Source organism: Eschscholzia californica, unplaced genomic scaffold, assembly GCF_041429995.1.
Source record: "Eschscholzia californica isolate CP2 unplaced genomic scaffold, dmEscCali1.0.p SCAF_1, whole genome shotgun sequence".
NCBI lineage: Eukaryota > Viridiplantae > Streptophyta > Magnoliopsida > Ranunculales > Papaveraceae > Eschscholzia > Eschscholzia californica.
The window spans coordinates 5841344-5912617 of record NW_028238198.1 but is presented as its reverse complement, the minus strand read 5'-3'; the positions used below and the strand labels follow the sequence as shown (position 1 = coordinate 5912617).

The window sequence follows — 71274 nt, the reverse complement described above, 5'->3', positions numbered from 1 at the left end:
TGTGGGCATTCATCGGGCTTGTCCTATCGAACTCGGGTGTGGGCGGGAGGTCGGGCAAGGGTTTTAACTCGTGCCCGCCCACCAAATTTCATTGAGCCGGACGGAATCTACCTGCAACGAGTAGCGGGTGCCCGTGGTCAGTCATGGGCTCGGATACCCATGGGACGGTTTCGGGCTCGTGGGCAACATTCCCACCCCTACTTCCATGAAGTGGCCCAAGCGGCCAAAAAAGAGGTTAGATTAGAATTTCTTTTGGGTGGTTCAAATTGTAGCTTGCGTCTTCAACAAAAAAAAAATTGTAGCTTGCCATACATTACTAAAATATGCTAACTTTCATCACAAAAAAAATTTTGGACAACAATTTGGTAACATTCATAATCAACGGTCCAGGTATGGGGTCCAAAGAAGTTCACGTGATCATTTTTGTCTAACCTAGCCTAGGTGCGCAGTCTGAGTGATTTTCAAAGTTGTAAATTTTATGGGGAAGTATTTCATCAAAAAAAATTATGGGGAAGTAGCATTTTGGTATATTAATAGGATGGTATGGAGGCCAACCCTGATTTCTTATAGCCACTCTTTTCAGCTTTGGGGTTTATCTAATGGTTACTCGAATATACAAAGGTATACTTTATAAATCGTTATTTTTATGTTTAACTTCATTTGACGATTAAAATGGTGGTCTTACTATAAGAAGTTAGAATGAGCTAATTTTATGTAGTTTATTGTTATTTTTACTGCAAACTCGGAGCATAAAAAGGCCGACCACAATCCACAAGGACATAGAAAAGTTGTAGTGAATAAGCAAATTAACTGTCATTCGTACGTCATTGAACGTCATGACATCATTGAGATACAGTTGGAAGATGCAACATGAGTTGAATAAGCAAATTAACTGTCAAAACCTAGACACTTTGACCTGTCATATGAGAAGGAGACTACTTGATTTAGTGTTGATGGCTACACAAGATAACACTGGGGCATAAGTCACTTCCACCCAGTGGAACCAGTGAACCAAAAAGCCCATACCACTGAGACTTAACTCATGACCACTGAGACTTAATAGATATGAAATCGGTATTCAGTCAAGTCGCTTCCTACGATGAGAAAGAAAGCAAACCAACCCCTACAACTACAGACCTTTCCTTTATCCTGAATGCAACCCCCAACAGTCATCATTTGTTTCTTTTTATTGAAAGAGAATTTATGAGAGCAAACACGCTTTCTTTTTTAACTCAGCAATAGAAGTGTCTTCAATAGGTATAACAAATCTCACATACAAGATCAAAATTACTCAGCTCTAGAAGCTGGACTACAAATTTAAGTGAAAAACCTTCCCTATTAAGCAATGCCTAAATTAAACTTAACGAGGACTTTTCCATAGTTGTTCTTCATAAGGCGATTCCTCCTTATCCTTGGGACGGTCACAGTTGCACTTCAGACATACCGTGTTCTTCCTGAAGTTCACAAAGTCACACCTATAGAAAAACCACAAATCCATGTCAACATTATGTGTCTCGAGAATCTATGTTTTTATGGGTTTAAATGAATTAGGTTATTGATGATTAAATAGTTAACAAACTGTATATGTTTGGTTAAAGGAATCATGAATCCCTTCATGGATCTTTAAGATTTTCCTTGGTCTATTTGGTATGCGATAAACCAAAATCAAGCCAAATCTTAGGGGATGGGCTGGTGCTGGGTTGTAGAACCAATACAAAAGAAGGAAAGTAACTCCAAAGAAGTACAGATTCTTTGGATTTTTAGTTGCCAAACACAAAAAGGAATTAAAATTCCTAGCAAGCCCTACTGTTCCTTTTTTATGGCAAGAAAATTGACTCGGCGAAGAAATGCGAAAGCAAAGAGAGACTTACGAGGGGCATTCCCACTCTCCTGGTTGAAGATCTCTCTTGGGTCTGGGCCCTACGCAACGCAGGCAGCTTTTGTTTCGAGAGAAATTCATGAAACTACACCTGCAAGAAAAATTAGGGAGTCTCCATTCATAAGCACAAAAAATGAAGATAGGATCGTAGGAAATATCCAGAAGGTATCATCTACTTGAGAAAGAATTCTAAAAAGAGAAAGTAGAGCTAAAAAACATATGGACATAACTAACAATGTTAAGCTGAGATGCCAGATGCATATAAGCTGCCACATCATGGGCATATAACATTACATCAGAGGGATTTAGGTTAGACTTACTTTGGACATGTCCAATCTCCTTTCTTCATTTCAACTTCATCAACACTAACTCGCTTAGGTCCATCTTCTTTGCACTCAAGGCATCTTACGTTTCTGGCGAAGTTCATGAAATTGCATCTTCATCACATGCACAGGGGAACACCAGTTAGTCTCCAAATATACAAGTTTTTGTCATACCAAGTCTTTAAAAGCAATAACAATCAGTATTACAGCACGAAGAAGTATGAGGCATGCTCAGTAATAGATTGAAAAAGAGAAATTGAGGTATGCTTAAAAGCTAAAAGGACTATGGCAAACCCAGACCCCAGCTGCCTTAATAATATTCTAGAGCAAGATGTTCATCCTATAGCCTGCCACATCAAGGTTGTTACGGTCGAAAAGCGAGCAGAGGAAACTATGAATAATAGGTGCAGGGAGGGCTTTGATGGGGAAGGTGGGACAACTTCACCATACAGATAAGATAAAATGTGGTGATATAATGTGAAACGGCTATTTGAAATATATATTTATATGTTTAAAGTAATCAATTATATCAACAGATAAATGATATGCTAGTATATATAAAATACGCTTTAAATGACCAAACAATTAACAGCATATTATCGCCACCCATAGATGTGCTACATCAGAAAGACATGGTGGCCAAATATAAAATAGAGACTTCTATCAAGACATGTGTCGAAGGGGTCCCCTTGACAACACAGGATTGGTATCGTGATCTACAAACTAGTCTTCCCACAATTGTTAATCATCTTTTGTTTCATTTCAGAATGCATCTAGGCTCTAGCTATCCATTGCATGAACAAATTAAAGAGGACCCTACAAGAATTACGCAAAAATTAGCCTAATATAGGCCTTAATGCGAATTTAACTCATTTAAGGCATCTTATCTAACAAAGAAATCCGATTTGAGTATAGTCTATTAACTAAGAAAAGACAACTGGAGCAGAATCTTGGAGATCTGCTAAGTTGATGTCCACAGTGCAAACATTACTTACTTGGAACAAATCCAATCCCCACGCTTCATCTCAATATTTTGAGCCCTTCCATGATCCACTATCCTCTCAGGTTTTTTTGCAGATTTAACAGCAGGCGTTGGTAGTGCAGGATCAACGGCTGTTTCACTAAGTGCAATCAATTCAGAAAGCAGTTTCCGAGCAGATGCTTCAACATTTTCGCGAACATTTGTTTCCCTTCCATCTTGAACATTTGGATCTAATGCGTAAATCAACAACATACGCACAATATCGACAGTACGAGCAGCTGCTTCAGATTCCTTCAGTATCATATATGCTCTATCACAAGAACCTCGTAAAGTGCAGCAACTACATACCTGCAAATGTGATTTTAGTCAGTTAAAGAAATACGATTTCACTACTAAGTTAAAGACTCATTTATTTCAACGTCTCTTACTAGTTATGATTAACAATAGTCACGACTACAACAATTACCCGTCATAACAAAAAGAAAAAGAACGAAAGGAAATAACTTCACTTACATCGCCTTCATCAAGTCTAACAAATGCCCTCAATCTTTTGGATGAATTAACAGCTTTTCGATTTAAAGTTGGACACCCATACTTAACAACAGTTTGAATATCTTCTCTAGATAATGATCTGCAACAAAAAAAGCAATTAAAGTATTACAAACTTAGAACATCACCATGTATGGCAATCAATTTCATAGTTCATCATCAACAATTACAACTAGGTTATAATCTTTAACTTAAATAAAAATGTCTTCTGTATTCTTATTTACAGCTATAAATCATTACCCATATAAAATATGAATTCATTGATAAAGAAACAAGTATAAAAGAGCTTACTTGCAGATATCGAATCGTTCTCTGGCAAAATTTAGACAAGCATTCTTCACTTGATTCAAGTCAGCTCGAGGGTTTCCGGCAGTAGAATCAGCGACACCATCACCATCATCATCATCAGCCGGAGAAGAAGATTCTTCAAAGTAGCCTTTACTTTTCAAGCGGTCAATAAAGGTATTCCATTCAGGCCATGGATGAGAACCAAGAACCCCAACTGATTCAGTACTAGTTTCGGGAAGGTTATCAATGGAGGCAACTGAAGTAGTAGAATAAGATTTAAATAGATGGGAAATAGGAAAAAGAGAAGGTTTTGTTAAAGATGACGAGAGAGAAAGAGAAGAAGGTAAGAGACTAGAGAGAGAAGAAGAAGAAGAAGAAGAAGAGAGAGGGTTTGAAGAAGAAGAGGGGTATCGGTGAATACGGAAGAGAGTAGTACCGAAAAGTAACCTTCTTGAAGCTGTTATCTTCATGACTTCCAAATGAAATGAAGAATTTACTCTCAAGACTAGAGAGAGAAAGAAAGAGAGTTACGTGGGCATAGATAGATAGATAGATGGAGGTTGAAGAAAGAAGATGAAGGGCCCGAAGATGAACGAGAAGATAGAGAGTGATAATTACAGTGAGAAAGATATGAACTTTGGGTTAGGGCAATGAAACAGTTGGGCCGGAGTAGCCCTACTACTGCTGAGCTTCATGTGGGCTATTAATCGCTCTAGTGGCCCAGTCCAGTTCTTCATTGATTTTATTCTGCTTTTTCCTCAGAGGAAGTGGGAATTATAAGCAGATTTTTATAGGATTCTGCATGCCAGCCTGCTAGCCATTTTGTCTCCTCTTGCATTTTAGGGCTTCACACCTTTAGAATGTATCACAAGAAAAGAGTTTATGAGAGGCACCATACTTGGTAGTTTTACAATGCATTATCACCCAATCATAACAATGACTATCGCGTTAATATCATGTTATAGAATTACGCTGAACGATAAGGTCCTCTTTAGCATTTTCAGGGCCTCAGGACACCCACCGATGTCCGGTTGTTTTATAACAAGACCATAGTTTTACTGGGTGAACTTTAGAGATATATTGTTGTAGAAATTATGACTTCAAGTCCAGTGAGTAAATTAGAATCGATAACCGAGAAGATTTTTCCATGAAATACATACTACTTTTTAACTCACAAATGTAGACGACGCCAATGACGATTTAAGCCACAAAGGTGATCAAAATTGTCTCCCTATGACACCAAGGCCTAAGCTCGAGAGGTACAAGGTTTTCGTTATGGTGTAGACTTCATGAGCCAACCTAAAAGACTTTGACACTTACTAGGTTTGAGCTCGTGCACCAATAGTCGGGCTCCACATGCCTCTCAGAGCATGTCATATTACCACATTCCCCCTCACAAATACTCTAATTGAGGAACAAAACTGAAAATGCTAAGGTATAAACTAAAGACCGAAATGGCATCTTCATTCCATCATATGACAGTATATTTACACAAGTTGCGGTATTCATAGCTAAACTAGGTGCAGCTGTGGGATCAGAAGGTATAGGCCGAATTGTAGACTTAGAAAGTGAAGTAAATAACAAGTTGAGATGATATACTAGTAGTGTGTTGTTTCTGAGGGGTGGGTAATATTTTGGATGTCAAAAGAATTTTCCTAGTTCCTTGGAAAACTACAGCAGAGGGATTGAAACCCTGATTAGATGGTTATCGAAAAAGTCAGGAAATTGCATATGCAAAATTAGCAGAGAGAAAGAGCCCATTTGTTAGAGAGAAAGAGAGTTCTGCAGCTATCACAAAATATTCTACCTTACTAAGCAAACAAAAAAAGAGGTCCGTAAAAGAAAACTCAGACCTCAAAATGTGATATTCTCTCATGAAAGCTTCAAACTTTATATTACAAGAAATACCCAACTCCTCAAAATTTGCATAACAAAATTCAAGCACACATTTTAATCAGAATTCACCTTCTGCTTCTTCGGTTCCTCGGTACTTTTCTCTTTGGTTTTACCTTCACGTCTTTCCCTCTTAAGCCCCTTGGCGTTGTTAAACAGTTCCATATTACCAACCTAAAACCAATCAAAAGAATAAAATTAAAACCACAAGACACTGTTGATGATAACTAAGAAAAGCTCGGGACAATACAAACAAGAAAAAGATATTCATCTACCTGTTGGTCTGGCATGTAAACTTTTCCAATCTTTCCTCCAGTGATATCGTGTCTAACATTTTTCTCCTGAAAATCAAATGGCAGAAGCTTTTAAGCATGCAAATTATCCAACCAAAATAGAATAAAGAAAAAGATATTTTCGAGTTGTTAGATGGTCAACCTTCTTTTTAGGACGTTCGGTTCTTGTTTTCATGGCTTCTTTCCTTAAACCCTCATTAGGAAGGCGATGGCGACGAACCACCAAGTCCATGGAGGGACCAACTTCGACCAATTCCATCCTTGGGACAACTGTACCAGATCTTTTAAGTCGAAGAGCGCAATGAGTAAACAAAACGGTTTTCGAGGATAAAGCCGTGCATACATACACTCTGTCTACACCAGCAAGATTTAAATTCTCCACAACCTACATGATTAGATTTATGATCTTTAATGCTTTATATCTTTCATGATTATGTAAGAGAAGGGAAAAATGCTACGAAGTTCAAATGTTACCTCTCCCCGAAATAAATCTAGCAACACTTCCTTCAAATGTTTCAATTCTTCTACACTCTCAAAACCCTCTCCAATGAAAGCGAAGAGAGGCTTGGACCCAATTCGAGGGGCCAATTTCTTGTCAAAAGAGAATGACTCCATTGATTTGAAGTTTTCGACTCCAACCTCAACAAGATCGTAGATGTGGTGATCATAAGTCCTTCCAATTACTAGATTGTTGGGTCGCTTCTTCGAGTGAGAACCATACTGGGGAAAAAAAGGACATCAACGACATATTCATACAACAGTTTTACAAGGTAAAAAAAGGTCATTCCTTTGACTGCTAAAACAAAGCAAGTAAACCCTAATCAAGTAACCATGTAAGAAAACATTCCAAAAAACAATTAGATCAACAAACGCCTTCTTTCTGATACTATAACCCTACAACGGAACTTGGCATACTAATAAAGATATAACAAGAGACTTTAGTAACATATACCAAAAAAACAACTCTGAGAAATTTATATAATTGCTTACCACAAAAAGACTGCAATCAGTTTTGAGAGAGAAGAACTCTAGAGATGTTTCGCCCCCACTTTCAAAAGGTCTAATGTTATCATTCTTCCGTGTATATCTAATAGCACTACCTCTTTTAAGGTGATAAATATCAGTCAAAATAACATTCAAAACATTGCTGGTCTTTGTACCTTGAAGGATTAGGGTTTTCTTCCCATTCTCAACCTATATCATAATTCATAAAGGTTAAATGACTATTATAACAAATACCCATTATAAGAAAATGAAACTTCTTCAACAAAAATGAAATCTTGGGATCCACTTACAAGTTTTGGTGCACGCTTTTCGACTTCTCTTTTAGCTCTAGCATTTTTAGGGGTTCTGATTTTCAACATTATCAATTGCTACAGATTAAAAAAAACAGGGGGGATGAATCAAATATATATCAAAAAAGACATAATCAAGATGGCAAAAAGGAATAAAATTAACAGTAAATACTAGCCGCCCCACTCCAGTTTCTGAACAAGTGAGATAATTTTGATGGAAAAAAAATTCAATCTTTCAATATGATTATTAAGATTAAACACTAATAAGTACGAAAATGGTATTAACTTTCTTAATCAGTTGAAGCAAATCAAAATCGGTCGTTTTAAAACCTGAGAGTGAATAGAGATGGTAGTGAAGAATGAACCTGATGAATGGAGAAGACGGAGTAGAGACGATGGATACTATGAGGAGTAGAGAGAAGTTCTTTTTTTCTAGGGTTTCGAAGTTCTTTGTTTTAGGGCTCGTTTTAGTTGCACTGTTGGCGCCATGGTTCCCCCACCTCTTTTTCGGCACTTCGCTTTGAATGGCACAACTTGCACAAGCCCGATTAAGAATTTTACAAGCACACACACAAACATATTTTTTTAACAAAAGCAAAGAATGGAAAAAAGATGCAAATGGGCCACGACAAGAGTGTTGCCATTGGATTTTTCTCCAATGTCCACTACCTTCACCATTATCTCTCCTTCCTCTCTCAATTTTCTCTCGACAAAACATACAACCGAAACCCACATTGTTCTTCAAATTGTGCCGTAAATCGTAATGTTCATTACTTTGTGCCCTGTCTAGAGGAAGATGCAGAGAGTACAAACCCACGTCGTTCTCTTCGCTAAATTTTGTTTCATCTCAATATTTTTCTAATTCTAGCACGAGGTTTTGAATAAAACTCATGTGAAGAAAGTAACGCGAAATGGCAATTTTTTAATTGAAATAGACCATACTTATGGTTCTTTTTTTTGTTCTATTGTACTTGTTACCATCATTTATTTTTCTATTTATCTGTTGGATATTCATCTTCTTTTTTTTCTCATGTTTTTAGTTTTTTCTCTTTTTTGATGAAATATTCTCATGTTTTAGTTGGAAGATGGATGTTTTGTTTGCAATGCAGACATTTAGAATCCCTAAATCCATGTTTTGTAGTTATAATATGAAGTTGTGTTTGTAAAGGGAGAAAAGTCCTGAACGGTGCCTTTAATTTGCCAATCTCACCTAGGCCCATTACTAATTCTTTTTTAGTTGGATACCCATCCATGGAGATTGACTTAGAACTATTATGATGAGGAGAGAATCCCATAAACATGAATTTCATGTATATTTTATGTAAACGTACCTTTATAACGAAGAAATAAAACGAACATAACATGAAATATGAGACTTCACTTACTAAATGCGACTTCACTTACTAAACGAACATAACCTACCAAAATAGGATTAAAAATATGAGACTTCACTTACTAAATGCTAATTTTACAAACTTTCGCTTGCTATACTGATATTGTTTCTTATCACTCAAATTCAGCATCTTAAACAAAGTGATCTTAGGCACACGAAAACTAAACATCAATCTTAAACAATTAGATCTAGAAAGTAGGATTAGGTGAGTGAGGTCAGAGGTGAGGGTAGGAAGTGGGCACAGCAGGCTAAAACACTCTAGTAATGAAGCACAATATGGGTCTAGTATTGTTTAATTATAGGCACTTTCGGCCTTAGCTTTGTACTTTGTTACTTACTAGGCATGTAATCTCATTTCAAAGTTAGGTTTAACCATATATTAAATTAATTAAACATCACATCTCTATTGCACGTTTTGTGTGAAAGGGTTCAAACCTTTGAATTATATAACACACTCGAGTGTAACGAGTGGAGATGAAGGAGGTGATGTTCTCGGTTGATGACCGAGAGGGAGAGTGTCTCGGTTATAGCCGAGAGCTATGTGACAACTCTTGGTGAAGACCGAGAGTGGTGATGCTCGGGTATAACCGAGAGTGAAGGAGACTCTGTCTCGGTTGTGATAGCCGAGAGACCGAGAGAGGAAGATGATGGTCTCGGATAGACAACCGAGAAGATGAAGATCTTCAGGTGAAGGCCGAGAAGAAGGATGGTTGATAGTGATGAGAGATAACAGCTTAGGTAAATACCTTGGTTTTATTATTCACTTACAACTTGTATATTACATTATGAATGAACCTCTTTATATAGGTTTACATGAAGAAGAGTTTAAGGTTATCAAAACTTATCTAAACTAATCCTAAACTAATCTAAATTACAATCCTAATACCTAAGGAATCCTAGTTGTAGTAGGATTCCTATTTGGACCAAGTCCACTCGGTTTGGCCGAGTGGAGTGGATCTTCCAACACTCCCCCTCAAGTTAGAGCGGGAATGGAAGTAACGCCTAACTTGCCAATAATGTTCTTGAACGGTTCTGCCCCAAGTGGCTTTGTGAAGATATCCGCTAACTGATTTTCTGTACTGGTGAAGCGTGTGGCAATGACGTTGTCTTTGATCTTTTCACGAACGATGTGGCAATCTATCTCAATGTGTTTTGTACGTTCGTGGAAGACGGGATTATCAGCAATGTGGAGAGCGGCCCGATTGTCACAGTAAACTGTCATCGGGTCAGAGTGATTGATTCCAAAATCAAGTAGTAAATACTTGAGCCATTGTAATTCGCATGTGAGGATGGCTAAAGCTCGATATTCTGCTTCTGCCGAAGATTTTGCAACTGTGGGTTGCTTCTTTGATTTCCAGGAGAGAGGGCTGGATCCCAACATTGTGAAATACCCAGTAGTAGATCTACGGGTTGAAGGACAGCCAGCCCAATCCGAATCACAGTATCCTGTAATATGGAGAGAACTGTCTGCGGATAAGAAGACTCCTTTATCAAGAGTACCCTTCAAGTATCGTAGAACGCGATGAGCTGCGTCTAAGTGTACTTGGCTAGGTGTTTGCATGAACTGACTGAGGTTGTTTACGGCAAAGGTGATATCCGGCCGTGTAACCGTTAAGTAAAGTAATCTGCCTATGAGACGGCGGTAAACCGACAGATCTGGTAAAGGTGTACCGTCGGTGGGACTGAGACGTAATTTTTGTTCCATGGGAAACTCAGAAGGACGTGCAGCGGTGAGTCCAGAATCTTTTAAAATATCAAGAGCATATTTCCTTTGACATAGAAATATGTCTTGTGATGAGCGAGATACTTCGATACCAAGGAAGTATTGTAGGCGGCCCAGATCCTTTAGTGAAAAAGCTTTATTTAGAAATATTTTTAACTGGGAAATAGCATGATCATTATTTCCCGTGATAATTATGTCGTCTACGTAGACGAGGACATAGATTTGAGTGGAGTGAGATCTAAAAGTAAAAAGAGAATAGTCACTTTTAGACTGAGAAAAGCCACGTTCGATGAGAACGGAGGAAAATTTTGAAAACCATTGTCGAGAGGCCTGTTTGAGACCATAGAGAGATTTATGGAGACGACATACTTTAGACTCCCCCTGAGATGAAAAACCGGGGGGTAATTTCATGTAGACTTCTTCATGAAGGTCGCCTTGAAGAAAGGCGTTATTGACATCCAATTGATGGAGAGTCCACCCTTTAATGGCGGCAAGAGAGAGAAGGACGCGAACAGTTACTAATTTAGCAACTGGAGCAAAAGTGTCATTATAGTCTAATCCCTCGATTTGGGTATAGCCTTTGGCTACTAGGCGGGCTTTATATCGCTCTATAGATCCATCGGATTTGAATTTAATTTTATACACCCATTTGCAACCGATGGGCTTTTTGCCGGGTGGTAAAACAGTGATTGTCCAGGTTTTATTTTCTTCCAAGGCTGAAATTTCCTTGGCCATGGACTCCTTCCAATGAGGGGACTTCATTGCTTGAGTGAAGGAGGTTGGTTCGGTAGATGATAAAACCGAAGAGAGAAATTGTTGATGAGAGTTTGAAAACGAGTTAATGGAAAAATAGTTTTCAAGAGGATATTTAACAATGTTAGTATTTGAACACACATAGCCATCTAGATGACTAGGCGGGCGGCGAGACCGAACCGGTCGGCCGGAATCAGTAACGACGAAGTCGGAGATCCGGACGTCGGATGGAGGAATCGGCAATGAAGAATCACTGCTCGGTGGTGTAGATAAACTTTCTGGAGGCACACCAGTACCCGGGTCCTCATTAGAAATTACTGGAGGCACCCCTGATGGGTTAGACGGTCCACTGTTAGGTGGACCTGAAGTCGGGTCAGCAGGGGTGTCTGAAGGCACCCCTGTCGCCGAATGCAGACTCCCGGGGACAGGAACAGCAGATTCATCAGTGAATCTGCTGCTGTCCGCCGGTGGAATGGAACGAATTTTATCGTTTGTCGGAAAGACAAACGTGTCGTCGTCGTCGATAGTGATGAAGGGTTCCGGACGCGAGAGAGAGGGTTGTTCCATCGGTGTGGATGACATCGGGAATCGGTTTTCAATAAAGGTCACATCACGTGAGGTATAAATACGTCGGGTGGAGATATCATAGATTCGATAACCCTTTTGTCCGTTCGGATAACCAAGGAAGATGCCGGCGGAAGAACGAGCATCCATCTTAGTTTTGACCAAAGGAATTCGGGCATAACAAAGACATCCGAATACACGTAAGTGTGAAAGATTTGGAGGAGAACCCATGAGGATTTCATGAGGTGATTTTCCATCAAGAATAGGTGTAGGTAACTTGTTAATGAGATAGACGGCGGTTAGAACGCATTCTCCCCAAAAAGAGAGAGGGAGATGAGCTTGAAGACGTAAAGAACGTGCAATTTCAAGAATGTGACGGTGTTTGCGCTCAACAACACCGTTTTGTTGAGGTGTATAGGTACAACTACGTTGGTGGGAAATTCCCTTTTCAAGAAACCAACGTTGTAGAGAAGTATTCATAAACTCGGATCCGTTGTCCGTTCGAATTGTTTTAATGTTACAATTGAATTGTGTGTGAACGTAATTAGAGAAATTCATAATTAACGTATTTGAGTCCGATTTGGAATTCATGAGAAATATCCAAGTACAACGTGAGAAGTCGTCAACAAGGGTTAGAAAATAACGACACCCGGAGGTGGAGGGGACCGGAAAGGGACCCCATAAATCCATATGTACTATGTCAAATATACTTGAAGAAGTAGTAGTACTATTAGGAAAAGGTAAGCGACTTTGTTTAGAAAGGGGACATAATTCGCACGGTACTTTATTTGATAAAAAATTAAACTTCATACATGGAAGTCTAGAATTAAAATATTGAAAACGTGAAAAAGATGGGTGGCCAAGACGGCAATGCCATAAAACAAAAGACTCATGACTAGAATTATCTCGAACTAAATTTGAAACTGGAAAGATGGGACGCTCCGTGCGAAGGAAATAAAGGTCATCATGAAGACTACCAAGCCCAATCTCCGTCTTCGTTTTTCGGTCCTGAAAAAGACACAAATCATGGTCAAATAGGACGGTACAACGAAGGGATTTAGAAATCTGAGAGACAGATATGAGATTAAATTGAAAAGAAGGGATGTGAAGAACATCCTCTAAATAAAATCTATTCGTAAAATAGATGGTACCAATATGATCAACCTTGACTCGGGAGTCATCCGGTAATCGGACATATAAATCCGGTGGTGCAAGGGAATAAGAAGAGAATCTTGAAAGATTGGAACAAATATGTTTAGCGGCTCCTGAATCAATAACCCATGGAGGATGAGAAGAAGAAGAGTACTTACCTGTGAGATTGATGAGTGGATCCTTGTTGGTGCCGTTAGAGTGGTCGGTTGGTTGCCTATTGCGTTCCAATAATGCTAAAATACCTTGATATTGCTCATGAGTAAAAGATGACGTTGCAGGCACCCCCGAACCATTATGGTTCATAGCCGAACCGTTAGTGTCCATAACCGAAGCAGTCACGGGATCTTGGCGTGAACGGTTCCTTCTACGTTGACCGTAGTTGGGTGGATACCCATGTAATTTGTAGCACGAGGAAACATCATGTCCATGAATTTTGCAATTTTCGCAAAAGGGTCGAGGACGTTTAGTACGTTGTCTATCGGAACCGTTGAATCGGTTATGTGAGTAATCGTTGGAACCAACCACTAGGGCAGCAGTGTTAGAGTCAACATTCATGGGAGTAATGAGATTTTGTTGAACCTCTTCTTGCTTGATAAGTGAATGTATGCGAAGAATTGAAGGGAATGGTTCAATTAACAAGATTTGACTCCGAATTGATGAGAACCGGTCATTAAGACCTTGAAGAAATTCCATAGCTCTATCTTGGTTGGTTCTTTCAACCAAAGAGCGACCATGACCACATATACAAGGCTCGGTGATTAGCAAGGAATTGAGTTCATCTTGAAGAGCCTTGAGATGTGTAAAATACGTAGAAACGTCTAAATTCTCTTGTTTGAGACAAGAAATAGCTCTCCTTAATTGAAAGATTTTAGGAGCATTGGTTTGATGAAATCTATCAAAGAGATTCTTCCATATATCGGATGCCGTCTCATCATATAAGATAGATGATCGAAGAGGTGGGTCTACCGAATTAATAAGCCAACTAGAAACGAGATCGTTACATCGTCCCCATTGTTCTAATTCATTAGGATCGGTGGGTTTATCGATGCTTCCATCTACGAAACCTAGTTTGCCCTTTGCCCTTAAAGCTTTTGACATTCCTCGAGACCATGAGGAGTAATTATCACCGGTTAGAAGTGGTGTAATAAGAATAGTAGTAGGAGAATCCGAATGGTGAACATCAAACGGCCCACTATTGAGATTAGTGTGAATTTGAGAAGTTTCCGAAGTTTCGGGAGTAGTCATGATTCAAAAAAAAATTTGAAGGCTCTTATACCATGTGAAAGGGTTCAAACCTTTGAATTATATAACACACTCGAGTGTAACGAGTGGAAATGAAGGAGGTGATGTTCTCGGTTGATGACCGAGAGGGAGAGTGTCTCGGTTATAGCCGAGAGCTATGTGACAACTCTTGGTGAAGACCGAGAGTGGTGATGCTCGGGTATAACCGAGAGTGAAGGAGACTCTGTCTCGGTTGTGATAGCCGAGAGACCGAGAGAGGAAGATGATGGTCTCGGATAGACAACCGAGAAGATGAAGATCTTCAGGTGAAGGCCGAGAAGAAGGATGGTTGATAGTGATGAGAGATAACAGCTTAGGTAAATACCTTGGTTTTATTATTCACTTACAACTTGTACATTACTTTATGAATGAACCTCTTTATATAGGTTTACATGAAGAAGAGTTTAAGGTTATCAAAACTTATCTAAACTAATCCTAAACTAATCTAAATTACAATCCTAATACCTAAGGAATCCTAGTTGTAGTAGGATTCCTATTTGGACCAAGTCCACTCGGTTTGGCCGAGTGGAGTGGATCTTCCAACATTTTGCTTCGTCTTTATGTAATTTATTAAATAGATATTGAAAAGAAAAAAAAATAAGTTGATTAAACAATTTTCACGCCCTTTCATTCCGATTTTAGGTTCTTCCATCGTATTCTTTTTCTTTTTAAATCTCCATCACCTACTCTATCGAGATGCTGAGAAGGCCCCAATATAGCACTAAAAGCACCACCACTATTTCATTCAACCTTCTCATAAAAATTGAGAGGAGATTGTTTGTCTATAACATATTCATATAGATTTAGGCATGTACCCCATCTAGAGGATATATACCCCCATATGTGTGTGTACATATACCAAAATTTAACTTGGTGGCTCAAAAAAGTAGTAAGAAAACCATTTAAGTTGAAAATGGTTCTAGAATACCTAATAGAAGCTAATTGTCCATACACTAATATATAAATAGATGGATGACTTAATCAATAATCAACCCCTTTGGTATGTATCCATTTATTTCAAACAATGAACAACCCTAAGTTTATAGTTTACTTATATTGCTCTTTTATTATTTGCCTATGGACTATGGTAGGTAATTGATTGAATATTAGTTTACATACCCTAAGAAAGAATCCTGATTTGATGTTCTCAAACAATTGAATATCACACATTGGTTCTAACCTATATATACAATGCTCCTATGTCTAAGTTGCATTACATGAAAAAGTTACAATTGTTATTCGATTTATTTGTCAAATCTTTAATAGACCAATTTGAACTAACTGATCAAGCAATTTAATACGAATATATTTCATTAACTTCTATTTTGTCATATTGTAAAACGGACTGAAGTAGAAAATGATCATCTTTTCTTTAACTGAATACACGCGATATCTCATGGCATGACGTCGTTCAAAGAAGAAAATGCCAAATAAACTTACGTTTCAATCCGAGATTAAGTCCGTCAAGTCATAAATCACTTCTTTTTAGTAACATGGAACATGTACTGTCCTAAATACGTTTTTTCAATCAGAAAATATTGGCAAAAAGTACAATATTCCAAAAACGATTCACGACCTTTCTCCGACTTTTAGGATCTATTACACTAATTCACGATAAAAAAAAAATCAGGGAGAAAAAGATTAGTATATGACGTAAAAGTATTTCACACCAATACAATTTTTATATTGATAACAATATCTACACAGTAATATCCTTTTGAGCAATCTGATAGATTGCTTTATTCCAACTTAATTAAGCCAATAATCCAGCTAAGCAAATCAAATTGTGTCGCATCCCAATAAATATTTTCATGAAGTATCAAAATGTCATGTATGATATACAATCCAGTCTATGTCGAGAAAAATGAAGAATAACAATATTTAAATAAATTACTCACTTAAACATGTACTATAGTTTAACCTTTTTTTTTAAAGGCAATTATTTTACTTGTTGCAGTAAGGAAAATAATAGAGTTAATTCCTATATGACCCCCTACTTTGTGACCAGCTTCCTTTATGGCCCCCTTTTTTTCGTAAATTTAAATATTACCCCCTATTTTCAGGTAAATGTCATTACTACCCTTCTTAATAATAAATTTAAAACATTAAATAAAAAATATTTCCACCTCACCCCTCTCTCTCTCCACCTCATCTCTCCCTACACCTCACCCCTCTCTCTCTCTCTCCAATTCACCTCTCTCTCTCTCTCCAACTCACCTCTCTCTCTCCAACTCACCTCTCTCTCTCTCTTCAACTCACCCCTTTCTTCTCCGGCAAGGTGGCCGGAATTTTCCGACCGGCCACCTTCAAACCTAAAAAAAAAAATTCTCTCTCCTCTCTCTCTCTAAATTTTTTTTTTTTTTTAAAATCTCTCAACTCTCTCTCTCTAAAACTCCGGCGAAGGGGGTTTCCCTTCGCCGGAGCACGGCAGACCTTTAACGGTCTGCTCGTGAACAGACCAGATCTGGTCTGTTCACGGCTCCGGCGAAGGGAAACCCCCTTCGCCTGAGTTTTTAGAGAGAGAGAGAGATGAGAGGAAAAAAAAAATTTTTTTTTTTTTTTTTTTTGGAGGTCGCCGGCCGGAAAATTTTCCGGCCGGCGACTATATTCGAAGAAGATGAAGGTGAGTTGGAGAGAGAGAGAGGAGTGAGTTGGAAAGAGAGAGAGGTGAATTGGAGAGAGAGAGAGAGAGAGAGGGGTGAGTTGTAGAGAGAGATGAGGTGGAGAGAGAGAGAGAGAGGGGTGAGGTGAAAATAAGTTTTTTTAAATGTTTTAAATTTAGAATTAAGAAGGGTAATATTGACATTTACATGAAAATAGGGGGCCATATTTGAATTTACGAAAAAAAGGGGGCCATAAAGGAAGCTGGTCACAAAGTAGGGGGCCATATAGGAATTAACTCAAAATAATAATCTGGATTACTATTATTATAACTAAAGGTTGAATTTTGAAAATCTAACAAAAAATGAAAAATTAAAAGAGTAGCTCAAAATTCAATGAGAATAAATTTAAATAATACTAGTAATTAAGTTTCGTCTTTCCAAAAAAAAGTTACTCTAATAAAAGAATAGTTCAGTCATGTGTATTCCACGTGCAAGTCTCTCCTACATGCACGAAGAAGGATTCTCTAAAATTTGACATTTCCAACACTATTTCGTTTATTATATGATATCTAGTCTTTTTCATAAGTTTTACATTGTTTTTCTATCATGAAGCTCTTTCAGTTTACTCTTCGAAGTTAAATAATGCTACAAGTTGCAACAAATATTTATAAGAAAATTTGTTAAGATATTACTGCTAAAAAGAGTGTTTACTTGGGACTCTATGTCTCTATGACTCTATCCCCACTCTTAGGAGTCGGGGGTAGCTTGGTAGCTTTGCCAAATTCCATTAAACGTAAGAAAACTAGTTACATCATATCCACATAAAATCAACTAGGGTCCTAGTTTATACAAGTTACTAATGGGCCCATATTTGATGGGACCAAAAGTGAATAAAAATGCATACAATTCGGTTTTGACTAATTGCATGTGTACCTTATTTTAGTCAGGGGCGGATCCATGGGGGTGCGAGGGGGTGCCGTCGCACCCCCTGGATCCTCCCGAAAAAAAAATATACTAGCAGTATTATTTTAAAAAAAATATATATATCTATATACGAATATGTATATATATATATATATATGTTGTGATGTGACAATAAAACACAAAGAAGTCTTTGGCCTTGTGGTTAAAGTGCGGGTTAGGGTTGTGTAATATCGTGAGGAGTTCGATTCTGGCTACAAGCATTTTCAGGGAATTTTTACTTTTATGTTTTTCTATATATACCATATCGTGTGGCTATATGACATCAAGTGAAATTTGACTCAATGGTTGAGGCATTAAGTTTTTGACGCATGGAGCATGAGGTACTGAGTTCAAGTCCTTCGTAAACCTTTCAAACTTCAATTCATCTACCATATATCCTATACAATTCAATTCATCTCCCCTAAAATTTATAAACTTCAATCATCTACTATAAATCAACTCAATTCTCTACCTTTACATATATCTCCCATTTCTTCATCTCAGACCAACCAAAACCGCTTCTTCTTCATCTAATCAAGTATTCAAACTCAACTACCAACAAAGGAAATATATTTTACAAGAAAAATTTATTCGAGTTCATCTAGTTCAACACCAGAAGTTCCAGACTCGACTCCAACGTTATTTTTCATTCCAACACCCGGACCAACTCCAACGCTGGAACTGACTCTGACATCGGTAAGTCCTCTCGAATTTAATTTACCAACTTTACCAATTGATCCGGAGTTTAGACTACCAATTTCAAGTTATGAATCAAATATAGAGATGAAATTTGTATACACTATTTACAACGTGATCCATTTCAGTCAAATGACTGTAATTTTTCTAAAGACAATAATGGAAGACGTTTCATTCCATTTTGGTCTAATGATCATCAAGAGTGGTTTAAAATATAGTGTTGAAAAAGATACTGCATTTTGTTTGTTTTGTTATGTTTTTAAAACGGTAAAGTTGGTCGGGATACCGTTTGTTAATGGAGGTTGGAATAGTTCGAGAAAACTTAACCGGGTAATGAAGCATGTTGGCAAAATGAAAAGTCAACATTATGATGCTCGGATTAGTTTTATAAATTTGATGAATCAACAACAACATATTACAACAGCATTAGATAGACATTCCAAATATGAAGTTTTTGGTGAAATTGACAATGAGTCGATTATGCGAACATTTCAAAATATGAGCTCTCTTAGAGGTCAATTGCGTTTGTAATCGTCAATATAGTAATATACTTAATGAATGTAAGTATTTTATTAATTACTGTGTTTGCAAAAAAAAAAAAATTATTTAGGTATATAAATCTGCACCCCCTAAGCGAAAATCCTGGATCCGTCCCTGGTTTTAGTTATTAACCCTTTAAGTTTAGGATGACACTTCTCTAGTCCTATGAATTATTGTGCTATTCTCTCTTGGCATGCCTATGGTCTATGGACGGAATTAAAAAAGAAAGATACTAATAGAATTTGGTACCAAACATTGATTGATTTAATGACTTTCATCACTACTAAAAGGAAAGGAAAAGAAAGAGATATTTAGACTTTAAAGCCAATAAGTGTTCAGTATAGAGTATAGACGGACTTAACTATAGTAATTTTTTTTGGAAAAGTTATTTTGGGTAAATGGTATTTTTACCGCATTCTAAATTTCGTGCGTCAATCCAAAAGTACACATATTTTTGAAAACTTAAAAAAAAAATCATTTTTAGACCGAAGTCTACAATTCTTATCTTCCTGAATGAATCCATCATTGTGAGTCAGATAGTTTACAACCTTATAATATTACAACAAATTTGTTTGTTGGATTAATGCATTATGATGTTCCTAAATAAAAGTTAAACCGTCCAAAGAACATGTTAGAACATATGATACGAAGAACAATACTATCACCGAAAAACCTTATGTAGAATAACACAAATATCTGGAGTGGTAAACTTATTCTTTGAGAATAACACAAATAAACATGTACTTTGTTAGGCAAAAGTTATGTTGGGAACTTGGGTCTTTAAAACACAACTGCACCAAAAAAAAAGAGTTAATTTAGTGGTGACCCCAACAAAATTTATGGTGCTGATTCTTCTTCATAATACAAGGTTTGGTCCCTTGTGTCTTTCTTTAGGTGTTTGGGACCCGTCTCCTCACATGCAGAGACATGTGAACATGTGAGGATTTCAAAGGATAAGCATAAAGTGTAGTTACAAGATATTACCACCCATTTGGTGTGCCCTTATATCTGGGGAACCCTGTCATATCAATAGGCCCTATTGTGAGGTCGGGACCCCTTGGGCAGAAATATGACCCCTATTATTTACATCTTTCATGGTCAACCCACAAGGACATCTAGGCCATTAAGGCACAGATATTACATAAAACTTGTTAAACTTATTACTTCCATTCAATCAAGTGCTAGTAATCTAGTAACATAATGGTATCATATCATGTCCACTTGAATTTGATTACTTATGACATGGTTTTATCAATTTTGTGGGCATAGTTACGACCATGCAGATTTCAATCATGAAATTTACAGAGTAATTGGACGACTAAACATTAATATATTCTTAAATTTAGCCATCTTTTTATATATATATATATATATATGTGTGTATATATATGTGTGTGTTCGTGTTTCATAGCATGTTATTCTCTGGAGAGAAGATGGCCTAAATATTCGCAGACAAACTAATTCCTAAATAGTACATTTGATCATGGTTTTTTGCTTTATCATTTTACAATATTTTGCTTTTACTTTTTTATCTTTTTCATTGTCGTAAACCAAATATAGTAACATAAACACACGGTTTCTACATTTTACATTATGTTTAGTCTTCATAATTAGTACAGTAGTCAAATATAAGTCCTTGTTATAGTAGCATCCAAAATACTAAATATTACACAATCTTCGACTCTTGTAAAAAATAGAATAACTGGAGAAAGGATACTTAGAGCTCTTTCTTTACTTTTAAAATGAAGAAATTTGTGATAATGTCACAAAGGATTGTTTTCTTTATTTTCATAATGTATTTCATTGAGCTTTGAGAGAGCTTTGTTGACTATATTCAACTGCCACCAAAAGAGTAGCAAAGTTATCAAGGTCTTCAATCATCACTGTACTTCCTCCTGTGGTCACTTCATTTTTTATTGGGTATTAAGGTTTGTGTTCTAATAAGTCATAACAAAAATAAAATATAAAAAGTAAAAAATAATTGGCCTTTAAAAAAGATCCCCTTTAAGTGGGAAGAGAACTTGGAGATCTGATATACAATATATTTAAAAGAAAAATAGACTTTCATATTATTCATTATCGTCTCCATACTTTCTTCATTTCTCCATGCTATGATAACTTCATATGTATAAGGTCACTATGTAGGGCAATTCTCAAATCATTTGTTTAAGAATGCGGGCATAAAACATCCTCTAAACTTTTATAAAAATAATGACTTCAATATAATTAGTGCAAGTAAATTTCTAATGTTGTAAGAAAATGTGGCTTCAAATTTCAGACCTTGACAAAAATTGAAAATAGGGTAATGTGGGGTATGAGAATTCATTTTTCAACTAATGGAGAAGGGCAACTTCTTTTGCTTGCAACTAAAGTTCTTACTTGGAGTGATAAGATTTCTATCATTTCTTTCACATCGAAAGGATACTTGTCGATTTAGTGTTTGATTTTCAATTGATCTAGTCTTTAAGTGTGATTAGATATCATCCTTACCGATACTTATTTTAACAATTTTACCTCTCTTTCTTTAATTAAATTTATATCATACGAAATAGACGTAATTTCTCCTTGAAATCTTAGTTTTGTTCGGTACATGTCATATCATAATTTAATACTTAACTGCACGTTCTATTTTTTTTTTATAAAGATGGTTTGATATACTGTATAATTTAAGTTCTTTCCAAACAATTTATTAGTTGGAACATTTCAGAGTTATGGGGTACATAAATCATTGAGGACCCATTATTCTAAAATAAAGAAGATTTAGAAAAAGGGGGAAAGGAAATAGGGCCCAAATACAGCAGGTATTGAGTGGTGGTGATAACAAAGAATAGGATTCAGTGATATTCATATCTTGCTCTGAAGAAGGTTAGCATGTTGGTATGCATGATGAATGGTGGACAAGATATGATGGAGTTACAGTTGTACGGATTAGATAGTGGTAGAGATGATGGGACATCTCTCCCTCTCTCTCTCTCTCTCTCTCTCTCTCACAGTGGATGATCTTTTTCTCTCCACCATTCCATTATCTCGTTCAACCTCACCTTCTTCCCACCAATAATACTGTCTCTCTATAATATCCTACTCCATCACTACCAAAAATAATTTTATCAATAAATAGTTTCTTTTTTTGCAATATCAATATATAGTTGAGTTCATAATTTTTTTTTTTTTGAAAAAACGACTACGATTTATGTTAGTCGTTACAAAACATTGATACATGGAGACGATTTGATAAGCACGATACTGTCGAAATACTACTGAGCCTAAAGCCCGACGATGACATGTAACCTACACAAACTGCTTTATTTTATACCCCAAGTTCAATATTCTTAGATTAAACTGCATACATCTATACAATTAGAGAAGGTTATTTGTCAGAACACATCTTCCTATTAAATGGCTAAGATTAAACTTACCAACTTATCTTCCAGATTTACATTCAATGAGTAAAGATTACCCCAGGGCTGTGCCTGAGAATTTCGGGGCCCCGTGCCAAATTTGGTTGTAGGCCTTTCGGACGACAAAAAATTAGCAAAAATCGAACCAAATGCTAGATAATCTACCAGTAGATAGATGAAAACTATAGATGAATCCAAATGCATTTTGAAGAAAATAGTCGTAGAAAAAAAATATATCTTTTGATATCATTTTTATAAGAGATTTGCGAACGAAAAATACTTTTTATTTTATCTCATTATACTTATAAGTTATAACTACATTTAATATAACGAAATTCTAAATTTTCATAAATGCTGGATCTTAAAAAAATTTACCTATTATTGGAATTTTATTGCTTAAAATCACATTAGATAATACAAGAGTTAGAATATTTATTAAAAAATACATATATATATATATATATATATATATATATATATATATTTACCTCTTGTTAGGATTTAACGATATTACTCTTTAACCTCATAAAATCACACAAGAATGAAAAAATTGACATGCATGTGGCTTGAACATGGGTCTATTGGGTAAGAACTCACACACATGACCAGCCGAGCTGGTATACGTTATGTGTTGAACATACCATCTTTCCTTTTAATATAATAAAGTTACGTGAACCTTTTTATCAATTGGGCCCTTTGGTGGTGGGGGGCCCTGTGCGGGCGCCCTGCCCGCACCCCCCACCACACGGCCCTGGATTACCCCTCTCAAATTTATTTACAAAAATTGAGATTACAGTACTGGTTGTGCCCACCCGACACGGGTTATACCCTCTTACATTTATATAATGAGGGAGTACGGTATTTCTTTTTAGAACATAATCTCTTCTTCAATGGCTAAGATTACACCTCTCAAAATTTATCTCCAAGATCTGAAATTATACCTCCCAAGCTATATATTTAATGACTAAGATTACATTTCCCAAACTTCACTCTAACAGTTGAGATTATATATAGAATTGTTTGTGCCAACCTGTAATTCAATCTATATGAAGTCTATATCGTGAATCTAAAGTATTTGAGTTCCTACTCCCAAATGTCTAAACATCTCTCAAGAAAAAAATAATATAAAGGTAACAAGGTAACATAAAAAAGATAATGACATTTTTTCCACGGTAATTTTTATTTATTTTTTTTGTTTTTTAAGAGAAATTTGGTGTGACAATCATGTCTCTAACACACATACCACTCCTTATAATTATATTTTAGATTTTTTTGAGACAAAGTAATATCTATTGATAAGAAGTTAGGATATTACAATGAGATATAGTGCAAGTTTGAAGACAATTAAAGAAACAAGTGTTTGTCTTCCTAGAACTAGTTGCTATGTTATGAGCTAAGAAATTGAACTGCCTATTTACAAACACAAAATCTACTTGATCAAGAGAAGTAGCTATGCTCTTCACTTGTTTCAAGACCTTCTTTGCAGTCCAATGAACGGTATTCCGTCGACCATTCAAAAAGTTGGAAACATTTGTTGAGTCTCCCTCCAAAATAAGACGATTTATGTTGTGTCTTCTTGCCCATACCAAGCCAAAATAACAAGCCTTGCTCTCCCCTTCATCCACCGATATGCTTAGGAGTTTTGTTGATCCTTTGGCAAGTTGGGTACCTGTACAGTCCGTAACAGAAATAGCAATATAAGTGGTTAGTGATGTTCTGTCCCAGGCTGCATCATAATTAATTTTGTATAGGCCCTGAGGAGGTGGTGACCAGTTAGTGATAGTAGGTGCTTGGTTTGATTTGTATGTTCTCAGGTTCATAGTTTGGATTGTGATGAAACTATCTACTGAGAGGTATAGTGTTTGAAGATCCAGATTTCCACTCCTAAAGACTATATCACATCTATGTTTCCACAGTTGCCAAATAATGGTTGCTATGGTTTCTAAGGGGGTCAGGGAGTTATTGTAGCTGATGTTTAAACCCTTATCATAGTGTACTTTGAACCATTCCTCAAATGTTGTTACCTCAGGCTGGTGATGATGAGAAGGTAAACAATGATTAATCACTTCCTGTGTGACTTTGCAATTTTGGAGAAGGTGCATGATAGATTCATCATTTTCTTTGCAAAGAGGGCATATAGTGAGGATGTTTTCCATGTATCTGTTGAGGAGAAGGTTGACAGGAAGGATACCATTTTTCATTTTCCATAAGAAGAGAAGTATTCTCGGATGTACTCTGAGGGACCATATTTGCTTCCAAATAGGGTCAATCACAGAAGTTTGATATGGACTATTGAAAGTCAGATGCTTATACATAGATGAAACAGAGTATTTGCCATCTTGAGTGATGTTCCATCTAATGGTGTCTTGGTTTGAAGATATAGGAATGGAAAGGATTCTGTCAATTATATGAGCTTGGAACAGTGATTGAAGGAGTGTAAGATTCCAAGTTGAAGAAGAGGTGATTAGTTGAGAGACCCAAGTATAGTTCCTGTTAGAGTCTGTGTGGCCCAAGGGAGGTATTCCTGGAATCCAATAACTGTCCCATATATTGATACTTTGTCCATTTCCAACTTCCCAGAAGATGTGTTGGTCAATCTTATGTTGGTTATTTGCTATATTCCTCCATAACCAAGATGCTGTTGAGGGGACAGGTAGAGCAGCTTGGGTGTCAAAATTGTATTTGTCAGCCAAGAATTTGACCCAAAGGGAGTTTGGATTAGCTCTAATGTCCCAGTTCAGTCTGCTCCTTAATGCTTCATTATCAATTTTTGTATCTCTAAATCCCAGACCCCCTAACACTTTTGGTTTGCATATAGAACTCCAGTTCTTGAGGTAGAGAGGTTCGTTGTTACTCTTAGTTCCCCACCAGAAATCTCTCTGCAGAGATGAAATAGCTTTTGTAATCTTCTTTGGGAGATTGAACAAAGCCATCTGGTATCTAGGGGCAGCAGATAAGGAGGACTTAATCATCTCTCCTCTTCCTGCCTGAGAAAGAAGGTTCTTTTTCCAAATACTAAGCTTCTTTTGAAGTTTTTCTAGGATTGGGAGAAAGGGTGTGGTTTTTTATCTAGAGATAAAAATATTTGTTCCAAGATAAGGATCTTGCTGGTTGATATGCTTAACTTTTAGAATTCTGGCCACAATTCTACAATGCTTCTTATGTGCATTTGAACTGAAAAACAGGCCACTTTTGTTGAAGTTTATCATTTGGCCTGAGGAGCTTCCAAAAGTTTGAAGAAGATCTAGAAGGTTATGGACAGAAGGGATGTCCATTTTTAGAAACAAAAGACAATCATCAGCAAATAGCAGGTGAGAAACAACAGGAGATGTAGATGAGTGTTTGAACCCTTGTATTAGTCCCAAGGATTGAGCATTGTGTAGCATTCTACTAAAGGCTTCCATGCAGATTATGAAAAGATATGGAGAAAGGGGGTCCCCTTGTCTCAGTCCCCTAGAAGGTTTAAACAGAGGTCCTGGAATACCATTTAGAAGAACAGATGATGTGCTGGTACTGATGCATTGATGGATCAGGTTACAGAACTTGGGTGAAAACCCCAACTTGCTGAGAATGTCAAGAAGAAAGTTCCACGCCACTCTATCAAAAGCCTTACTCATATCAAGTTTCAAACCCAGGTACCTTTGTTTGCCTTTTTGATACCTCATAGACTGAGCAATCTCAGTTGCTAGGATTATGTTATCTGTCCCATGCCTACCAGGGACAAAAGCTGATTGATTTGGACTTATGATGGAGTCCAGCAGGGGTTTAAGCCTGTTTGCTAAGATCTTTGAAATGATTTTATAAGTTGTGTTGCAAAGGCTTATTGGTCTGAAGTCAGATGGTTGGGATGGATTTGCAGTCTTTGGGATGAGGGCTATATGGGTTTGATTGATGTCTTCTGCAATAATTCCAGATATGAAGAAAGTCTGCACCATGCTAATAACATCAAAAGCAATAGTATCCCAATTTTGATGATAGAAGGAGGCAGAGAAACCATCTGGTCCAGGGGATTTATCAGCCTTGAGATTGTGGACTATCTGCTCAATTTCCTCAGAGGAAGGAATGTTAGTTAACATGCTGTTATTCTCCTCAGTGATGCTATGATGAAAGAGATTTTCCAGGTTCTTGAGGGGTGTGGTGAGGTTTGAAGATAAGATGGAATTAAAATGTGTTTTGAGAATTGATTCTATATCTTGATTTTTTACTACCCAATTCCCTGTCTCATTCTTAAGCCCTCTGATTCTGTTGTTCCTAGCTCTAGATGAGGCTAAAGCATGGAAAAACTTTGTGTTTCCATCTCCCAAGGTGATGATTTTATCTCTGGATTTAAGCTTCCAGAACCTTTCCTGTTCATCCAGTAAAGAGTTCAAACTTTTTAGCAGAGTAGTATATCTACTTTTGTCTCTGCAGGATTGTATTTGGGAAGAAATATCATTGATTTGATTTAGCAGAGTATTATAGTGATGTTTATTCCAATCTTGGAGAATTGGTTGAAGTCCAAGCAGTTTGTTGTGGACTTTTACCTCTGGATGGGATATGTCCTCTTGGGACCAATGGGAGCTTATGAGGGATTCCAATTCAGGATCATTGAACCAAATAGGGTTGTATCTGAAAGGCTTGCTTCTTCTAGTTGGTTCAGTTGTGGTGTGGAGTAGAATGGGGTGATGGTCTGAACCTATCCTGTGCAAATGAGAAACTGTGGTATGAGGGAAGAGGCTGAGCCAATTTTGATTTGCTAGAGCTCTGTCTAGTAATTGCTCCACTAATGTGTCATTTCCCTGATTATTTGTCCAAGTGAAGGATGAACCAATGTAAGGAATTTCTAGAAATCCCTTCTCTAGGACAGTGGATGTAAGTTGTCTAAGTTGTTGAGCAGAGGGTGTGCTTCCTCCTCTTTTTTCATGAGGATGGAAGATAATGTTGAGGTCCCCTATCATAAGTTGAGGCAAGTTCATTGTCTCTGTCTTGTTGAAGTAATCCCCCATACTATTCCAGAAATCCATCTTGTTTGAACTATTTGGTTCACCATATACAAAAACAAGAGAAATTTTCCTGTTGTCTTGAATTGTGTTTGTAGTAATGTGAATCCAATTTTTACTTTGGTGCAGGATTTGAGTGTTGAAATGGTTCTTAAAGCCAATAGCTAATCCTCCACTAAGGCCATCAGGAGGCTGAATAATGAAGTTATCCAAATTATATGAGGATAGAATCCTAATAACAAAAGAGTCATTCTTCTTTGTTTCTGAGAGGAAAAGAAAGTCAGGATCATGAATTCTGACTAATTTATGTTGGCCATGTAGTAACATAATATTTTTGATCTTTAATTAATGGTTTCGATTTTTCTTTGTCGGGATTCTCTTTTGTTAGCATGGTATTTGAATCATATTTACTAGTTCGAAATCATTACTTACAATTGTGTGCTAAATACTATAGCATTATAACTTTTCAACGGGACATTGTGGCGAATTGGCCAAAGGCTAGTGTGTCTAGCCAAATGACTAATGTCTGGTGACATCTTGCCTCATAGACGCGATATATCTTTGATCGGTAGGCAGACTGTTGTGGAGGATCAACACGACTCCTTTATTATTGAGCAGCAAATTGGCGCGTTTCTTTTTTTTTTTGCCGACACAACCACTTTTTCTTTTGTTGAAACTGATACAATTATACTTTTTTTTTGTTGAACTGATACAATTATACTCTCTTTAAGTATGTGTATACAGTACATATAATCTCGAGATGAGAAAGTAAAATTTTTTTTTTTTTTTTGTTGAGAAAGATGAGAAAGTAAAATGAGTTGTAAATATCATATATGTTTAGCTAGGAAAGGCCAATGGGGACAGGCTTCACAAAAGATCAAAAACTACTTTCCACTTATTTCAATAAGACATTGAAAAGTACTCATTGCTCTTTAACTTAAGCACTTAAATTAAAGGGAAAACAGAAAGAGGTCCTCGTAAAACTCTTTCCATATGTAATGGACCACTCATTTGATGTTTGATCTGTGAATCGAGGAACTTATATCATCAATAACAATTCAATGCCTTTATTTCTTCTTATATCGATTGGTCCAACTATACAAAGGATTTGATTATCTCTAGTACTTTAATGATAAACTGAAAAGAAAAGAAGCTAAACTACCATGACAAATCAAAGTACAATTATACATTAATGTTGTAGTAAATGAATGTTATGATCTCATCAAAAAAAAAAAATGAATGTTATGTATCCTACAAATTTACCATAAACAGACGAACAACATTGATTTTGTATACAAATTTACCATTGCCCCCATTGAAATAAACATAAATTTCCTATTTACTATTTTAGGTGGCAAGCTTGTAATGATCAAAATATTCATATGGAAACCAGAAATTATTATACTCCATTGGTTTACTTACAAGTTGAATCATTTTAGTGGACGTAAAAGTAAAAAAGGAAATAAAAAATCAAGAAGAACCAGTGAAAGCAAAAGTTAAGAATCTTTCTCAATTTCAAAAAAACCCAAACCCAAAACATAAAAAGTGTGAATTTCCCAAGATTGATCACGAGAACCACCCTTCTTTTTAACTTTCCTTCTTCCTCTAATTTTCTCCCTCTAAAAATCACTGACTCTTTTGATCCTCTTCTATCTTTCTCTCTCTAAAAAGAAGCATGATAATGAGTTGGTTGCTTACTGAGTTTCTTTCAACTCAGGAATTCACATGGACTAAAGGAGAAAGTAGTCTATAATATACATAACTCTGCCTCTCCAAAATATTTCATTTTCCTTCTTTTGATTTAAACCGTTGGATGATTTTGAAATGTGGATCTCGAGAATTTTTGGTGGAGATGAGATGATGATTTTCTCTCTCTAAATCAAAGAATGATGGGCCCAACATACCATAAAAGGCAAAACGAAACGAAAGAAGAAAGGAATCCTCCAGCTACCTTATTCTCTATAATAAACCTCGCAATTCAATAGAATTACCTAAATACCACTGAAAACAAGTGATAAGTTTCATATCTAACTATAGGGTTGACAATGGATGGGAGGATGGATATTTTTATAAGAAAGTTATAGAATATAATTTTGGGGAAGGAAGATTTTTATATTTGGATTATCAACCAATTCATGGAAAAAAAAAAAACAATTCACATATTTATTATGTATTATTTTCGTAATATACATACAATTTTGTTTAATGTTTTTAATGCAGGGTAGGTATGGGTCGACCATTGCGGGTGAACGATTAAAATAGAGGTGATGAAAATGTTTAGAGTATTTAATTTTTAAAACCATAATAACCATAAACTATATGGATGATTGATACTTTTCGATTGAGACAGATGATAAATACCTCTCTATTTTTAAAAAATATTGATACTAAAAAACTTTTTCTCAATGCTTTGGTTGAAGACATAGATCTATTAAACAATAAATATAGTCCACCTTAAAAGTACCACAAAGACAATATTAACATAAAATTCACAAAAATGCTCAAGATCTTATAAATTTTAAGATATAACAAACAAATTATTTTTTATAACACCGCTAGTTTACTGCTTTGAGAAATGTAAATGACCATACGCTACTGATTAATTTCATGATACTTAGTATCTGTTGCATTAAAAACAAATTTATTCCTCCCACGTATATGTACACGTTCATTGATAATTAACACATTAGTGATACACTTTTATATCTTTTATAAAAAAAAATTTAGAGATTCAAATAACGGGCTATTTTACCTAGTTTTTATTACCTTTGGGTCTTATATCTATTCTATTTCTTATTTGGGTCTTAAATCGGTTTTATCGGAATACATTCTAAGACAAAAGAAAGTATCCTTGGTCACAATTTTTTATTCGTATAAAATCTCGAAAGGGTAGTAATATTCCAACAAAATCACTAAATTATGTGGAAAAATAAAATAGTCAAATAAATGCCAGTCAAAAAACATACAGGAACAATTATTTACCTAATCCAAAGATAATGACACCCAATTAAAAACATAAAGCAAGGAGAAAGGCAAATTACGATCTTTTCTATTTATGCCATATATTTTTTTTTTTGAGAAAACAAGAAAATATTAAGAACTAAAAGAAAGAAAAGCCTCCCGATATGTCTGTTCCGAGAGCCACATCCAGTTTCCTTCATGCATTCGTCCCCATTTAGCTAACTGATCCCCCCTGGTGTTACTCTCCCTCGGGATAAATGAGAATACCAATTCTACTAATTTATTCGCCAGCTGGTAAATGATCTGCATAAGGTTTTCTGATTGTCAATAGACCGTCGATTCTTCCTGACATATTCTCCGAATAATGTTAAGATTATCACTCTCAATTCGAATGCAAGGGATGTTATTGAATTTGGCCCACTGCAACGCCTTAATGATTGCCCAACATTCACATTCTTCCACATTCTGACCCCTAACATGATAAGCTGCAGCTGCTACAAATACTGAATGCTCGTCCTGCATGAAACAACCCACTCCAGCATTTTCGGTCACGTCTATGAAAGAAGCATCAACATTGATCTTGACAAAAGGTGTCGAAGGCTGTAACGAATGACTGGTTACATTAGACTTCTCATTGGTTTGATGTATCTTGGTAAGTGTTGGGGAACCCCTAATCCTGGTTATCATCATCTCATGAGTAGTATTGGTATGGGAGAGACATTTATCACACCTTGCCTTCCATATGTGCCACTAGTACAGTTGGAAAAAGAACCTGTGAGTCTTCGTCTATGTCCTTCCAAGAGATAATCCATTCCTGCAAGCTATTAATATGTTCTGAAATAATATTAAATAAGAACCATACTGATTTAGCAAAATCACAATGAAAAAGAACATGGTTCATAGTCTCCCTATCATTACAATATTTACATTCGTATAATTCTCCAATGAACTTTTCAATTTTGTCCCGAACTGGTAGGCTATTGGTACAGCATTTCCAAACAAATAATTTGATTTTAGGAATAACAGGCAAATCTCATATAAATTTCCATTCCTTTGTTTCATGTTGGTTTCTCTCAGATCATAAATAGTTATACATGGATTTGATAGTGAAGTTTCCCGATTTATTTAATTACCATCTAGCAATATCCATCTGATGTGCCTGTAGATTAATACTCAAAATTGCATTACATACGTTAGCATTAAAATATTGAGATAAAATATTCGTATTCCAATGGTAATTGGTAATAAGTTGTGCTGCTTCAGTGAGCTGACAATGTTCGTTGGGCAGCGGAGGGGGATGATTAGGAATCCATTAGTCATGCCAAATATTAATATTGGTACCTTTATTGACATCCCAGAAGACTAGTTCGGACACTTTACTAATATGTTTGGATATGGATTTCCAAAGCCAGGAATGGTGATTTTTTGCTTCTTTAGGGAATTGTTCTTTATTAAAGTATTTAGCCTTAAGAATTTTGGCCCAAGGAGAATCTGGGTTTTTAAATAGCCGCCAAACTAATTTGCTGAGGATAGTTTGGTTGTCGAGGTCAGGAAGGCGAAAGCCAAGGCCACCAAGCTTTTGGGGGAGACAAATAGCAGACTAGTGAATAGTATGTATGGATTTGGATTTTCCCCACCAGAAAGCCCGTTGAAGGACCTCAATGCGTCTGCTTACGCCCTTCGGGATGGCAAAGCATTGCATTTGATATCGGGGAACAGCCGCAGCTATTGTGGAGATCACAACAGAGCGGCCAGCTTGAGAGAGAAGAGAAGCTTTCCATTTAGAGAGCTTGTGCTGGATCTGGTTAGTAATAGAAGAAAACAGTCTAGTTTTATTAGCACCAATGAACAGGTGGGTACCCAGATATTTATCAAGCGCCGATGATTGATGAACTTTGAGGTTTCTGATGATAAGACGCTTGAACTTAGGATGAGTGTTTTTCGAAAAGAAACCACAAAACAATGTATTTTTATTTTTATTTTTTATTTTTGTTGAAACAAGCCAATCTGTGTACTTACAAAGCTGAAACTTCCTCAAGCCCAAGGCTATTTATGTAGACGTGATCAATGTGGTTCACGCCATTTATCGACATTAATGAGAACAATACTAGATTGTGTGTGAAAAATGTGTGCAAAATTTTAGATTGATAATTAGATTGTGTATAACTTTCTCAAATAAAAATAACATAAATTTGTGCATTAGGTACGCCAAAACTTGTCATGTCAAAAATCTATATGTATTTCTTACTATAGGCCAACAACTTTGTTACTTTTTTTTTTTTTTTTTGTTGAAATCACAACTTTGTTACTTTTCGATCCTCACAAGTACTTTGTTGAAATCACAACTTTGTTACTTGATAGATGCATGGTATTAAAGATATTTTGCGGTAAATAAAATTTCCCAAACAAGATAAACTTAAATTAAAACCCTAAATTTAAGTGGATCTGTCATAGGAACATGGTATCAACAACCTTACAAGGACGGCACATTAGATGGTCCAACAGTATAGCATCAAAAAGAAAGATGGTCCAACAATTCAATGGTCCATTTTTTCATGGACCCACAATCTAAGATGGATCTGATCTATGTTGTTTAATTGCCTTACTTCATTGACAGTAATACCTCAATGGATAGGGACGGCTTTAAAAGGTATATTTATAGCGGCCCACCTTATAAAATTATACTCCACTAGGGTATATCCCGTGCCCTAGGACACGGACACTTGTATCAATCAAATGTTACGAAATTTATTGTTATATTTTATTGAGAGCGAGAGATTTTTATTATTTATTATTTTTTTGTATTATTTTTTTGTTTCTTTTCTCTTAATTAAATTAGTTATTGTTTTATTGAGAGGGAGAGAGAGAGATTTTAGTTTCTTTTTTTTAACCCTTGAAGTTTATTTTGTTTCTTTTTTTCTTAAATTAGTTATTTTATTTCTAAGTAGGAAACGATTATTGTTTTTTAAATAGGTAACTTTATTTCTACGAAGGACTATATTTTAAATTTCGAGAAGGGCTTCTAGACAATATCCTTTATTAAAGGGTTTCTAGGGTATATCTCGTGCCTCAGGGCACGAACAGTTGTATTAATCAAATGTGACGAAATTTTAGTTTAGTACTTCTAGAGTCGCTCCATAGTATTGTTTTAGGCGCTCTCTCCAAACATGTCACACGACCTTCTATATTTAATATTGTTATATTCTAGATACCCTAATTTTTTTTTAGTATTATTTTCTTTTGTTTCCTTTTCTTAAATTAGTTATTATTTTATTGGGAGAGATTTTAATTTCTTTTTTAACCCTTCAAATATCTTTAATTGTTATTATTTTATTGAGAGTTATTTTAATTTCTTTTTTTAACCCTTGAAATATCTTTTGTTTCCTTTTTCTTAAATTAGTTATTTTTTTTCTTAAGGACGCGATTTTTTTTTCTTCAAATAGGTAATTTTATTTCTAAAAAGGACTATATTTTAAATTTTGTGAAGGGTTTCTAGACAATATCCTTTATTAGAAAAGGATGTTTGTCCCAGTTATCACTTTCCCTTCTGTTTTAGTATATACTAGGGTATAACCCGTGCCCGAAGGCACGGACAGTTATATCAATCAACATTCAACGAAATTATTAAAGAAATCAAACGAACATCAAGTTGTCCTAAACACATATTACCAAGAAATGTAATAATGAAGATATCAAACTGAATGATATGAGTACTAAACCCTAGAACTTGTTATTTTTCCAATTGATAGGTTATTTTGGAAATAAATTTTATGAGAAAAAAGAAAAAGGAAATAGGTTATTTTATTTCCAAAGCTGTGTTGTGCAAGAAATAGTTATTTTATATGGGTTATTTTATTTCTAAACCCGAGAATCTTTTTTTTTTCTTTATATAACTTATTTTGCTTAGATATGTTATTTTATTTCTTAGAAGGACTATATTGTAATATAAGGGAAGGGCTTCTAGACAATATACATAATTAAATAAGGATGTTTGTCCCAGTCAGCATTTTCCCTTCTGTTTTATATAATAGACTAGGGTATATCCCGTGCCCTAGGGCACGGACACTTATATCAATCAAATGTTACAAAATTTATTTTATATTTTACTGAGAGAGAGAGATTTTTGTTAGTTATTATTTTTTTGTTTCTTTTCTCTTAAATTAGTTAATATTTTATTGAGAGAAAGAGATTTTAATTTCTTTCTTTAATGAAATTTATTTTGTTTCTTTTTTTCTTAAATTAGTTATTTTATTTCTAAGAAGGAAAGGGATTATTGTTTTTTAAATAGGGTATATCCCGTGCCCTAGGGCACGGACACTTGTATCAATCAAATGTTACGAAATTTATTGTTATATTTTATTGAGAGAGAGATTTTTATTAGTTATTATTTTTTGTATTAATTTTTTGTTTATTTTCTTTTAAATTAGTTACGTATTATTCTATTGTGAGAGAGAGAGAGAGAGATTTCAATATCTTTTTTTAACCCTTGAAATTTATTTTAATAAAGGATATTTTCTAGAAGTCCTTCTCAAAATTTAAAATATAGTCCTTCGTAGAAATAAAGTTACATATTTAAAAAACAATAATTTTTTCCTTCTTAAAAATTAAATAACTAATTTAAGAAAAAAAAAATTTTAAAGGTTAAAAAAAGAAATTAAAATCTCTTTCTCTCAATAAAATAATAACTAATTTAAGAGAAAAGAAAAAAAAATAATAACTAATAAAAATCTCTCTCTCTCAATAAAATATGGTTGTCCATAAATATGGTTGCCAATACGTGGACAACCAAATTTGACTGGAACAAAAACCCTTTGTAGAACATCATTCATGTCTATTAGATTACCTATTCATTCTCCTCTCTGTTTATGTGAAACAACTTGGTGGGGATATAAGGATTTAGATATTTTGGGATGTCTTCTTCCTATTTACTTGGTATATAGGGTTTGAAAATCAAATCAAACATATTATTGAGAGAGAGATTTTTATTAGTCATTATTTTTTTTTGTTTATTTTCTTTTAAATTAGTTATTATTTTATTGAGAGAGAAAGTGATTTTAATTTCTTTTTTTAACCCTTGAAATTTATTTTGTTTCTTTTTTTCTTAAATTAGTTATTTTAAATAGGTAACTTTATCTCTACGAAGGACTATATTTTAATTTTTGAGATGGGCTTCTAGACAATATGCATAATTAAATAAGGATGTTTGTCCCAGTCATCGTTTTCCCTTCTGTTTTATATAATAGATATTATATTTTATAAAATTAAAGGATGAGGTCACTTTAGCTGGGTCTTAACATGTACGTTTCTATGCAGAAGAAGTTTTGATCAATTTTTGACAAAAAAAAGTTATTTTATATTTGTTTAAGAGAGGACGGACGATTTAGCTCACTACCTCCAAATGTGACCAATTTATCAGTTAGGCTTCTAACATGGTTCAATATTCAAGTTTTCGCCATTTTTATCTTCCCAAATTAAGGCATCAGAATGTAATAAATAAGAAAAGGGATGTGAAATTTCTTTGTCCTCTTTCTTTGGTTGATTGGAAAAAACTGATGGTTAGATTTCATTTAGCATCAATTATTCAAATATAAAATTACTTAGGTAGTTTTCCTTTTGTTAATAAGGAACGTGACAAAAATCATCCTCAAAGTTAGCTTCGAACTTTATTCGAGTAACAAAGATGATTTTTTATTTCCTTTTTACATGAAAAGTTTTCAGTATGATTTATTTTTCAATCCAAAACTCTTTGTAGTTTGACGATGAATAATCTACATCAATGTTAACGATTTGGAATGCATCGAGTGAAAGCATTATAAGTTTATTGTGCTAAGGTAAAATGCTCTAGGGAGGATCTTCTTATGAATGTTATTCTCTTTTATTTGTCTCCTACCTCCCATTCATGTGTGTTGTTTCAAATCACAAACATTTTGATATTAAATGTTGGGTGGTTTCTAACAAATCTTATCCATGAGATCAAAATAAAGCTACAAAGGTGTCAATTTACTTGATGCAAGAGAAACTTGACAGAGGATTGGTGTGTTATTGACTCAACTACAACTATTTTTTTTTTTGTTAAGAGGACTCAACTACAACTAGAATAAGGGAAAGTGAGTTTGCTAAATTGAAAAATACCATTACAAAACCAAAAATTAGTTGCTTGGTTCATGTAGTTTTTCTCTGATATTCAATCATGTTTATTTACAGTTACACAAAACAAATCTGTAAATTATAGCAAAAATGACATGGCATTACTTGAGGCTGATAAAAACAACCGTTAATAGTAGCCAAGATTCACCTCTCCTTGCTAAATCTATTGACAAAACAAAACTCCTCGAACTGAGTCTAAACTATTTGAGTCCCACAAAACACAACCATCATGCCTCAATGCATAATACTTCCTTAAACAATCAACTGGGATGATTTCTTATCTTTCTATAAATTCATGTTTTTATTCAAGTATTTGAGTTCTCGCTAATGTTAATATTTGTCTATGCAACTTGAAATATATAAATTTTACATAAAAGATCGAACGTCAAGAATACATGTCGAAAGTAAACTAGAGTTTGACATAGACGGCCTCATTTAAGACATTGGTTGATTTTCTAACATTGTTGAGAGAAATGTGAAGGGTTATATCAGATTTCATCCATATTTTTTTGAGATATTTAATGATCACCTAGACTAGGTAAGAAGACAATGGTTACCAAAAATAAAAGGAGATAGAAAACAATAAAAAGAGGGTTTAAGTACAGTGAACATAACACAAAGGGAAAGGAATGAATATCCAAAAGTTAGTGTCAAAGTTGGTGGAGAATAGTAACACACGTGGCATGAAAAAGAGACCTGACCAAAACGGTAGTTACTCAAACTCCTGTGTCATCATCATCATCATCTATCATCAGAATCTGTACTCTTTGTTTCACATTAATTAATTAATTAATATTTTATATTCATTGGAAATCTAACAAGTAAAATCTTCCCTCTCTCCCCTTCCCCCTCACACCACACCATTAAACAATAATTTAATGAAATTTTGAAGCCGCCAGAGGAAAAGATAGATAGATAGATAGAAGGTGGATGGACCGCTCAAACTCAGGATCGAGTCTTGGGCAGTGAGTTTTACTTTTAAAAATCGGAAACGGCCCTATCAAATTCAACTCAAGGGGACCACCGCCAACTATCGATTTATGACACGTGGAATAATCACATGGGAGAGGGTACAATATGGTCAGATATTACAGTAGAGAGAGAGAGATAGTGTGGGTGTGGGACTGGTGTGGTTAGTGTGTCCACAGAGATTAGAGAGAGAAAGTAAAAGTGAGTGAGTGGGTTTGTCAGTGTAGCGTCGCCTCTGTTTGAAATAGTTGGGAAAAAGAGGAGGAAGGCATCATCATCGTGAGGAAGGAGGGGTATTTTAGTCTATTTTGAGACAGAAAGAAAGAAACTCCGTTTAATCTAACGGAATGCCTTTTTTTCATTTCCTCGTTGAAAAAGTTGAAGTGGTCGAGTCATTGTTCCCGACGTTGACGGCTCGGTCCATCTGGTCTCCCACGTGTACGGGCACCCCACGAATTCATTGTTATCCGCCCCACTTCCCTTCTATTTACGCTTTTACCCCTCCGTACTTTTTCCTCTTTTACCAGTGTTAAACTTACACCATATTTACACTCAGTCAACCCTAGTTACCCTAGTATAAAAAGTACTATATTCTATTATGTTTCTTTTTGTTGATTAAGAGATATAGTCAAATGAAAATTTTTAGTGAAAACCAAGGGATACTCTTACTTTAGATCATTCATAATATTTGTTAGACAAAAAAAACATTTGAATCAATATAAACTATCTAAATAATAAAGGGTTTTTAATAGAGAAACAAGTTTAAATCTTGATATAACTTTTAAGGGAGACTACATGGCCCACGCATTCCTTGGACCCTCCCACTACATTTATGTGATTCTACATGGAAGAGTATAATTCCTATCTAGAGTTCTATGTGAAAATCTATAGTTATGAATCACAACATATAGTAAAGTTCAAGAAGAAATACCTATCTCTCAACAAAAAAATAAAAATAAAAATACCTATCCATTTCTTTTTTCCTTTATTTCTAAACTTTGAGCATATATACCACATTTTCTAATTAATCAAACAACTTGTATGTATATTAAGACAATACGAACATATAAATATATGTTATGGCATAGTTTAATTTTGCAATGCTAGGCCAACACTTGGTTACCAAGTGGTTGAAAGTGTTGACATAAATTCTATAAATCCGGAGATCACATATTCGGTTTCTAGAGAAAGTATAATTTATGGTTTATTGAACTTGATTATTACTGGTATAAATAATGTTGCTAGATTCCCTTTAGTCTATTTATTTCGTTGGATTTTAGGCTAGTTGTTTAGTTGGGCTTTAGGTATGTTTTTTGAAAGTTTAATTCGACAGTTACCATGCTTATCACATTTTTGATGTGTCGACTAATGACTTTCATAGTCACTTCCCAAAATAAATTATGTCAATGTTAGAGCAACACACACTCTACTGAGAATATGATATAACATGACAACGATTATCCCGTATAGTAGTGTGTATTTTGTTGCGATTTCCAAGCGCAATAATACACAAAAATTGCCACCGTGTATACTATTTAGGTTCATTTTCTCTCCCTCTTCCAATATTTGTCATCTTATTCATGCTTCTACAATATCATTTTGAAGCGCAACAATACACAAAAATTGTCATCGTGTATACAATTTAGGTTCATTTTCTTTTCCTCTTCCAATATTTGACATCTTATTCATGCTTCTACAATATCATGTCGACTGAAGTAAGCCTAAATCCTTCATCAAAAAAAAAAAAAAAAAGTAAGCCTAAATGAATTGATTACAAGTATTTATTTGATGATTATTCCTTGTAGAAGCCATAGTTTTCATTTCAAGTCTAGATGTTGGCATCCAAAAAGTCTATTTGAACAAACCACCTAAGCCTATATTCGGAATTTCACAAGGGTGTTTTGTAGAGAGGTTAATGCGCCCTGAAATAAGCAAAAGTTGAGGACTAAAAAGCAAATAGTTGGGGGGGTTAAAGAAAGATATATGAACGTATAATTGTGGTATGGATAGCGTTAGTTACATTCTAGTGTATAAAGGAAAGAAAGAAAGCATAAGTTAATGATATAAATACATCAAAGGGTGTTAGAAGGAGAGAGTGACATACAACTATACTAGTTGAAGGAAGGCCCCGAATATGAGAGTGATTCTTATCTCTTACCTTCTGCTATTTGATTCTTTGGAGGACGCGCCCGTCACGAGAGGTTGTCTCAGAACTTGCTGAAAGAAAGCCACAGCAGAGAGAGAGTTTTTAGAGAGAGAAAGAAAGAAAGAGAGGTGAGTTTTTAGAGAGAGAGAGAGAGAGAAAGCCCAGCCCAAGCGGCCCACGGTAAGGAAGCCAGATTCTTCACCTATTGGGTAACTCTGAGCGATCTGACTCCTCTGTATTTCTGTGAAGGTAGAAGAGGAAGAGAAAAGCTAGAGAGAGAAACAGAAAAATTAGGGCTGGATAGAGTAGAGAGGAAAAAAAAATGAAGAGAGAACACGAAGAAAGCACTAGTTTCAGAGGCGGCGGCGTAGGAGGAGGAGTTGCTGGTACTAGTAATACTAGTATTGCCGGTGGTGGTGGTGCCACTGGTAGTGGTGGAGAACTTTACTCGATGTTAGATACAGGAAAAAGCAAGATGTGGGATGAACAACAACAACAAGATGCCGGAGTTGATGAGTTATTAGCTGGTTTAGGTTACAAAGTTAGATCATCAGATATGGCTGAAGTTGCTCAGAAATTAGAACAATTAGAGATGGTTATGGGAAATGCTCAAGAAGATGTTCTTCTTTCTCATCTTTCATCTGATACTGTTCATTATAATCCATCTGATCTTGCTACTTGGCTTCAATCTATGCTTACTGAACTTAATCCATCTTCTGAATTTGATATCCCTTTAGTTCAACCTCAATTACTTCAAGATTCTCTTCTTCCTCTTCCTCCTTCTAATCAACAACAACAACAACAGATCTATGAAGATGAACCTCTTTCAGATTATGATCTAAGAGCAATTCCAGGAGGAGCAATTTGTGAACCAGAAAAGAAAAGATTGAAAACTTCACCGGTATCAGGAGGAGGAGGATCGGTTTCATTTTCATCTCCACCGGCAGCAACTGTATCAGGAATCGGATCTTCATCAACCGATTTAGCTCGTCCTGTTGTTCTTGTCGACTCTCAAGAAACAGGAATCAGACTCGTTCACACATTAATGGCTTGTGCGGAAGCCGTTCAACAAGAAAACCTCACCGTAGCGAGTCAACTCGTCGAACAAATCGGTTTGCTCGCCGAATCACAAGCTGGAGCCATGAGAAAAGTAGCTACTTACTTCGCCGAAGCCCTAGCTCGTCGAATTTATCGTTTATACCCTCAAGAATCACTCGATTCGTCTTTCTCAGAAATCCTCGAGATGCATTTCTATGAAACTTGTCCATACCTAAAATTTGCTCATTTCACAGCAAATCAAGCAATTTTAGAAGCATTTGCAGGTAAAAGTAGGGTTCATGTTATTGATTTCAGTATGAAACAAGGTATGCAATGGCCGGCTTTAATGCAAGCCCTAGCTTTACGTCCAGGCGGTCCTCCATCTTTCCGATTAACCGGAATCGGACCACCACAAGCTGATAATTCTGATGCTTTACAACAAGTAGGATGGAAATTAGCTCAATTAGCCGAAACAATTCATGTCGAATTCGAATTTCGTGGATTTGTAGCAAATAGTTTAGCAGATCTTGATGCATCAATGTTGGATATTCGACCAAGTGAGATTGAAACAGTTGCTGTTAATTCAGTATTTGAACTTCATAGATTACTGAATAGATCTGGATCAATTGAAAAAGTATTAACATCGATTAAGAAGATGAACCCTAAAATCATAACAATTGTTGAACAAGAAGCAAATCATAATGGATTAGCATTTATGGATCGGTTTACTGAGTCACTTCATTATTACTCAACTCTGTTTGACTCGTTAGAAGGAAGTGGAGTTTCATCAACAGCACCGAGTAATGAAGATCAATTAATGTCTGAAGTTTATTTAGGCCGTCAGATCTGCAACGTGGTAGCTTGTGAAGGAGTTGATCGAGTTGAAAGACACGAAACATTGACTCAGTGGAGAGGGAGAATGGAATCGTCCGGTTTTTCACCGGTTCATTTAGGTTCAAATGCTTTTAAACAAGCGAGTATGTTATTAGCTTTGTTTGCTGGTGGAGATGGTTACAGAGTGGAAGAGAATAATGGATGTCTCATGCTTGGTTGGCATACTCGCCCTCTCATTGCTACCTCCGCTTGGCAACTCACTCCAACCCAATGAGTTAACTCACCGATTCCCTTACCCCCCTCCCCTCAGACCCGACCCGAACTCCACCATGGAACCCGGCCCAGAAGGATAGTACTAGTAGAAGTAGTGCCCCTTTTGTCAAATGAGAATGAGATGGAATCACCCACTGAAGTGACACCCCCCTTTTTTTTTTCAGTTTTTGTTAACTTTTTTTTTTTTGTTAAATGTTTTTTTTTAGCTTTTTTTTTTTTTTCCTCTTTTTGATCTACCTGAACTTGTAATTTTAATCTACATATTTTCCTAATAAGAGTAGAGAATTTTTTATTTCTCTAAATTTTTTAATTTGTGGTAGATGAATAAAGTATTGGAGGGGACCAAATGTTTCGAATAGACGTGACTATAATAGTAGCTAATATACTGGTAAGTATAAAAGATGGAGACGATTTACCGATCAATCACTCTCTCAAAGAATAGTTGAGAAACAAACTCAATAATGTTGTTTGCTGTCTGACATCGACTCTACCAATAAATAAATAATTATTTAGTTTAAATTTACTTGTATTTTATAATTAATATAATAGTTGAATATTCCGACAAGATCCTTTTATATTTGTATATTTTATTACGAAAGAGATAGATTAATTATGCCTAATCACACGAATGTGTTTAAAGTTAATACTACAGTACTAGTTTTAATAATTAATTAAAGGATTAGGAAGTAAAAAGGAACACCATAATAACCCATCTAAGTCATGAAGGATTGGACCCCATTGAAATACTATATAATAGTACTACAAAAAATAATAGTTTTCGATTACAACTCGGCAAGCTTTATTGATTTGGATTTCCCCAGTCTCTCACTACCGGCTTTCCTTGAATTTTACTCTAATTAAATACACATTTTACCAATATTCATCTCATCTTTTTCCTTTTAAAACTTCCTGACTAAATTAATGTGATTAGTGTGTATTTGTTCCTCTAATTAATTACTTCACTATTATTTATCTTTATTGAGTAAAGCTATAAGCTATTGGTGTTATTAGTTACCAATTCAACCCCACTTCCATGTCTTTTGTGCTATTGGAGGTACAATAACTTTTTTTTTTATCATTGCTAATTGGTTCAAAGTTCTTGAAGGAGAGCTTACCGTTTAGAAATTTTACAAATATAAGTTGTTTTCATCAACATTGGGTAGCCCAAGTGGTTGATAATATTAACATAAACTCTAAAATTCTGCAAGTCCGAGGTTCGACCCTCAGAAGAGGTGGATTCCATGGTTTGTACATAAAAGTCGATTTCTCAAAAATAAATAAATGGTTTCCTAACCAATTAACGGTAGAATTTTGTTGTTTCAGTATTATAAGAGTTGGCTAACATTATGTAGGGAAGAAAAAAAAGAAGATTAATCTCAACACACCTTCATCCTCTTTAGTGATAGAAAGAGCATATGTCCACAACATTCTATCTCTCTCTCTCTCTTTTATTATGGGTCACGTTAATTAATATTCTAGTGATCTTCAATTTGATTGGTAAGTGCAAATATTAAGCCAACAAATAATTACTTAGTAGAAAAAAAATGCTTCAATGAAGCACTTTTTAAAAGGTGATAATGTGGGCATCAAATTTATAAATAAAGCAATGCAAGAAGAGAAAGAGAAACTAGGAAGTGTGTAACTTAAATTAAGTTAAGAACCATCACTTATTTGATACTAATACTCACTATCTCTTTTAGAAGTCTCACCACTAAGGCTCTTATATGTATTGGCTTATAGTAAAAGAAGAAAAAGTAAGACTATTATCATATTTAGTGTCGCCATTATGACTAAATGTCTTCTATTAATGTCAACATCTCAACTATATCCGTCAATTAACTTCACGATAGTCATTATAAATGTCGTCGTCACGGTCGTTTTCCATGTTTCTATTGCTTCAACATTAACATCCATTCACAAATTCTTTATGAAAGAATAAAGAAAGTATGAGATTCTTGATGAGTTCATCTATCAACAACAACAAGGGCCAATTACTAGGCTTATCTGGGATAGAGGCCCATATAAAACATCTTCTTGTGTGGTGGGCCTATAGGTTGAGATGTTTCTTCAATGTGGAGTTCTCTCAAGCCCAATTGACTAAAACTGCCAAGGCCACCCTTTTTTTTGTTGAAGAGCGGCTGTCGCCTTTTATTAATTAATAGGATTGTCGATTACAATATTAGTTCTATCGAAACTTAATGGACGAACAATGCAAGATGGGACTTCTGTCTCCCTCCATTGTTTACAAATGTTGAACTCTAAAGCATTCTTAACTAGAGCAGGAGCGACTTTATTTGCGGTTTTCGGAATATGTCGGAATGTGAGTGCTTCAATTTTTGTAGCTTCTCTTTTTATCTCAGTAATCAGGTTCTTTATTTTCCAAGGGATCAAGGCCCTCTCTGTCGTACAAGCTTGGAAAAACCAGATTTTCAAAAGAGAGGAAAAACAGAAATTGATCCCACTATAGAGAACGAAATCATTGATGAGTCGAGCAAGACTTGGAAACCACCACAAGCCAAGGCCACCCTTATAAGAATCATAACTTTGGTTTAATATTAAGACTATTAAAAAAGAGTCATAATTTCAAGCATTTTCATAGATTGAAATATCCCAAGTCCCGACATTGTCAACCGAAGTTATGCGCTCGATATTCCGTGAAGATGGAAATTTATCATTTACTGATTTGTGTTCTTAAAGGTATAAATATTAGTCTTTAGAATTATAAACATATCTTATCCTTTAGATGAATCTAAGCTAGTTAATATAGAGTGTAATCACGTAATCTTGTACTAGGTATTATCTAAAAAGACAAAAAATCCCATACATCAAAATCTCATAAATAGGACAGTTAGTAGGCCCCATGCCGCTGCAATAAACCCGCCCTTGAGGTGACCGTTGCTGCTTCCATTATGGTAGCGGTAACCACCACCACCACCACCACCACCATGATAACCATTGTATCCATGATATCCATTGTATCCATGATAACCATTGTATCTGCTTCTTCTTCCTCCGTGATAGCCGCCTCCCCTGCCTCCTCCTCCCCTGCCACCTCCTCCACCTCCTCCTTTCTTCATATAGTTTGAGATGTTGTGGTGTTGTTGGTGATCATTATGACCATACACACTCCTATGCTCATCATCATGAGCAGCTGAAAAGTTTAAAAAGTGATAAGAAATTAACTATGATCTTATTTTTCACGACGGTCTAATCTGTGTTGACTTGTTTGGGTTAGGAGAATAATACACATTAGACGTTATTCTAGACCAAACTCTATACTCAGACTCATCTTATGTATGTCTCAAAATTTATCGGAAATCAATCAACAATTTAGAAGAGTAAGACACATATCAAATAAAATACAAATATTGTGAAACTTGATACCGAGACAATTGTGAATCTTGAATAAGATATCATTATATGAATTTTAAATTAATTAAAACACCATTAACTAATAACTGAAGTACTTATAAGAAAATCTTATAAAAACTTACCTGAAACCGTTGTGAGATTTAAACAAAGGGAAGTCAAGATTGTATCTAAACAGGAAGAACAGATGATGAAAGAAAGAACAAGAAGAAAAACCTTCATTGTTTTTTCCATTCATAAATTAGATTCCTAGGTATAAGGATTTCTAAATACCATTGAAAAGTAACAACCGATTCCTACTTATAAGGATTTTCCCAAGTTAGACAAGTTTCCAAGTTTTTCTATTTGGAGATGTTGCCAAAATTCTTTACTCGATAGATGAGAATACTAGATTTTCTTGCAATTTTATTTTAATCTACTTGCGTAGTTAATGTCCCAAAAAAAATATAACTTCTGTTGTAAAGCAATGCCACATTAGTGGGAGATAGGAGTGTGGTGCTCCTCTTAAGAGGTTAAGCACCCTTCCCCAGTGAGGCCTTTTAAAATCATGAGGCCCAGGTGTGCCAAAGCGGACAGTATCACCAGCAGTCCGGAAGGCTGGTCCGCACCATCCTATAACACGTTATCAACACGATTCACTCTACTGTAATGTAGTCTTGCGAGGGTGTGTTGTAAAGCAATCCCACATTAGCAGGAGACAAGAGTGTGGTGATCCTCTTAAGAGGTTAAGCACCCTTCCCTAGTGAGGCCTTTAAAAACCGTGAGGCCCAAGTGTGCCAAAGCGGACATTAACACAAGAAGCCCAGAAGGCTGGTCCGCACCATCCTATAACAACTTCTAGTTTATAACCTTCTTTTTCCAATGAAATAAAAGTAGGAAAGGGTGATCGAAGGAAGCTTCGAATGGGAGTGCTAAGAGAAAAGGCGCTAGTTACAAAAATTTTGATCTGTTACTTGAGATATATGTCTAATTGTCCGTTTTTTTTGGGAGTTTGTTTCGGTCCGATCCGACAGACTAGGATATCTTAAGACAAACATGAGCCGGGATCTACCACGCTGTAAGGCAGGATGGACAACTAGTAGTTGTCGTAACGAGGGAGCATCCGAATTTCCATGAGATAAACCACAAAATTTATACTAATAGCCTAAATCTCTTCCTCAAAAGTACTTTCTACAAGAAATTATGTTTACCCATTAGAGTATATTTTTGTACCTGCAAAAAAGTGTTTGATCCCAAGATTTAACATGGTTATCATTGTTATGATCATCACAATAGGCAGTTATCATCATCATCTTCCCAACTAGCTGTAAAGAGCTCATTTAACTGTTCATCTGTCCATTCGGGAAGTGAGGTTGTTGGATTTAGCTTCTGTTTCTTAAATCCGGTTTCTGCGCTGTTTTTTGAGTTTTCGAGATGATTAGCCGACGTTTCTGAACTAGAAGCATTTTGGAATCCCTCGCTTCTGCAGTTAGTGGTTTCTTCTAAAGGAGGCCTTTTGTTTAAACGAGCATCAGTTTCGTCTATCATATGTTCATCAACCTTGGCAGTTTCTCCATTAATCACTCTTCTTTCTTGTAACTCTTCTTCGTTCTGATTTCTTGGTCCGACTGTGTTAGAATTTTGTTTGACTATCTCGTTCGCATTTCTTTCAGCTGCTACTGTACTTGCAGATGATGCTTTCTCTGGAACCTCATGACTATCTTTTCTGCTTTCCTCTGGTCATGAAGCAAACGACAGTAGATAAATAAAATATAGATAAGCTATATCCGTAAAACCCTTGTGAGAAACAAAATCACCATCCAAAAACTTGAATCCATGATCAAAATCAAGTTCATTATACGAAAAATCCAAATACTCTAAAAAGATGAGAAGACAAATTAACAATAATATCAAGTTCCAGAATTCAGACATGTAATCCGCTTCCCAGCATTAATCTATGAGATCGACATTCAAACTTAGAAAGCAACCTCCTAATATGACATGAAAAAACTAACTGAGAACAGTTCTAAGACCCATATTAATATCATGAGTGGAATTTAGAAAAGACGTGAATCAATACCTGTGGGACAAGCATAAAGTACATCTCTAAATTCCTCGTATCTTTTGGTTGGAGGTCCAGGATCTCTAGGGATAACCTGTTACGGAAACAGATTACAGGAAACTTCAAATCAAATGAACAAACAACACTTGATTTCATAGACATGGTAATTCCTTGATATCTCTAACTATTGCCCCTCATATCGAACGGGATAAGAATAAGATTATTAGCCACTAAGGCTACATATCCATTCCAATACATATAACAAAAATCAGAGAAACCTGCCCAAACACGGACATTCATCATAGAACTACCGACAAAATTTCTATTTTGGAGCTTATTTCAATCAAAATACAATAAGAAATGAAACCACACCTTAACCACATTGCGAAGTGTGATATTCAGATATTGTGCCGAACTGGTGGGTGAGAATACAGCAACCTGGAAGAACCTTATAAGTCACACTAGTATATCTATATAAACATTATAACTACGCCCATAAAATGTCGTCATTCTTTATACTTTATTTTCTTCGGTCAATGAAGTGTTGTAATTATGTCGGAAAGCAGCTACATTAGATTATTTTTACAAGAACACATCACCAAAAGGCGAAAGGATAATCGATGAATCTCAAAGAGTCACATAAAATAATCATAATGAAAATGTAAATTTGAACCTGTTGAAGAACTAAAACAGAACCCACTGAGATGTCCTTCCCGAAGTCGCTCTCAGTGACGACTTTCCGATGAATGTTAGCACCAACAGTACATGTATGATCCTAAAATCAATATCTTAGTTTCATGAAAATTTCATAACAATGCTTTGATAGAGATAATCCCAAACTAGCAAATGCCACATTTTTGTAAAAAAAGATACATTAGGATTATTATCACCTTTAGGGTTACAATGAGATCACCTAGACCATTGGGTTTGCAAGATTTGACAACAGCAATAACCTAATTAGCCATCAAAACAACTTTCAATTCTTAAACATGGTTCAAACCCAAATCTGTGATTCATATCAATTCCACAATTCATGAAAGAAAATGAAGCAAAAGAAAAGGATAATACCAGAGGAATTCTTTGAGTAGTTATGCAATTCTTGATTGAATTCAAATTCGAATCAAGAACCAAATTTCTTTCCGAAATCGAAAACTGACCCAGAGTACTAATTTCCCCATTAAGAAGAAATTCAATAGCAGAAAGCCATGAATTCTTCTTAAAATCAACATCCTCTTCTTCTCCGTCTACATGATACCTTCTCAGGAATTCTTGAGTAGGAATTCGATCTTCGCCATTGTTACGAGTCTTCCAACGATTCATAGTAGTCTGAATGGCACCAGCCGGACCAGGAATCAGAGCCTGTCGTTGGTAGCTAGTCGAGGAAGGATTTTCCTTGTTGTTATGATGAAAATGAGGAGGAAGCGGATGGTTTTGTTGGGATTGAAAATCTAGGGTTTGATGAGGAAGTTGGGAACAAGATTTAAGAGAGAGAAAGATACGGTTGTTGTTGTTAGGGTTGTTTTGTGGGGGTTTGGAGCGAGGAAGAAGAGTTGGAGGAGGTGGAAGTAGAGAGAGAATATCAGAGTCATCGACATCAAGAAAGTCCCAAGAAGATTCTTCTTCCATTATTTGACTTGATCAGTCGAAGAAAGAAATGGCGGGAATCAATCTGGTGGTACGGCAAGAAGAGTTCCTACTTTTTCAGAACTTGGAATGACAATTCAAACTATGAGGAAATAGTAGTCTGAATGACGCCAATATGTAAAAACACCTTCTTGTACATGCTTTAGCCCGCCAAAAGGGTGTGTGGCAGGATAGAATTTATAGAAAAGAATGTTTAATTTTTTCATATCTAAATCTTGTCCAACCACTTATTCATTTTCTACTTCATCATCGACACTGCTATCTTCATCTTCTACGGCCTCTTTGTGGCTACAAAGTCTAATTTTCGTTTAAATAGAAAAAGACTGAAATGGCGGTCGTAATGGAGGAAAAATAATGTCGGTTTTATGCCTTTTTGGTGAAGGAAAATAAGACGATCATTGTCATTAGTTGTGAAAGAGAAGATATAGATGGTGGTGGGTAATGGTGAAGGAGAAGAAAAGTTTTACCGTCGATATAAAGACGACCATAAAGAGGCGTGACCGCAAAGAAATGTAACAAAATATGATAAAAGATGGAAATTGATGGGGGGGGGGGGGGGGGGGGGGGGGGGGGGGCTGTTTCTAAGCAGAGCCAATGATCCATCTTCATAGACACCAAACATAAAGAAAACAGAATCACAATCTTTTTCGTTGGAAAGCCGAAAAGAGCATTTATATATATGAAAGGATAAAAATGTTTTACAACAATTTCTTCATCCCCTGGTGATTATTCAACAATCAACAAGTTATTTTCCATCATTCCTTCACCTATAGTTGGTAGTTCCGATGATAACCGCCACTCTCCATCCACCATGAATTTGATCTCATACCTTTCATCCATATAAAGATATTTCAATTTTAGCAGGTACACCAAAGCGAGAGAAGAGATGTAAAGGGTAATACCGTCCAGGTCTGAGCAGTAATGTAGTTGAGAACTCTGAGAGAGAACCAGTGTACTCCGGCGACAAGTCTTCACCTTGATTCCAACCATCAAATGATCCCATTACTTGCACACTCTGATACCCGAACAAACCCATGTTTCAGAACAATTATAAACCCGATTTTTTTTAATGTACAAGGGCTGTTTAATCGGAAGCTGTCAGTAAGCTAGCCCGGGGCTAAATTCCAAGTTAGCTTAGTCACAGGTCTGCCCGTCATACAATCTCTGTTAGCCCGGTGGAGTCGACTCACCTCAGCCATGCCGTGCCAAAGTACCCTAACTTCCTTGGACTGTACGATCTCCACATCCTTTATTTGGTTCGCCAATTTTTTGTGCACAGCTTCATGGGAGATACAAGAAAACATGAAACTGTTAAGAGAGGAAGACTTACGAAAAACCTTGGTTCCATGGAAAATATATACATATAAATGGATTTGATAAATCATTGGGACAAATAAATTAAGTCTGCATATGAATAAAAGCTACAAAACAAATCATAAAATTAAAGAATAAATAAAATATAATTTTACCTTCCAATTTAGAGATTAGATGAGAATGGATGTATTTCCCGTTTATCTTCCTTGAACCTGGCTGAATACCAGTCTTAGCTATTTCTTCTGCTATACTGACCAAACTCTGCTCAAAAGAATATAAATCAGAACCTCTAAGAAACAAGATGTCAAGATGCTGAAGTCTAAATCACTATTCGAAGAGGATATTGGTTGATCTTCTCGACGTTCTACATGACTTACTTTATATACCCAATGGACGGATTTTGAAGCACTTCGATTATACAAAAAGAATTTCGGAAGTGCATATGTTCCTCCACTATTGTAGTTTAAGTTTTTTACAATATTTACTTCACTAAATGCTCAACAATTGGTGAAGTCAAGAAAAATCAGCAGCAAAAACTTGTGTTAAAATGGAATAAAAAGTAAAAATAGTTGTATAGTTCCCCATCTTCAATTATAACAAAACTCTTAATCATAGATATGTGTTGTATTTTTCCACAGGCATAATCAATTCTAGGAGGATTAAATGCATTCATTCATTCGTATAACAACAAAAAAAACCAAGTAGAGAAGGATGTAGGTAATATTTTCTTTTTCTAAGTCAGATCTGGAGTCTAACTCGAGGTTTGAATTGACTCGATCCAGATTTCTAAGTCATACTGTCATACAAGTCAGATTCAGACAATGAGAAATTAAAAACACCATCGTAGTTATGAACAATCTGTACCTGAATTTCAAGTTCCATAACAGCAAGGTCACTTTTAAAGTTAAGTAAAGCATCTTCCTTTATTTGCAGCTGCAAAGAAATAAAAATGATCAGAACACGCCAGTGGCGAGGCCAGAACATTTCTTACATGGGGGCACTTTCTTCTATGAAAACAAGTAACATTTCAAAATCATAAAAAGATCATAAAAAGAATAATCATAACCGGTGTTTTGTAATACATGACTAAAAAACATACATAGTTACTCTTCACAAATTTTTATCTCTTGAATTTATTGAATAATGATTACATTATAACTAGTATCAAACACAATTTTTCAAGAGAAGCAATCCAGTTATCACCTATCCACTCCTCTTCTATTTGATTGTCAAATTTTATACTGATATTGGATACCACACAGTCACACTCATTATTATGAAAATTGTAACAAGTAGGATTAGTTTGAATGTCTTTTTCTTTTTGAAGCCAAGTGACAAGTATATAGAGATACACTTCTCCTCAAATATTTTCTTGCAAGAACTCCAGTACGGTTGGATTGGAAAGACTTGTTATTATCTATTGATAAGTGCCCCTAGAGTGATATAAAAATTTATAAGAAAACTACTCGACACTAAAATAATAATACTCATTTGTTGTTACTTTATGTACAATTTCAAAATAGATAATTTTTTGTTTTATTTTTTTTTATAATTAGTAAGGAAATGACATACTCGAACTTATACGAACAGTAGCTAATAACAGTAGATGTTAACATACTCGATCATCCTACTGTGCCTTTCGAAAATCTATAATGTTTTAATTTGAATTCAAGGCTAACTGAACTTTTACTAAACAAAAATACAAAATCGGATAAGTCAAATACAAAAAGTAAATAAAGAACAATAAATAAATGTAGTGAAAGTTCATTGGTATCCAAAAGTACTAAGACATCATTCCATGCTTGTATAGTTAGGTTTGGACTTAGCAACTTTGTTGGCCTTAATAGTAATACTCTTCTCATAAAATGGTCACTAGTAAAATGGATTTCCAACTTGGGGCTGTGGGGGCATGTGACCCCAGAGGCCCCAAGATGGCATCGCCCCTGGAACACGCCAAGAAAAAGTCTCGTGCCTTTTATGTTGTTACAAGACTTAGGACGTTCAATGGGAATAAAATGGACGTGAGTTTAGTATTTGAAGGCCAACTTAATGGCTTTCGGTTAAGCATATTCGTCACGGAAACTGTTGGCGATCACAAAAGCAATCAGTGGTGACTGGTTGTATAATTGTACTGCAGAATATGAAGCATCCAATACCATTTTCTTCTCAGAAAGAAAGTAAGAATACTGAAATCAGATTGCAATATATTTGCAATACAATTTCAGGATCTAAAGATTGGGATACCGGAAGGTCAAGTTTCAAGATTCCACCCCTTGATTTCTATCATCTAAATCCGAAGATGATAAGACTCACCAACATTACTCATAGAATGATGTCAGCAGAAATCCCACAAACCTGTCGTTTGAGGAACCTATTGTGTTGATTAGCTTCACTCAGTTTTCTGATAAGCTTTGACCTTTCAGAATCAGCAAGCAGTGATATCAGCTGTCAAGGGATAACGGTAGATGTCACCAATAATTAGTAAATAACAAGATCCCACCATAGGAATATTTTGGAGTAAAAAAACGGAAAAAAATAGGAAAGAACTAGCAATTGAACTCAATTCAGTACGTAAATATAAACCATTACATAATAGAAAGCTGAAGGCACGTACTATACTACTACTAAATATGATTTTGAGAATGAATTAATGTGGGTTGAAGATTTTGGAAAGTTACCTCTTTAGGCGCTAATTGTTCGGTAGGAACATTCGCGTCTGGAGACTTGGGTTCAGCTCCATTACTAATGCTTGAGGCATCTTCTGGGGGCGATGATGAAGGTTCGTTCTCAATTCTCATAGGCATGGCTAATGCTATCCAAGCCGGATAGCATGTATGATATTTCCCATGCACAATAGTTATACTTTTAGGGGAACGCCTTAGGTTATGGACAGCCACATTAAAAGAAACTCGCCGTAAATCTTCGCAAGATGATTTTTTTGAATGCGGGGAAATATGCAGTTCATGTATATTAGGAGACGACCTATGCTGATACATGTGAGCAAAATCAAGAAGAGACACCAAACAAAAGATGAACTAGTAAAATAGGAAAAACTAAATTCAGGGATGTCTAACATTTTAAAAGGAAACAAAGATTCAATGCACGCACGTTGCACTTTAGGTAATAGTTCTCAAGATTTAAATGCTTTTCGGAAGATCTTAGATCTAGTATATGCCCAGCCTGACACTAAATGGCACCTACTTTTGGTATCGGTTCTCTAAAAGGTTTGATAATCTGATTACACACTCATACTTGTCATGTCTAAAAGCTGAAAATTGAAGTAAAAAACACAAAAGACGGATCTCCGTTTGTAACATAAGTTGCAGGATAGCTAACAGAAGAAATGTTAGAAATTACAAGTATGAAGGTTGAGTACTCCAGGGTGTCTTACCTTGAAATACTTGTCATTTGGCTATACACAGTGAAGAGTTTGTACTAGCAAATGGCTTAAGAAACTACAGAACATCTGAGGCATCACTTATTTGCAGCATTATCTGGAATGAATTTCAGAGATTGTTAATATTGATTCATTGAAAACAAGTACCATTTTTCCATTTTTAACAGAATTTTGACAGATACTATAAGAAATCAGTTGCAGAATTCAAGCAAAAAATGATGACAATATAACTCTTAGGATAACAACTGCTTTTTACAATTTTACAGTCATTCAACTACTGGATGCAAAAATTACCAAGAACAAGGAGCCCATCACATTAAAACGGGTTTGAGTAACATATCTAACGGAAAGCAATTAACATAATGTGTAGAGAGAAAAACTAGGAAGCTATAGTATTAGAGAGCCCTCTCGACAATATTGCCTTTGCTTCCGTTTAAGATTTAACAACCATTTTGTATCAGCCTATGGGCTTTTCCTCGAAGGCCTTTTTGTACCAATAGAGTGCAGTACACTTTCCACATAGAAAGATTGTTGCCACCTCTATTATTTAGGTGATGTAGTACTTCCCATCCCATGTACCCTAACTTCTAAATTAGCTTAACAGGAGGCTCACCGCTTACCCATTTCACGAGCATATGGCATGTGGTGGAGGTGGTGGTGGTGCCAGCACTAACCTGCCCTACCACCACCTAGGGGATCCCTACTACTACTACTACCTACGGCACGCCCTTTCTCTACATACCTAAAGTTCCAACTGGTATTACCTGTAAACATTATTTGAAGTTCTCAGCAGACTCTACTCTTCCTATGTTTTAGTTCTACGTATCGTCGTGTTTCTCTCGTGGAGCTATTGAGTTTAAAGCTAAAGTTTGCTCAAATGCAAATCCTAGTGAATGATTGATGTTCGAACTATCAAACTTAAAACATGGTAGATGGTTAAGTTCAGTGGGAGCTGAATTTAAGTCCTACATGGCCAAAATCAAAGAAACTCTGTGGTATATAAGTAAGTAGACTCTTACTTGCATTCATTTGCACCACTTCCACACACATACTCTGTGAATAACATGACGAGCCTCTAAGGCTCATTAGATTCCTAGTGATGAACATCTCTCGACCTTTCATTGCGCGTGATGTCGTATCTCTCTCTTTTTTATATCAATTTGATCCAATGGTTGCGGACTAAATTTTCATTTTTTTAGCTTTTATGTTCTCGTATAAAGGGTCTCGTTCAAAATTTGGCACTACAACCGCAAATTCTCAACCAAGCCACTGGTACTCACATTTAGCTGAGCTGAAATTTGAACCTAATGTCATTGCTAATATGCTATCTACAACAGCCTCCCTCAAGAGGAATGAATTTTCCCTAATACAATTCCCTAATACTCCATAAATCATGTCTATGTATATAACAATAACAACCCAACCCAACCCAAATGATATGAATTTTGTTCAGAATCACAAGTAAAACCCTAAACCCTAAATTAGTAGAACTAATGCTTGAGAAATTAAAACACATCAATATATCAAAGTAACTAAATTAACAATACTAAAGAACCCAAAACAAAGAAAAATAAAATGGGTTTTTAGGTTTACCCAAAAGAGGAGAGAGAAAGTAAGACCCAGAAATCGCTTCTAGTCAATTCTCGATTTTTGTTGGTGTTTTGAGTGACTAGAGAAGTATCCAGAGTTTCAGATAAACTTATTACATTTCCAGAATCAAAACCAGATTATTATATTCTGTATACTCAAACCGATAACGACGGTGTACAAAACCAACATTACCATTGGGAGGTTATAACACTACGACACAACGTCGCATTTTGTACACCTTCGTTAGAAGAGTGTATGACTAATAATAACTCGATCAGAGCATTCTGCTGGACATTTTGAAGGTTGATACTCACCCACGTGTCATTGCTTTACAGAGGGGACAAGCACGTGATTTGGTTGCCAAGATAAGTGCCTTTAGAATTTTTTGTGTTTGGGTAATTCGTATAATTCAAGTCAAAATCCACTATTAGTGGTAATATAGTAATAAAATTTTAAGTTGAAAATAATTCACATATATAGTTGAAAATTTAGCCACACCCGGGTAGTGTTGCAAAAAAAAAAGCAAGAGTTGCGAATCAAATTAGCAAGATACCCCCAAATATAACTGAGACTCATCATCTAGAACATGTTTATGATCTACGCGACTATGCGCAAAAATGTTCTTAAAGTTAGAGCAAAAATATAAATATGTATAAGAAATTTAAAAATTAATAAAGTGGACTCATTGCTTACTAATATTAGAGTCTCCTTTTGTTTTAAAGCAAAACATTTCATTTCAAAGTTAGGACGGTGGGGCCTGATATAAATACGCGGATGACAAATGAGTCAACACGAAACTGTATTTGATAGCAATTTTAAGGTGTAGAGGGGAAAACTTCCAGAAAAGAAAAGGTTTTCCTCGAAAATAATGTGATCACATTTTTCATTTTATTCACATGACAAATAAAGCCTTAGACAAGATTTCTGTTTTGATTCTTAGAAATCATAGTCGAGTTAAGTACAATTTGGTAAGGTGTTAGTGTTCGTAACTTGTCCGTGTCACGTAATGAGTGGAATGGTCCATAACTCCATATAATATATTCTTACTGTAGTTCACCGGCATTTGGATGATATTATTCAATTTCTGGTTCTCAATAGTCAAGTTGTCACGCATATTCATGAATAATATGTAAGATGTCTATTTGGAACCATTAGGGTTTAATGTTTTATTACCAAAAGGTGGAAGTGATTTTGTTGTAGGTACCTTCTATCTAGAGATTTGGGTAGGGGCTTCTTCTTCTTCCTGTAGTTAGATGGAGATGAACATCTTACATACCCTGTGTTCTGATTAGTTCCCTTTGGATTAAAACCATCTATCTATATGATATAATTTTATTATTCTGATTATGTTTTTGGAATTCTATCTATTTGAACAAAATAAGTTCAATCAAGCTATGGTAATGGCGCTTTTCATTTTCTTGAAAGTGCTTGATTTATGTTGTATAGAACTTTGGCTTGCGTCTCCTTGGGCATAATAACCATATGATCAAAACTTGTAATAGTGTTCGATGCTATATTAGTGTTAGTATCAATTTAGATTTTACTAATTAAAAAAAAAAAAAAATAGATTTTACTAATTTTGAATACGAAATATATTATGAAAATTTTTCTCATATCAAACCTATGTCTATTCCATTTCAGGGTTGAGCTCACTACTCTATTCTCATGTTTCTTCGTGAAGATTTGAATATAAAATCTATTATGAAAAAAATCTCCGATTAATTTGTCTATTCTGTTTTAGGGTTATGCACAGTGCTCACTACTCTATTTGGTCTCAGTCAAATCTTTTGGATGACATGAAAAAGGTAAATATGTACTTCAAACTCGATCTTATCTTACATGTATGATTCTTTATGAAGATGTTATAGTGTACAAGTTACTCGGGTCATGAAAATGTTTCATAAACATAGCCTTAGCGCCTTATGTGTTTGAAAATCAGTCATATGGTTTCTTTATGAAGATGTTATAGTGTACATTGCTTTATGATAATTTGTAACTTTTTTTCTTGAAAGTTCAAGTTAATTGGATATTGTTGGCAGTTTCTGTTTACCGCTGAAGCACTTTATAATTCATATATTCTTCACAGGTTGATGTATTAATGAACTTTTTGATTGCTTGATGATACAAGTGAAGCTTCTAGGAAAAAATATGTGATTCTCTTTTCCAGGGTCGACCCTGGGCCCAAAGCGAACAAAGCGTTGCTTTGGGCCCCCAAATCTAAGGGCCACATCTAAGAGAAATCTGACTTGAGGTGCCTCTAAAATCTCAAGTAAAAGCTATAGAAAAGGGCCACAACAATGTTTTCTTTTTGAGAAATAGGACCACAATAATGTTGGTCTAACATGATTGGATTAAAACAAAGTAGGGTTATTTCCCTAATAGCCCCCAACTTTGTGACCAGCTTCATGCTTGACCTCCTAAATTAGCAAAAATACCCATATGACTCCCTTTTTCAGTTATCTTTAACTTTCCGTTATTCTCTCCGGCATAAGTCGCCGGCCGGCGACCTTCAAATTTTTTTTTTATTCTCTCTCTCTCTCTCTTAAATTTTTTTTTTCTCTCACATCTTTCTCTCTCTAAACTCCGGCGAAGGGGGTTTCCCTTCGCCGAAGGTCTGTTCGTGATGAACAGACCAGATGTGAGAGAAAAAAAAAGTTTTTTTTTTTTTGAGAGAGAGAAAATAAAAAAAAAAAATTGAAGGTCGCCGGCCGGAAATTTGGCCGGCCGGCGACTTATGCCGGAGAAGATGATGATGTGGCGTGACTTGGCAGAGAGAGAAAAAGAGATGGAGGAGAGAGAGTAACAGAAAGTTAAAGATAACTGAAAAAGGGGGCCATATGGGTATTTTTGCTAATTTAGGGGGCCAGGCGGGAAGCTGGTCACAAAGTTGGGAGCTATTAGGAAAATAACCCAACAAAGTAAGGGTCCACAATAAAGTCTTTCACACGGTTGGCGATATCTCCTCTCCTCTAGTATGTCTCATACTATATCTCTCCCACCTTTCTCTCTGACTCCCTCTTTGTTTTGTTTGACTTCTTACTCTGATTTATTTGATACATACCCCTGGTAATATTGTAATTTTCATTTATTGTTATCACTATAACCACACTCATTATTATTATTGATATTATTATAAATATAATTTTTATTATTGTTCTTGTCATTTTTGAAAGGTTTACCACGAAATCATTAAAAATATAATCAAACTATTTTATTTGTACTTTAATAATCCAAATTTTATAAACTACAAATTTCACATCTGTTGGGAATTGAATTTAGGACCTAAAGTACTTACCAATTGAGCTATCAACTATTAACTATAAACTTTTATTTTGCAAATTTAATAACATACTCAAAACAATTAGTATTATACAACAATAAATGAACTATTATCTTATGTAAACTGAATTTTTTTTTATATAGCATTAGTTTAATATGACACACCAATTGCTACAAGCCTACAAATATTGAAAGTTGCATTATGAGCACAATTAATTCTTACATAAAATTAGACAATTGGTTTGACTCGTTCTTTTTGTCTTCGTCTAGTTTCTCACAAATCACTATCAAACCTCCATTACCGCAACAATTCTGCCTTAACTTTTTTTTCTTATGAATCTCGTTGAACCACTGAATTGAAAGTTCGACTAAAAACCGACTAATACTCTCTTCGAATCTGAGCCGGTTTTACACTCGATATTAAGTGTAAGGAAAACGTAGAAGTTCAAATATACGATTTTTTTTATTGTGATTGGGGCCACATTCTTTAAACTTGTTTCGGGCCTCCGAAATCACAGGACCGGCCCTGCTCTTTTCTACCGGTTCGATATCACATTTGTTATCCCCACTGGTAAGTTCAAGACCCCAAGGTTTTATAGTTTGAAGGTAAGATTTGGTTCATGTAGTTTATTGAATACCTTAGTTCTAATTGCTCTTTAGAGATTACTACATTAAGCGACTGACATACGAAATTTGAATAGTTGAACACGAAAATTTTACGTGCCTTTGTCGATAGTGTGGTACGTTAACTTCTTGTACTTCGCTTAAAACTATTGTAGTGCATTAAATTGTATTTGCATACTTTTCTTGGCAGGCATGGTTTTGATGTTGTTAATGGAAGCGTTGGTGACAATAGCAGTAAGAGCAACAACTGTGATATGGAACATACTCCATAGTAATGGTGGTGCTTGCAACAACTGTGATATAGACCATACTCCATAGGAATGGTGTTGCTTGCTTTTGTGGGTAAGCAAAGGAAATCACTCATTCAAGAACAATATATTAGTAGATATATTTAATAATGCAATATTATGAGATACATTTAATGTAAGTTCTTTTTTCTTTTTTTCTGCTGAAGGAATGTAAATTGTTCTTAAAGCAAAATATTATTGCGATTTTGTTCGTAATTTTGAGTTTTGTCTTAATTTTTCAAAGAAGATAACTTCATGAGATCGGTTTGTAATTCGGAATGAGTTTGATGATACATCTGAATATACAAATTCGATGATAGGGTCAAAACAAATATCAATATATATTTACAAAAGAAGAAAAAAATTACAAGCCGGAATATTCGTTGGACATAAATCATGTTTGAAAAAATTATGTGTTATTTTTCAGCCAACTATAGTGATTTTGACATTGTACTATTGGGTAGGTTTGGCGGAGTTTTTCTTAAAATTAGGGAGGAATATATGAGTTAGAGAATAAATTAACCCTTTGAACTTATGTGCGCATATCGGAAGTTATACTAAAGGCACATGGTTACAAGAGAACTACGTTGAAATTGATAATTCAAACTCTCAGTCACAATTTGATGTATTTCACATAAGAGTTTCACCGTACCGTAGGCACGGGTTATACCTAGTTTTTTTTTTTTTTGTTGAGGAGGGTTATACCTAGTTGACTTACAAAACACAAAAATCTCATAATTAATAGGCTTATGGACTGTGAATCTTTGGATGGACTTCTAGGTTGGGCATGCCCCCTTAGGAAAATGATATATGATCCTCCTCGTACACTCCCATGATTAGGTAGCGAATAAGACAAGAATTTTGTCTAATATGGAAGAGTGTGCGAAGGAGTGCAACAGGGAGCCCCTATATCAGCATTGTTAAGTGCGTGTTTTAAAATTTGATGAAGTAGAAACTGAGTTCAACAAAATTATATATTTTGCTTTAGGTTGACTACGATAGTCATTAAACAGACATTGATACATCAATAAGATGCGATAAGTAAGACTTGAACTCTGTATCTCAAACAAAAAAAAGACACATGTAATAGTTCGACTAAGGTAAACTCCACATATTTAAAATTATTTCCCTATGTTGTCTTTTTTTTTTTTTTTTTGATTTTGAGGTAGAAATATTTTTTCTTAATCTTATTGTGATTGGAGAGGTATGCATAAAACATGAAAGTCAAGAAATATGTCACTTTTAATGATCTAAACGGATATATAAAAAAGATATGGCTTGACTAGACATTCATTTATCCCCATTTTTGCTTAAAAATATAATACTTAATAGAAAATAAAAACAATATTAACAAATTAAGTCTTTTCATATTCATACGGAGTGGTTGAGTTGGTAAATAATTATTTTTTTAAGAATTCATTTTTCTTTTACATAATCTACGCAATCTTGGGCAAAATCAGTAATGAACATCCAATAATAGAATACCCGAAAACTACATCCATTAGACAATTTGCCATGTAGTTGGCTGTACTATTCATTTATCACCCGTAAGTTAGCTTTAGCAAACAAATGGTTGGCCAATTAGTTGTACATTACCTCAAATTTGAACTCATAGGTTCGATTTAATGGTGGTAAAATTCGTTATTTATTGACTTGTGCTAAAGAGTATATAAAAAATAAAGATATGAATGAGGATTTATATGCCCTTTTAGCGTCCATGATGTTTTTGATGATGGTATCTGATCTACTCAATTCACGTATTTATTCATAATGTGCCCATAATCAGAATGACTTTTGAAATTCATAGCATAAAAAATTTATTCTCCTATCCATTCTCTATTATTTTTCAAGTGATGGAAGTTGAAATTTATGGAGAAATAATGGTCTGTAATGAATTTGCCACATATATAATTAAATAACAAGAACTTCACAAATAGAATTATGAAAGCCCTAAAACTTTCTTTGACTCAAAATAATCAAGAAAATATTTCTAGAAGGCCAAAGTTTACTATTTTGTTGTAGAATACTTGGAAACATGTAATCTCAAAAATGTGATAAATGACAGAGTGATGTTTTTTTTGAAGAAAAATGACAGAGGGATGTTGATTATTAGTTTTGGGTATTCAATCCAATATAAATGAAATATTTTTCTTTCGGTGACTGTATATATATATATATATATATATATATATATATATATATATGTGGTAGTACAACTTGGCTCCAACAGTTAAATCCCATATAAATGAAACATCTTCTAAGTTAAGAAATTCAAACACAAAATCAAAAGACCTTTTTCTACCTTCTCCTCCTAGCTACTTCATCTCTCTCTCTCTCTCTCTCTCTCTCTCTCTCTCTCTCTCTCTCTCTTCGTCATCTTGTTTTAGTTCACATTCCTTTGTTTCCATTTTTGCTTAAAAATATAATACTTAATAAAAAATAAAATTAATATTAATGAAGTATTTATAATTTTATACCGGTTGAGTAATTGAGTTGGTTAATTTAACTTTTTCCTTTTTTTTTAAAGATTTTTTTTGTCTTTCATATAATCTACGTGATCTTAGGCGAAACAAGTTATGAAAGTCCAATAATAGATCCTCGGAAAACTACAACCATTTGACAACTTGCCATTTAGTTGGTCGTCCTATTCATCTTTCGTCAATAACTTAGCTTTAGCAAACAAGTGGTTGGCCAGTTAGCTGTACATTGACTCAAAATAATCAAGAAAATACTTTTAGAAGGCCCAAAGTTTACTATTATGTTATAGAATAGTAATTGGAATTTTGAATCATATAAAGAGTTCTCGAAAATGTGATAAATGACAGAGTGATGATGTTGATAGTTAATTTTGGTATTATTTAATCTTATATAAATGGAAAATCACTATAGGGAGGCGCCTATAGAACTTCCCAATATTTTTCTTTTTGGTGACTATATATATGGTAGTACAATTTGGCTCCAACAGTGGAAATCCCATAATAATTTGAAAAATCTTCGAAGTTAAGAAATTCAAACACAAAATGAAAACACTTTTTTCTACCTTCTCCCAGCTACTTCATCTCTGTGTCTCTCTCTCTTCGTCATCTTCTTTTAGTTCATCACCTGACATTGTAATGGAAAATCTGTTAGGTCTTCTCAGAATCAGAGTCATTCGGGGAGTCAATTTAGCCGTTCGTGATCTTCGCAGCAGCGATCCTTATATTTTCTTTACAATGGGTAAACAGGTCTGTTTTCACTAGTAATTGGGGCTTACGTTAATAATGTATTTTAGTGTTCTTTCTTGAAAATTTAGCTTTTTTTTTTTACTTGCGTCTTTATCTTGTGAAAATCTTGTCAAAATCATGTGCAGAAATTGCGGACCAGTGTGATAAAACGTAACCTAAATCCTGAGTGGAACGAAGATCTGACTCTCTGTATTGAAGATCCAAATGTTCCAATCAAACTTGTAAGTTATTTTTCTACTAGCTAACCTATGGAAATTTGATTAGTTTTAATAGAAGTGGTGACAAGCCTGCTAGTGAAAACATTGCTGAAATTGGACTTTCTCCTCATGCAAATTTCAAAGTCAGAGTTGACTTGAACTTATCTTTCCTAATCGCGTGAATCTGACCTTCCTGACTAAAACTGACCTAGTGACACAAATCGGTCATTCGAACGAGTTAGACAAAAACAAACATGCTGAAATCTGTCTCCGAGTATATTAAGATTTCACGACTTACAAAAAAACAAATGCTATCTCAATATATATACTTCTTTGTTTCATTTAATTTGATAATACTTATTTGTTGTTGTTTTGTTCCATGTGGTGTTGTTGCAGGCAGTATACGACCATGATACATTTACATTTGATGATAAAATGGGTGAAGCTGAATTTGACATAAAACCATTTATAGAAGTGGTAAAAATGCATTTAGAAGGAATTCCAAGTGATACGATCATTACGAGAGTGCTCCCGACCAGAGATAATTGCTTATGTGAAGAAAGCCGGGTTATGTTAAAGAATAACAAAGTTGTTCAAGATTTATGTCTGAGGTTGAAAAATGTTGAATCTGGTGAAATTGAGCTTCAACTCCAATGGATTGATGTTCCTGGGTCTAGGCATGTTTAGATTTCTGCTTCTATATATATACAGTATATTTTATATATAAGGTATAGAGAGAGAGTGTGTATGAAAATATAGGTTGGTTTGATGAGATTCTATAAGGAAGTGATTTTTAGTAGGAACCACTAGACCTGTGTCTAGTTCTACGTATCGTAGTGTTTCTCTCGCGGAGCTCTTGAGTTTAAAGCTAAATATTTGCTCAAATGCAAATCCTAGTTAATGATTGATTTTCGAACTATCAAATTTGAAACATGGTAGATTGTTAAGTTTAGTGGGAGCTGAATTAAGTCCTACATGGGCGAAGTCAAAGAAACTCTGTGGTATATAAGTCGACTCCTATTTGCACCACTTGCGCGTACATACTCTCTGAAGTGTGACGAACCTCCGGGGCTTATTAGTGTCCTAGTGATGAACACGTCTAAACCTTTCATTGCGCATGTCCTATCTCTCTCTCTCTCTCTCTTTCTTTATCAATTTGATCCAATGATTGCCAATTAAATTTTCTGTTTTTAGCTTTTATCTTCTCGTATAGAGGGTCTCCTTCAAAGTTTGGCACTACAACCGCAAATTCTCGTTCAAAGTTTAACTCTGAACCTAATGTCATTGTTAATATGGTATCTACAACAACCTCCCTCAGGAGGAATGAATTTTCTCACTTCACCACTGTGAGTGAACATCAATAAATACAACATGTGGTGAGGGTTTTCACAAAATATACAATTCCCTAATTTAAATCATGTCTATATATATATATATATATATATATATATATATAACAACAACATCCCTACCCAAATGATATGAATTTTGTTCAGAATCACAAGTAAAACCCTAAATTAGTAGAACTAATGCTTGAGAAATTAAAAGTTAAAACACATCAATTTTGTTCAGTATCACAAAGTACTAACTAAAAATGAATAAAATGAAAAATGGGTTTTGAAATGAGAAATGCTGTATAGAGCGACCCTCAAAAGAGAATTGAAAAGCGAGCAAATCAGGGTGCGACACGTGGCAATGCAAATTGATTTCACGTGCTTCCTTGAAATTATATAACATTTACAGTTAAGTCCTAAACTTCAGCGTGTTTTTACTTAGGTCCCCCGTCTAAAAATCAAATCTGGACCGTTGGAGTCAGATTATTTCCCTATTACATTGAAGAGAACCTACCAGCAGGTCTCCAACACGCCCAAACCCAACAGCTCTCTTCTCTCTCTCTCTCTCGATTTTTCAGCTCTCTCTCTCCTTGTCTCTCTAAACAAATACTCAACGGATCCAAATGCTCAAACCCAAGAATTCAAGGTGACTTTCTGTTCCATCTCTTCGAAGAAACACGGAGTTGCTTTTGTTGCAATTATCTCCACAAATTTCAGAAGATTTGATGAGGTAAACTTTTAGGGTTTTTTCTATTTAGAGTTTTTTCTGTGATGAAAATGACTTCTTTTTCAAACTATCTTCGACGATTATATGTTAGGATCAGGCATGAATGGAATTTGGTGGTGGTGGTGATTTTAGTCCGATGAAGCTCAGAGAGTACGCCCAAGACGAGGCGAATTCAGGAGAGTATTATAAGAAGATGGTTGAGGAAAATCCATGTAGTCCTTTGGTTCTGAGGAATTATGCTCAATTTCTCTATAAAGTATAAATTTTCTCATAGAATTTGATTGGTAGTTTGGACTATTTTTAAGCTATGTCTACCATTTATATAGCCTATTGCTAACTCGTTTATATGCACAAATATTCGATATATCATCTATGTTTCATAGCCCCGTGATCGATATACACAATTCTTTTATTTATACTTCTAGAGGAATAGTGTTTAAGATAGATGAATACAAATAGCTATATGTGATTGAGTCATTTCGTTTAGTTCGTCGTGTCATTCGAAACATAATTCAATGGGATAGAAACTAGAAAACCTCATGACTGTGAATTGTTATAAATCGATAGTTATCACAGAGAAAATCACCAAGACCTTCATGTTATTGGTCTTCACTCTTTACGGTAATGGCGACTATGGTTACCGTATTGATGAACCAGACGCTATCTTCAAATGTTTACTGTCTTCTTCAAGTTGGTCAACAAATAGGATAAGATTCATGCCTTTTCGATCGTCAAAGATATTGTATCATTGGAAATACCCGAAAGACATAGCCAGTTGTTCATAATGTTTTCTTCTGTAGAAGAAAGTAGATGGGTAGAGAGATTTCTTTCATTCGTTTCCATACACTGTTATGCTTATTGGCTTAGGGTAGCCTGATTCTACCTATTCAACTACCTGAGACTGAGTGTTGTATGCAAACTCAAGTAGTAAAGACCTCAATCTGTAAATTTATGATGTGCTAGCTTCATATTGTTGTAGATAAATGATTCACCTGTAAGAAATTCGCAAGAAACCTTCATGCTGGAGATGCGTGCATCTAGAACGGTATTTTTCATATAATGGGGTATATCATGACATGAATTAAATTGTTTTCTGTTGGATGAATAAACAGAAAGTTGGCTTTGATTTTATGATAACTTGCAGTCATCTATGAAATTGCTTTAGTTACCGACTTGCTTGATATATGCGTACATGAGTTCAACTTGCAGTCATTCTCTTTCCGTGAATTGCTGAAGCACAGAAGAAGAAGATGAGTCGAGGAAACACAGCTGCCCCAAAGGGGAAGAAGAAGACAATTACTTTCACAATAGACTGTGCGAAACCAGTCGAAGACAAGATCATGGACATTGCCTCACTTGAGAAATTTCTCCAGGAGAGAATCAAAGTTGGTGGGAAAGCTGGTGCTCTTGGTGATGCAGTTACCATTTCTCGTGAAAAGAACAAAATTAGCGTCACTTCTGATCAGGCATCTAACCATTTCAAACTAGTAGTTTATTACCACTTGACTGATGAAAGATATCCAAATCTATTCTTTTTCTTTGAGTTAGTTGACTATTCAACTTAAAATTGATTAAACATGGGGGAGCATTAACTAGACAGTAGTTACAAAGCCTTCCTCCTTCCCTTCCAATTTAGGCGGTGGATTGTTTCTTCTTATTTTCTGATTAGTAGAGGCTTATTGTTTTTTTTGCAGTATGTCTCGAATTACTTTTCCAGAGATTCCATGTCATTGTGGTGGTGGAAACATGGTCTTGAAACTATCGAGATTCGTGGACAATCCAGGGTGTTTGGGCTGACTCAAGACATTCGACTTCTTCGTCTTCGATTCCAAGAGCGATGAGAATGGTGAATGAAGAAGTTGGAACATCTAAGTTGCCGAAGTTGAAGATAGATAGAGTTGAAGAATTATTAAGAAACATACTTTTTACGTTACAGGTTTTAGTTGTTATTGTATTAGTATATGTTTAGAGTTCATGGTGAATTGTGAAATGTGAATTGTTGTTTATGAAAGTGAATGGTGAATTTTGAAATAATCTACCAAAAAATAATTTAAAAGTCATGAAGAATCTATATATAAGTTGGGTTTTATGAGTAGTAATAATAAAACCCTAAGTTTTACCTCATAATATCTCTACCAAAAAATAATTTAAAAGTGCATGAATCTATAAATATAAAGAAGCAAATGGCAAAGCTTTAAAATGAGTAGGATAAGGGGTAATAATCAAATTTCCAACTTTTAGTGAGAGAGAGAGAGAGTCAAGATGCCAAAATCGAGAGAGAGAAGAGAGTTGTTGGGTTTGGGCGTGTTGGAGACCTGCTGCTGGGTTCTTCAATGTTCCAGATTTGATTTTTAGACGGGGACCTAAGTAGAAACACACTGAAATTTAGGACTTAACTGTAAATGTTATATAATTTCAAGGAAGCCCGTGAAATCAACTGGCATTGCCACGTGTTTCACCCGGATTTGCTCGCTTTTCAATTCCCTTTTGGGAGTCGCTCTATACAGCATTTCTCTTTAAAATTTATCCAAAAGAGGAGAGAGAAAGTAAGACCCAGAAATCGCTTCTGGTCAATTCTCGATTTTTGTTGGTGTTTTGAGTGACGGGAGAAATTGGTCAATTCTCGAAGGTGTACAAAACTAACATTACCATTGGGAGTTAGTATTAACTACTACAATACAACGTAGCATTTTGTACACCTACGTTAGAAGAGAGTGTATGACTAATAATAATTCGATCAGAGCATTCTGCTGGACATTTGGATGGTTGAAGCTCGCCCACCTGTCATTACTTTACAGTGGGACATGCACGTGATTTGAGTGCCAATATAAGACTACCAAGAGTGAAAAATGGATGGGAGATTTTATAGGGGCCCATCATTTTTGTTAAAAGGCCTCCCCTCAATGATAATTTAGCAAGTAAAATGGTTCATGGGGAGGCCTTTTAACAAAATTGGGGAGGCCTTATAAAACTTCCCAAAATGGATTTAGAGACTGATCTGAAGGTTTCATAGTCGATCTTTTCATGGTTGTGATTCGTGGAGAGGAGAAAATGGACTTCGGTTATGGTTCGTACATGAACATCACCGAAGATCTGGGTTAAAGAATAAAATTAAAAGAAGGGAATTGACTAAGTAATCTCTTCATCGTATTGGTCTTGATACTTGTATCATCTTACTACTTTTAATTTTCAATTTTATTTGTATTATATTATTTTATGTTGTCGACTTTTATAATTCCCGATCTTTAGGATCTCTTTTGACTTTTAGGGTTTTTTGAGTATGTGTCTGGTCAATTTCTTTCCCTTCACGGGGCACTTTACATTCGAAAATTCTATTAACTTATCTTATGTAACTCTCATATAGTTCTCAGAGGAATAACAATATCATCCATGTAACTTTGTAATTGTATTACTTATGAATGAAATATAGTTTCGCTTGGTTTCAAAAACGAGAGTGCTTATAGACTTCTTGTGTTTGGGTTCTAATATCTAAATTGTATAATATATATATGTATATCATACAATTCAAATCAAAATCCACTGGTAGTGGTAGTAATATACAGATAAAATAGTTGAAAATAATCACATATATTGTCAAAAATTTGGCCACAACCCCCATAATGTTGCATAGAAAAAGAACAAGAGTTGTGATCAAATTAACAATATACTCCGGGATATACTTGATACTCGTCATCTAGAACATATTTATGATCTGCGCGTAAAAATGTTCTTAAATTTAGAATAAAAATATGAATATATATAAGAAATAAAAAATTAATTAAGTTGTTTCATTGGTTATCAATATTAGAATCTTCTTTTTTTCTAAGCAAAACACTTTATTTCAAAGTTAAGACGGTGGGGCCCTTATAGAAATATAACTCGGATGACCGATGAGTCAAGACAAAATTATATTTGATAGCAATTTTGAACCTTAGAGGGAAAAACTCTCAGATAAGAAAAGGCTTTCCTTGAAGATAATGTGATCACATTTTTCTTTCTATTCACATGACAAATAAAGTCTTAGACAAGACTTTTGTTTTGATTCCTGGAAAATATAGCCGAGTGAAGTACAACTTCCTAAGATTTTAGTGTTCGAAATGGACTTTAAGACCTCTAATGACAGGTTTTAAGAATTTTTATGTAGTTTTCAAGATTTAATTACAGTAATTATGACGGTTAGTGAATTTATTCAACTTTGGTTGTATCTTAACATTGTATGATATTTCGAAACTTGTCGTTTCGTTGTTATGTAACGAGTGGAATGACTCATTGAGTCCTTAGGTTTCTAATGCCAATACATTATTATTTTGCTAGATATTTTGTTATTTTACCTTCCTTGATCGTCACAGAAGACAAGCATCTGGACAATCTAACGCAAAATGAGCTCTTTCATCACATATTTAATAAATCTGAGACAAAAACAAACAATAATAAAAAAAAAAAAACAGAAAAAATAACAACCTAGAGAGAAACCAGAAGTTACCATCACAACAAATCCACCAACAACCAATTTCTCGACTGATGGGTTTCGCAATGTGGAAGAACCTAGTGATGATGAAGAAGAGGAAGATAAGAAAGATAACATTTTGTAACAAAATTCATATGGAGTCCATCAATTTTAGGGTGCTCCTAACCAAGTGCAGTCAAACTAGATTCACCAAGTCAAAGAAACTCTGTGGTATATAAGTTGACTCCTATTGCGCGTACATACTCTGTGAAGTTTGACGAACCTCCGGGGCTTATTAGCGTCCTAGTGATGAACAAGTTTCAACCTTTCATTGCGCATGTCCTATCTCTCTCTCTTTCTTTATCAATTTGATCCAATGATTGCCAATTAAATTTTCTGTTTTTAGCTTTTATCTTCTCGTATAGAGGGTCTCGTTCAAAGTTTGGCACTACAACCGCAAATTCTCGTTCAAAGTTTAACTCGAACCTGTCATTGTTAATATGGTATCTACAACAACCTCCCTCAGGAGGAATGAATTTTCTCACTTCACTATGAGTGAACATCAATAAATATATCATGTGGTGAGGGTTTTCACAAAATATACAATTCCCTAACATAAATCACGTCTATGTATATAACAATAACAACCCAACCCAAATGATATAAATTTTGTTCAGAATCACAAGTAAAACCCTAAACCCTAAATTAGTAGAACTAATGTTGTTTGAGAAATTAAAATACATCAATTTTATTAACAATCACAAAGTAACTAAATCAATAAAAATGAAAAATGGGTTTTAAGATTTACCCAAAAGAGGAGAGAAAAAGTAAGACCCAGAAATCGCTCCCAGTCAATTCTCGATTGTTGTTGGTGTTTAGAGTGACTGGAGAAATATGCAGAGTTTCGGATAAACTTATTAGAGCATCTCCAATGCAACACTCAATCTTAGAAATTCTTAGTGCCACTTAGGATTTTTAGAGTTTTTTCTTAAAACTCCTCTCCAATGCAACACTCTATTTGGATCTCTAAGATGGCGTGTCTGAGGGTGGAATAAATATATCTCAAGAGGACACTCTATTTCTAGAGTGTCCTCTTGAGATATCTCTAATTGTCCAACTCATCAATATTTGATTTTCAACCAATTGAAATCGAGTCTTCTATATTTTCTAAAATAACTAATTATTTATTAACAAAAATAACTATGTCACACAAATAAATAAGATAAGTTTAAAGTTTTGTATTGGAGACAAAAAAAAAATTGAGGATCTCTATTAAGGCCACCTAGGAGTGAGAATCTCAATTGGAACTTGACACATAGGATGAATAGAGATTTTTGTGAGTTTTGCATTGGAGATGCTCTTACATTTCCAGACTCAAAATCAAAATTCTCACCAAAAAAGAAAAATACTCAAAATCAAAATCAGATTTCTTAACAAAAAATAAATAAATCAAAATCAGATTATTAAATCCTGTATACTCAAACCGATAACGAAGGTGTACAAAACTTACATTTTGTACACCTTCGTTAAAAGAGAGTGTAGTGTATGACTAATAATAACTCGATCAGAGCATTCAGCTGGACATTTGGATGGTTGAAGCTCGCCCACGTGTCATTACTTTACAGTGGGGACATGCATGTGATTTGAGTGCCAAAACAAGACTACCAAGAGTGAAAAACGGACTTAGAGACGGTTCTCCGGGTTCAATAGTGGATCTTTTCATGGTTGTGATTCGTGGAGAGAAGAAGATGGACTTCGGTTATGGTTCATACATAAACATCACCGAAGATCTGAGTTAAAGAATAAAATCAAACGAAGGGAGTTGACTAAGTAATCTCTTCATCGGATTGATATTGATACTTGTATCATCTTACTACTTTTAATT

The 71274-nt window shown here is 35.2% G+C and overlaps 6 protein-coding genes and 2 long non-coding RNA genes across 10 annotated transcripts; 3 read left to right on the top strand and 5 right to left on the bottom strand.

The window, feature by feature from the left end:
• Positions 1-1200: 1200 nt before the first annotated feature.
• On the bottom strand, positions 1201-4874 carry LOC147563583 (zinc finger (Ran-binding) family protein). The gene is made up of 6 exons (XM_086638892.1): positions 4025-4874; positions 3698-3815; positions 3198-3532; positions 2200-2316; positions 1872-1970; positions 1201-1475 (listed from the first exon to the last, which is right to left on the bottom strand). The coding sequence occupies exons 1-6, from the start codon at positions 4489-4491 to the stop codon at positions 1361-1363; spliced, it is 1251 nt and encodes a 416-aa protein (XP_086495018.1). The 5' UTR covers positions 4492-4874; the 3' UTR covers positions 1201-1360.
• Positions 4875-5766: 892 nt separating this feature from the next.
• LOC147563582 (ribosome production factor 2 homolog) lies at positions 5767-8003 on the bottom strand. 2 transcript variants are annotated; one of them, XM_086638871.1, is made up of 7 exons: positions 7868-8003; positions 7503-7580; positions 7198-7401; positions 6682-6927; positions 6350-6592; positions 6190-6255; positions 5767-6088 (listed from the first exon to the last, which is right to left on the bottom strand). In XM_086638871.1, exons 2-7 carry the CDS (start codon positions 7569-7571, stop codon positions 5972-5974), a joined length of 945 nt encoding a protein of 314 aa, XP_086494997.1. In that variant the 5' UTR covers positions 7572-7580; positions 7868-8003; the 3' UTR covers positions 5767-5971. The 2 variants fall into 2 exon arrangements, with proteins under 2 accessions (XP_086494997.1, XP_086495005.1); XM_086638879.1 differs by having other exon boundaries at positions 7833-7964.
• A 31567-nt stretch (positions 8004-39570) lies between these two features.
• On the top strand, positions 39571-42217 carry LOC147563581 (DELLA protein GAI-like). The gene has a single exon (XM_086638859.1). It carries the CDS (start codon positions 40093-40095, stop codon positions 41914-41916), a length of 1824 nt encoding a protein of 607 aa, XP_086494985.1. The 5' UTR covers positions 39571-40092; the 3' UTR covers positions 41917-42217.
• Positions 42218-44565: 2348 nt separating this feature from the next.
• On the bottom strand, positions 44566-45600 carry LOC147563580 (uncharacterized). The gene is made up of 2 exons (XR_015224862.1): positions 45410-45600; positions 44566-45066 (listed from the first exon to the last, which is right to left on the bottom strand). It is a non-coding gene; the product is annotated as an uncharacterized LOC147563580 (long non-coding RNA).
• An 814-nt stretch (positions 45601-46414) lies between these two features.
• LOC147563579 (nuclear localized protein) lies at positions 46415-49170 on the bottom strand. The gene is made up of 6 exons (XM_086638843.1): positions 48394-49170; positions 48216-48278; positions 47999-48100; positions 47698-47763; positions 47344-47419; positions 46415-46999 (listed from the first exon to the last, which is right to left on the bottom strand). The coding sequence occupies exons 1-6, from the start codon at positions 48949-48951 to the stop codon at positions 46551-46553; spliced, it is 1314 nt and encodes a 437-aa protein (XP_086494969.1). The 5' UTR covers positions 48952-49170; the 3' UTR covers positions 46415-46550.
• A 442-nt stretch (positions 49171-49612) lies between these two features.
• LOC147563578 (PROTEIN TARGETING TO STARCH (PTST)) lies at positions 49613-55422 on the bottom strand. Its single transcript, XM_086638833.1, has 9 exons — positions 55274-55422; positions 53675-53777; positions 52962-53265; positions 52639-52728; positions 51148-51216; positions 50439-50544; positions 50160-50248; positions 49872-49984; positions 49613-49798 (listed from the first exon to the last, which is right to left on the bottom strand). Exons 2-9 carry the CDS (start codon positions 53689-53691, stop codon positions 49696-49698), a joined length of 891 nt encoding a protein of 296 aa, XP_086494959.1. The 5' UTR covers positions 53692-53777; positions 55274-55422; the 3' UTR covers positions 49613-49695.
• A 7004-nt stretch (positions 55423-62426) lies between these two features.
• On the top strand, positions 62427-63678 carry LOC147563577 (GTPase activating protein 1-like). Its single transcript, XM_086664793.1, has 3 exons — positions 62427-62684; positions 62810-62905; positions 63278-63678. Exons 1-3 carry the CDS (start codon positions 62481-62483, stop codon positions 63566-63568), a joined length of 591 nt encoding a protein of 196 aa, XP_086520919.1. The 5' UTR covers positions 62427-62480; the 3' UTR covers positions 63569-63678.
• A 1063-nt stretch (positions 63679-64741) lies between these two features.
• LOC147563576 (uncharacterized) lies at positions 64742-66693 on the top strand. Of its 2 annotated transcripts, none has more exons than XR_015224831.1 (3): positions 64742-64945; positions 65034-65987; positions 66637-66693. It is a non-coding gene; the product is annotated as an uncharacterized LOC147563576 (long non-coding RNA). The 2 variants fall into 2 exon arrangements; XR_015224835.1 differs by lacking the exon at positions 66637-66693 and having other exon boundaries at positions 64757-64945; positions 65034-65198; positions 65922-66196.
• Positions 66694-71274: the final 4581 nt, after the last annotated feature.

Coding starts and splice junctions, on each gene's coding strand:
- LOC147563579 (XM_086638843.1), bottom strand. CDS start 48,951: ATGGAAGAAGAATCTTCTTGGGACTTTCTTGATGTCGATGACTCTGAT. Junction 48,279..48,393: donor CTACTCAAAGAATTCCTCTG/GTATTATCCTTT, acceptor ATGGCTAATTAG/GTTATTGCTGTTGTCAAATC. Junction 48,101..48,215: donor ATCTCATTGTAACCCTAAAG/GTGATAATAATC, acceptor TATTGATTTTAG/GATCATACATGTACTGTTGG.
- LOC147563577 (XM_086664793.1), top strand. CDS start 62,481: ATGAAAACACTTTTTTCTACCTTCTCCCAGCTACTTCATCTCTGTGTC. Junction 62,685..62,809: donor TCTTTACAATGGGTAAACAG/GTCTGTTTTCAC, acceptor AATCATGTGCAG/AAATTGCGGACCAGTGTGAT. Junction 62,906..63,277: donor CAAATGTTCCAATCAAACTT/GTAAGTTATTTT, acceptor GTGTTGTTGCAG/GCAGTATACGACCATGATAC.
- LOC147563581 (XM_086638859.1), top strand. CDS start 40,093: ATGAAGAGAGAACACGAAGAAAGCACTAGTTTCAGAGGCGGCGGCGTA.
- LOC147563578 (XM_086638833.1), bottom strand. Junction 49,985..50,159: donor TTTGGCACGGCATGGCTGAG/GTGAGTCGACTC, acceptor TTCGGGTATCAG/AGTGTGCAAGTAATGGGATC. Junction 49,799..49,871: donor TTACTGCTCAGACCTGGACG/GTATTACCCTTT, acceptor TATGGATGAAAG/GTATGAGATCAAATTCATGG.
- LOC147563582 (XM_086638871.1), bottom strand. CDS start 7,571: ATGTTGAAAATCAGAACCCCTAAAAATGCTAGAGCTAAAAGAGAAGTC. Junction 6,593..6,681: donor TAGATTTATTTCGGGGAGAG/GTAACATTTGAA, acceptor CTAATCATGTAG/GTTGTGGAGAATTTAAATCT. Junction 6,089..6,189: donor TTTACATGCCAGACCAACAG/GTAGATGAATAT, acceptor GATTGGTTTTAG/GTTGGTAATATGGAACTGTT.
- LOC147563583 (XM_086638892.1), bottom strand. CDS start 4,491: ATGAAGATAACAGCTTCAAGAAGGTTACTTTTCGGTACTACTCTCTTC. Junction 2,317..3,197: donor GGGGATTGGATTTGTTCCAA/GTAAGTAATGTT, acceptor CATGTGATGAAG/ATGCAATTTCATGAACTTCG. Junction 1,971..2,199: donor GGAGATTGGACATGTCCAAA/GTAAGTCTAACC, acceptor TTTTTCTTGCAG/GTGTAGTTTCATGAATTTCT.